Source organism: Giraffa tippelskirchi, chromosome Y, assembly GCF_054371585.1.
Source record: "Giraffa tippelskirchi isolate mGirTip1 chromosome Y, T2T-mGirTip1v1.2.pri, whole genome shotgun sequence".
In the NCBI taxonomy this organism is placed as follows: Eukaryota; Metazoa; Chordata; class Mammalia; order Artiodactyla; family Giraffidae; genus Giraffa; species Giraffa tippelskirchi.
Window position 1 is genome coordinate 21,098,315 of NC_137290.1, and position 72,089 is coordinate 21,170,403.

General features: G+C 43.5%; 2 pseudogenes; both read left to right on the plus strand.

The window, feature by feature from the left end:
* Nucleotides 1–2,336: 2,336 nt before the first annotated feature.
* LOC145537726 (testis-specific Y-encoded protein 3-like) lies at nucleotides 2,337–18,829 on the plus strand (annotated as a pseudogene).
* Nucleotides 18,830–22,177: 3,348 nt separating this feature from the next.
* LOC145537727 (MYND-type zinc finger-containing chromatin reader ZMYND8-like) lies at nucleotides 22,178–44,194 on the plus strand (annotated as a pseudogene).
* The last annotated feature ends 27,895 nt before the right edge of the window (nucleotides 44,195–72,089 follow it).

Sequence of the window (72,089 nt, forward strand, 5' to 3'; positions counted from 1 at the left end):
ATGAAGGGATTTCAACTTCACAATGTCATGTGATGTAAAAGATTTCTTCTTCCTCTAACTGAAATATTTAACTTAGAATAATGTCTCAACGGATATATATTGCAAACGAGGCTACCATTTATTTATTCACTGCTGCAATTATACTTGATGTGTAAGGTGATTGAAACAATTATCATTGGGGTATAGTTGCATTACAATGATGCTTTAGTTTCTGAGTACGTATGTCCAAGTGAATCCATTTTAGGTGTACACATATCCCCTCGTTTTTGGATTTCCTTCCCATTTAGGTCACCACAGAGCAGAGTCGAGTCCCCTTGTTCTTTCACTTTTCTCATACTGTAACATTTTCGTAAACGTTAACTGGAGGTTAATTACTATACAATATCGTGATGGTTTCTGCCATGCATCAACATTAAGAAGCCGTAAGTATATCGGGGTCCCACCCATCCTGGAGCCTCTCCCACATCCCCTCCTATGCTATTTTTCTGGGTTGTTCCAGAGCACTGCTTTGCATTCCCTGCTTCGTGCCAAGGAAAATCTGAAAGATGATTTTTCTGTATGAAATATGTAATTTTCTTTATCTCACATGTGAGAACATGGGTGCAGATTTTTCTACGTGAAATAGGAAATATGTACTTCATGTTTGAAAATCTACTTGTATAATTTTTTCATCATATATGGAATCTTGTCTGTTTCACATGTGGATATCTGTGCACACTTTTTCCTACATGAATGGGGAATTCCAGATAGTTCAGATATGAAAAGTTGAGCATATGCTTTCCTGTGTGACCTCTGAAGTTGTATCCATTTCCTATGTAAAAATCTCAATGAAATTTTACTGACATGAAGTATGCAATTAAGATATGGGAACCAACAGGAAATTGGAATTCTATTTCATAAAAGAAATTCTGGGCACCACTGTTTCTTCATGAAATACTTAATTCTTTGTATTTCTTACATAGAAAACAATGACTGTCCACCATGAAATAGGGAGATCTCTGTATTAACTGCATCAAAATCTAGGCACTAATTTTCCTTCATGAAACTTGAACTTCTCTATATTTCACGTCTGATAATCAGAATGAACATTTCCCTATGAGAAATAAGGAAATCTCTGCATTTCATGTAAACCATTGGTTCTTCAGTCTCTGAAACACCTGTTTGCATTTGTGTCCCTGTGTGTTACATGTGTGTGTGTTCACATATGTGCTTGTGTCACCTGTTCCTGTGTGTGTGTGTGTGTGTGGCCTAATGTAGGTGCTCAGTGTGAAACACCAGACATCCTAGGAGGCAGAGTGTGAGCATTGCATCTATCCAGGCACTTAACGTGAGTGTGTCCACGTTAGCTATGTGGCCGAGAGGAAGAGAGTAAGCAATGGTCAGGAGGAGCACTTTACTCCACTTGAAACACTTGCAGGAGGAGCTCTGCTTCTCTGGGAATTGCATCCGCAGGAGCACACTCTTAGCCGCTGGGGTGCCTGCTTTAAGCCGTGGGCCAGGGGAAAGGCCAAGAGCTGACAGACAGCAGGCCAGGGGCTCCAGGGTGGTTTGGCTTGGGGCTGCATTGTGGGGCCCAAAGAGCGAGCCAAGGAAAGTGTGCTGCTTCATCCTCAGAATATGGCTGCATTCCTGACACTGCTCAAGCCTAAGGCACACGGTTAGGGACGGACTCTGCAGGCGGTGAACTTTGGTGAGGTCAGGGGTAACAGTGCCTCCCCCGCCGATCCCCACCCCCCACCAAACCCACCCACGCTCTGCCCGTGGCTTGCCGTTTAGATCCAAGGTGAGCACCTGTGTCCCTGACGTACCCACGAACCTTGTGTCACCTGTGTGAACCCCTGAGCACACAGAGTCGCCCGCTTCCCCAGTGGCAATTTCAAGCTTGACGGTGGCTGCAGTGTCACCTTCAGATTCCTTGCCTTCGACTCCAGCTGGCCTGGCTTGCCCAGTCGCTGGTCTGGCACATCTATACTGTTGGTCAGGCAAACGGCTTGTGTGGACCGGCGCACTGTGCACTGAGCCAAGTTGGGCCCCTGCATGCCCAGAATTCCAAGGGGTGTGTCCCGTGAATGAACGCCTTTTGACTCCATTTGATTGGTTCTGTGATGAGGTCTGGAGGTCAGGGTATAGAGTTCAGCTCCTTCCCGCCACCATATTACCCGTGCATGGTGGCACACAGTTCTGCGCATGCCTGTCTCCCTTTCGCTGCTCATTGGCTGTGGGCAAGTAACCAGTTGGTAGCCACGTAGACTGCGGCTGGTTGGCGGGCTTTGCCGGCCGCCAGCTGTGCTCTCACGTCCAGCTTCTTTGTGGCTCTGGGCTACGGCCAGAACACCATGGAGACTGAGACGGGGCCAGAGGAAGGCGGCAGCACCCCGGGATCCTGGGTCTTAGTTGTGAGCCCGAGTCTTCTCGAGGGAGGGACCCTGGAGCCTACCAGCGCGGTGGGGGCGGCAGAGGCAATGCAGGCCGCAGGTAGTGCCCCAGGCGAAGAGGCCGCCCTCTTCTGGGTGGAGGCGGTAGAGAAAGGTGCAGCCCTGGAGGAGGGAGAGTTGGCGGGATTCGGGCAGGAGTTCTAGCTGCTGGTGTTAGACATCATGGAGGAGGTGGAGGTGGTGGCCTACGAGGAGCAGGAGCAGGTGTCCTCGCAGGAGCAGGGCCAGGAACATCCAAGCCCCAGAGCCCCCAGGGATCAGCCCGCACTGGAGGCCCTGACGGCCCTGCAGCTGGAGCTGGATTTCGTGAATAAGAAAGCCCAAAGGGCCCGCGCTCGCCTGAAACACAAGAACTGCCAGAGGCGGAAGCTGCGTCTAGAACACAGAAGTGCCATCATCGAGGGAATCCATGGATTCTGGGTCGAAGTTGTATCCCTTGGTGTGGTGCTTGTGAATTTTTTTTTTTTTTCAATCTGGGTAATTGCAGAAGCAGTTTAGAGATCTGGCAGTTCTGGTACAAAATGTATTTTTTGGATGCTGAGTATTGGTTACCGTTCTGTGTATCTGTTCCCGATATAAGGTGTGATGTCCTTGCTGTTCTGGGTAGCACAAATTGCTACTTGGGCTTTATTTGCAGAGGTCCCAATCAGAATTGTCATTAGCACCAGGGACTCTTCAGAGAAAAGGCTTGTCTGGGATCCAGGTCTTCTCTGAAAAGCTGCGTGAATTTGGCGGTGAGGTTGGGATGTGTAAATGCTCATGCTGCTTGTACGTAGGAGTGCCTGTTTTCCAGAAGTAAGCTAAGTTTTAGGAGGCTGAGATGGAGCTTAGGGCCTTTCCTGTTAGGAACAGAACCTGCTCTGGTAGTGCATTTATAGGCACAGCCTTGGGGCTTGTCATGCCTTCATACAGTCTGCGTTAACAGAAATGTGACGAGTTAACTCGTCGCAAGATGAAGTCAGACAGCGCCATTCTACACTTTAGGCTAGATTTGTCCTTCCAGCACTTTTTCCCTCTAGCATCTAGAGGCTCCTTGACCTAAAGCAGTTTATGAACCACCCTCAAATGTCAGCTATGATGGCTGACCAAGATGAAGACATACTTCACTTCATGACCAACTTAAAGGTCAGGCAGGGGACACCGATAATTGTGGGGGGAAGGTGACTGGGGAGGGGAGAGGACATGATTTACCCCTGAAAACAGGAAAGGACAGCTCTTCTGTAAAGGGGTTTCACACCCATCCACCCCTACCCTACTCCCCACACTTTGTCCTGGCAGGTGGAGGAACTCAGGCATCCCTCTCATCACTGCAAGATCACATTGTCCTTCTGGAAGAATAGGTATTTCCAGAATGAAGTGATTGTTAAGGATTATCTCATTAATGTCACTGGTAAGAGGCAGCTCCTTGGATTTGGTGGGTGGGGGCAGAAAAGTGTAGGTTGAATTGGAAAGTGATTTAGGTCTTTCTCCCATACTCCTTTTCCTGCAGGATATTGAGCATCTCATTCCACCCTAATTCACTGGAACCAGGGATTTGAACGCAAGGCATACAGCCGCAGGCACCATGACAGCAGCGTTAACTTCTTCAACTGGTCCTTTGACCACAATTTCACAGGATCTGACCGGATTGCTGAGGTAGGGTCCCACGCGGCCACTGGGCCAGAACTGGTGATGTATGTTGGAATTCTTGGCGGTGTACAGGAGGGCTCAGGGTCTGGCCAGCCCCGTGCTGACCTAGCTCATTGCCCTGACAGTTCATCATAAAGGATCTCTGGCCCAATCCCGTGTGGTACTATATGAGGAGGAAGGCTCTGACACGAGAGGTACTGGGAGGACGAGAGGCGAGGAGCCCAGGGATTGGGCACTGGCATAAGTGTTTTCCAGAAACTTGGGTCACTTATTTCACTTGTGGAGAAAGTGAGACTCTGTGGAATGCAGAGTAACACCATGGAATGAGGGAATCAGCAAGAGACAGCAGAAGTAGAGAACTGTAGTGAAAAACAGGTTCTAAGTAGAGAAGCTTGAGGTAGATGAAGTGTCCTGGTCAGGGCAATGTCACTCCAATTTATATCTGGCTCAGCTGCACATCTCTGAACTGGCATTCCATGGCCAACAAGGCAACCCTCAGGCTCCTCTTAAATTGGGGCCCACCTACTATTGAAATCCCCTTTCTACAACGGTCTGCGAGTCTCCTTTCTGCTAGGCTGTTCCCCACTGACCATCATTTGATTCCATTTTGATCATCACACTTGTTTCTATTTTTGTTTTCTTTTACATTTTTTCCACATGCCACTCTCATTCTGAGAATACTGACCACTGTGTAGGATTATGGAGAATAGTCTTTTAACTTATTTATTTTACCTGGAGGATGATTACTTTACAAAACCATGATGTTTTTTTTCCTACATTGGCCAACACGAATCACCCATAGATATACACGTGTCCCCCCAAATGCTGAACCCAACCCCCACCGCCCTCCCCTACCTGTCTTTCTGGGTTGTCCCACAACATGACTTTGGTTGCCTTGCTTCACGTATCAAATTTGCGCTGGTCGTCTATTATGCATAAGGTAATGTAAATGTTTGAGGGCTATTTTCTCAAATTAACCCAGACTCACATTCCACCACGGAGTCCAAATTCTGTTCTTTATATGTCTGTGTCTTATTTGCTGTTCTGCATGTTCGATGTCCGGTACCACCTACGTGGTCCTAAACTCCATATATTTGTACTAACATGCAGTATTTGCTTTTTCTCTTTCTGACTTTCTTCACACTCTTAATAGGCTCCATATTCATTCCAACTCATTAGGACTGAGTTCAAGGCATTCCTTTTTAGAGCTGAGAAACATACCATTGTGTATATGTACCCCAACTCCCTTAACCCTTCATCTGCCGATGGCCATATAGGTTGCTTGCATATCCTAGCTCTTGTAAATAGTTGTACAGTGAAGATTGGGGTGCGTGGTTTAAAAACCTGTATGCAGATCAGGAAGCAACAGTTCGAACTGGACATGGAAAAACAGACTGGTTCCAAATAGGAAAAGGAGTACATCAAGGCTCTACGTTGTCACGCTGCCTGTTTAACTCTCTATGCAAAGTACATCATGAGAAACGCTAGGCTGGAAGAAACACAAGCTAGAATCAAGTTTGCCAGGAGAAATATCAATAACCTCAGATATGCAGATGACACCACCCTTATGGCAGAAAGTGAAGAAGAACTAAAGAGCCTCTTGATGAAAGTGAAAGAGGAGAGTGAAAAAGTTGGCTTCAAGCTCAACGTTCAGAAAACTAAGATCATGGCATCTGGTCCCATCACTTCATGGGAAATAGATGGGGAAACATTGGAAACGGTGTCTGACTTTATTTTTGGGGGGTCCAAAATCACTGCTGACGATGATTGCAGCCGTGAAATTAAAAGACACTTACTCCTTGGAAGGAAGGTTATGGCCAACTTAGATAGCATATTTAAAAGCAGAGGCATTACTTTGCCAACAAAAGTCCGTCTAGTCAAGGCTATGGTTTTTTCAATGGTCATGTATGGATGTGAGAGGTGGACGGTGAAGAAAGCTGAGCGCCGAAGAATTGATGCTTTTGAACTGTGGTGTTGGAGAAGACTCTTGAGAGTCCATTGGACTGCAAGGAGATGCCATCAGTCCATCCTAAAGGAAATCAATCCTGGGTGTTCATTGGAAGGATTGATGTTGAAGCTGAAACTCCAATACTTTGGTCACTTCATGCAAAGTGTTGACTCATTGGAAAAGACCCTAATGCTGAGTAGGATTGGCGGGAGGAGGACAAGGGGACTACCGAGGATGAGATGGTTGGATGGCATCACTGACTCGATGGACATAGGTTTGGGTAGACTCCTGGAGTTGGTGATGGACAGAGAGGCCTGGAGTGCTGCAATTCATGGGGTCACAAAGAGTCAGACACGACTGTCCGACTGAACTGAACTGAACCGAACTGAGAGAGGAAATGTAAAAGTTCACAGACTCTCTCTCCTGGAAACTGACTTGAAAGGTTAAAGCTGTCTTTAGTGTTGTTCTGGGAGGCTAGGTTGACATATATGTATCTGTTTCTCTGTCCGTTTTGAAAGGAAACCCCCGATTTTGAGAAACTTATGTTGGAGTGTCCCCCTCTACCTAAAATAGAAAACCTAAGAAGGTGCTTCACATGAAGATCAATGGCCAACTAGTCCTCTCTGACATGAAAGTAATGAAGAGTGGTCTGCTGGTGAAACAGATAGAGAGGGAGAAACCAGTAAACATGAAATAATTCTGAAGGATAAATAGAAAGCATCAACCATAGGTGTCTGTGTATTGTTCGGCCAGGTCCTCAGGACAGATACTTCAACTCCATGTAGGATTCTCACTTTAATGCGTGGGAATTACCAGACCATGGAGAGTTATAGAGGGGGTTAAGTCATATGTTGGGGTTGTGTCAGGGGACAAGTTCTTCCTGTGGGGTGGGGTTGGGGAGGAAGGAGAAGGAAGAGGAAACTAGAACACTTTCTAACACCGTACACAAAAATAAACTCAAAATGGATTGAAGATCTGAATGTAAGACCACAAACTGTAAAACTATAAGAGTCCTAGAGGAAAACATAGGCAAAACACTATCCGACACAATTCACAGCAGGATCCTCTATGACCCACCTCCAAGAATAATGGAAATAAAAGCAAAAATAAACAAATGGGACCTAATGAAACTTAAAAGCTTTTGCACAACAAAGGAGACTAGAAGCAAGGGGAAAAGCCTGCCTTCAGAATGGGAGAAACTAATAGCAAACGAACCAACTGACAAAGAATTAATATCAAAAGTATGCAAGCAACACCTGCAGCTCAAGTCCAGAAAAATAAGCGAACCAATCAAAAATTGGGCCAAGGAACTAAACAGACATTTCTCCAAAGAAGACATACAGATGGCTAACAAACACATGAAAAGATGCTCAACATCACTCATTATCAGAGAAATGCAAATCAAAACCTCAACGAGGTAGCATCTCACACTGGTCAGAATGCCTGCCATCCAATAATCTACAAACAATAAATGCTGGAGAGGCTACGGAGAAAAAGGAACCCTCTTACACTCTCAGTGGGAATGCAAACTAGTACAGCCACTATGGAGAACAGTGTGGAGGTTCTGCCATATAACACAGTGAACTCACTGATGGGCATATACACCGAGGAAGCCAGAACTGAAAGAGACATGCTGCTGCTGCTGCTGCTAAGTCGCTTCAGTCGTGTTCGACTCTGTGCGACCCCATAGACGGCAGCCCACCAGGCTCCGCCGTCCCTGGGATTCTCCAGGCAAGAATACTGGAGTGGGCTGCCATTTCCTTCTCCAATGCATGAAAGGGAAAAGTGAAAGTGAAGTCGCTCAGTCGTGTCCGACTCTTAGCGACACCATGGACTGTAGCCTACCACGCTCCTCCGTCCAGGGGATTTTCCAGGCAAGAGTACTGGGGTAGGGTGCCATTGCCTTCTCCGGAAAGAGACATGTGTACCCCAATATTCATCGAAGCCCTGTTTATAATAGCCAGGACACAGAAGCAACCCAAATGGCCATCAGCAGACGAATGGATAAGAAATCTGTGATACATATACACAATGGAATATTACTCAGCCATTAAAATGAATGCATTTGAATCCCTTCTAACGAGGTGGATTAAACCGGAGCCTATTATACAGAGTGAAGTAAATCAGAAAGCAAAACACCAATACAGTATACTAACACATATATATGGAATTTAGAAAGATGCTAGCGATAACCCTATATGCAAGACAGCAAAACAGACACAGATGTATAGAACAGATTTTTGGACTCTGTGGGAGATTGCAAGGGTGGAATGATTTGGGAGAATGACCTTGAAACATGTATATTATCATATGTCAACCCAGATCATATGCCATATCATATCATATGCCAGGCCAGATTTGATGCATGAGACAAGGTGCTCGGGGCTGGTGCACTGGGAGGAACCAGAAGGATGGGATGGGGAGGGAGGAGTGAAGGGGCCTCAGGATGGGGAACACATGTGCACCCGTGGCGGATTCATGTCAATGTATTCAGAAACCACTTAGATATTGTAAAGTAATTAGCGCCCAATTAAAATAAATAAATTTATATTAAAAAAATAAAAGTTACCTGAAAATAAACTACTTACATTTTCGTCAAAAAGAAAAAAAAAAAAAGAATGCCCTAGAACTAACAAGTCTTGGGAACTGAACTTCATGCCATTCTGCCCCTTCAGTTTGGACTAGGCATCAGGTTTTTTTTGTTTGTTTCTTTGTTTGTTTGTTTTTTGACTACTGAAAAGATGGAGTAGATTTCCTTCCAGTCTTTACATCTACTTAGACATAATCTTTCACATTTTTTTAATGAAACAATGCATCTATTTCTGTTAAAATGTTTATTGTGAGCAAAAACCAACCAAACAAACAACAAAAAAGAAATTGGTGCCCAGATTTTCACATGAGAAACAGAGATAATGCCATCAGTCATGCAGGAGAATCTGCACCCTGATTTTCAGATGTGAAATATAAATAAGTCCCTATTTTATGTAATGAAAACTGTGCTGTGATGTAGATGTTGGAAAATTTGTGAAATTCATATTTAATATAGGAAAATGGATGCCCAGATTTTCTGATGTGAAATACACAGAATTTCAAAACTTCTTGTAGTAATACAGACATGCAGATATTCATAAATAAAATACAGAGAATTTCATATATTACGCTGAAAAAAAAATGGCTTCCAGAGTCTCATATGTGACATATACAGAGGTGCATTTTTCATATGGGAAAATCAAAACCTAGAAATACAAATGTCACTCCAGTTATTTACACAATTCATGTAGAAATATTGGCACCCAGATTCTCATGTGTGAAATATAGATTATTCCATATATCATGCAAGGCAGGCTTCACACAGATTTTCCGAAGTGAAATCCAGAGAATTCCAAACTTCAATAGGGAAATCTGTGGCCAGATTTTCATATATGAAATATAGTTGATTCTATATTTGACTGCCTGGCCCAGATATCAATTTCTGAATCACGGAAAATTGCATATTTTATATGTCAAAATCTGACACAAATATTCACATGTGAATAACTGACATTTTGTATCTCACATGAGAAAATATGTCCCCAGATTTTCCAATGCAAAATATACAGAATTCCATATTTCATACTGAAGAGCTTCATGCAAGTTTTCTTGGGTGAAATACAGAGAGTTTCACACCTCAAGCACGAAAACCACTTCATATATGAAATAGAAATTTCTACATTTCTTTAGGAAAATCGATGCCAAGTGTTTCAATTGTTAAATATACAGTATTTTGTAGCTCATGAAGCAAAGCCAATATCCGCTGGATCATCGAAAAAGCAAGAGAGTTCCAGAAAAACATCTATTTCTGCTTTATTGACTATGCCAAAGCCTTTGACTGTGTGGATCACAATAAACTGTGCAACATTCTGAAAGAGATGGGAATACCAGACCATCTGACCTGTCTCTTGAGAAACCTGTATGCAGGTCAGGAAGCAACAGTTAGAACTGGACATGGAACAACAGACTGGTTCCAAATAGGAAAAGGAGTACGTCAAGGCTGTATATTGTCCCCCTGCTTATTTAACTTCTCTGCAGAGTACATCATGAGAAACGCTGGGCTGGAAGAAACACAAGCTGGAATCAAGATTGCCGGGAGAAATATCAATAACCTCAGATAGGCAGATGACCCCACCTTTATGCCAGAAAGTGAAGAAGAACTAAAAAGCCTCTTGATGAAAGTGAAAGAGGAGAGTGAAAATGTTGGCTTAAAGTTCAACATTCAGAAAACTAAGATCATGACATCCGGTCACGTCACTTCATGGCAAATAAATGAGGAAACAGTGGCTGACTTTATATTTCTGGGCTCCAAAATCACTGCAGATGCTGATTGCAGCCATGTCATTAAAAGACACTTACTCCTTGGAAGGAAAGTTATGATGAAGCTAGACAGCATATTAAAAACAGAGACATTACTTTGTCAACAAGGGTCTGTCTAGTCAAGGTTATGGCTTTTGCAGTTGTCATGTGTGAATGCTAGAGTTGAACTATAAAGAAAGCTGAGAGCTGAAGAATTGATGCTTTTGAACTGTGGTGTTGGAGAAGACTCTTGAGAGTCCCTTGGGCTGCAAGGAGATCCAAACAGTCCATGCTAAAGGAGATCAGTCCTGAGTGTCCGTTGGAAGGACTGATGTTGTAGCTGAAACTGCAATATTTGGCCACCTGATGCGAAGAGCTGACTCATTAGAAAAGACCCTAATGCTGGGAAAGATTGAGGGCAGGAGGAGAAGGGGACAACAGAGAATGAGATGGTTTGATGGCATCACCGACTCAATGGACATGAGTTTAGGTGCACTCCAGGAGATGGTGGTGGACAGGGAGGCCTTGAGTGCTGCTGTTAATGTGGTCGCAAAGAGTCAGACGAGACTGAGCAACTGAACTCAACTGAACTGAAAATTGATCAGTTTTAACAAATCCTGTGTAGTGTTCCCTTCCATCCCTCCCATTCTATGTTTCCCAGTACTTACCTATGCTGCCAAGATTGAGCTCTGTATAAATTAGAAATGCACGTGGTTTGGTCCGATGTCATTTTTGAATGTCAGTAACTGAAACACTTTCCAGGCAAGTTCCATTTGTCACTTGTATTCACCTGCAACTTAAGTCTACTGCTAACGCCACCAGGCCAGTGTGAGGCATTGCGATTTTTTTTTTTTTAATTTCAGCATTGAGCATGTTAAATATTTGTGGTTTTCTGGTCCTGCTCCTTTTTCTGTGAGCATGCTACATCCTGTTTTCTTACTTTCTTTTTTTTAATGTAGGCATAAATGAAATCTCAGAAGGTGTTTATATGACTGTCAAGCCCAGCGATTCCAGGAATACAGAAAAGTCAGATAGTAGCGAAAGTGACCCTATCAGTGATGAGGAGCAGAGGTCCAAGAATGAGCCAGAAGTTGCTGAAGACACAGAGTTGTCTCAGATGGGAAAAGAGCCATCTGCTTTCAAAAAAAAAAAAAAGAAAAGAAGAAAATCCAAATTGGCAAACTCAGTAGAGATAGAAGAGGAGCTGAAAGCATGTCACCAGCCAGTGAGAAAGCCAAGATCAGTCAAGGAGAAGATGAGCCCCCAGCTTGAGAAGGACTTTTCAGACAAAGCAAAATTCTTTCCTCATCCCACAAAGGATAAGCTGAAGGGAAAAGGTGAGACTGACTCCCCAAGAGTGCATTTGGGCCTGGATTCTGATTCAGAGAGCGGATTTGTCACAGATTTAAGAGAAGACCTTTCTGCACTGGAGAGTTGAAAACCTAGGAAGGAACCCAAAGAAATATCTCCCAAGCAGGAGGGTAAGTGACTGTATCAGTTTCTGCTTTCTTGATTTGGTTTTAGAATGCCACATTGCCATTTATACTATCATATGTCATGTCACCCTCAGACACCATGAAGTGTGTACAACAAAGCTTGGGGTATCTCCAAGTCACCTAGCTAGTTACTGAGCAGGACAAGGACTTGAGCTGGGCCTGCCTACCTTTAACCTTCTTGATACCCAATGTGGTTGATTTTGAGCACAGGAGAAGAAGTCTCTTAGAAAGTAATAGGTGCTTCCAGCAGTCAGGTCATTTTGAACCTAAGCAGTTTCCTTTCCAATATATTCACTTACATGCCTCAAGTGGTTATCACTGCTAAGACGTTGGACAGGGCTGAAATTGAGAAAAGCGTTCAGTTCAAAGACCTTGGTGAGTTTATTATCCCTTACCTCCCCTCACACTGCCCAGGCATCTCAAAATACATTTTCTTACTAGAGTATAAGGTTTTCCGGGTGAGCGGCACCAGACTACTGAGTTCTTCTTCAGGTCTGTAGAAATCCAAGGGGCATTGTATGATGCACACCAGAGCCTGTTTTCTGCCATATTTGCATTTAGCTGACATGGGCCCAAGGCCTCTCAACCTTGGCGCTATTGACATTTTATGCTGGACAGTTCTTTGTCTTGTTTATTGAAGGATGTTTAGCAGTATCCCTGGTCTTTACCAACTGGATGTCAGTAGCATCTACCCAGTGGAGGACTTCAAAAGTGTCTTGACAAAGCTAAATCTCACCTAGTTGTGAACTGCTGCCTGAGACTTAGCAGTTCTCCCTTTACTGCTGTTAGGGACTGAACCAGCAGTGGCTTCTTTCAAACTTGAGACACCCCAGACATGTTGGTAGACCCTACAGTGGAACATCAGTCCAGTTCAGTTCAGTTGCTCATTCGTGTCTGACTGTTTGTGACCCCATGAATTGCAGCACGCCAGGCCTCTCTGTCCATCACTAACTCCCGGAGTCTACCCAAACCCTTGTCCATCGAATCGGTTATGCCATCCACCCATCTCACCCTCTGTCGTCCCCTTCTCCTCCCGCCCCCAATCCACCCAGCATTAGGGTCTTTTCCAATGAGTCAACACTTCGCATGAGGTGGCCAAAGTATTGGAGTTTCAGCTACAACATCAGACCTTCCAATGAACACCCAGGATTGATCTCTTTTAGGATGGATTGATTGGATCTCCTGTAGTCCGAGGGACTCTCAAGAGTCTTTTCCAACACCATAGTTCAAAAGCATCAATTCTTCGGCGCTCAGCTTTCTTCACCGTCCAACACTCACATCCATACACGACCACTGGAAAAACCATAGCCTTGACTAGACGGACTTTTGTTGGCAAAGTAATGTATCTGCTTTTATTTATTTATTTTTTTTTTATAAATTTATTTATTTTAGTTGGGGGCTAATTACTTTACAATATTGTAATAGTTTTTGCCATACATTGACAAGAATCAGCCATGGGTTTACATGTGTTCCCCTTCCCGAACCCCCCACCCACCTCCCTCCCCCTCCCATCCCTCTGGATCATCCCACTGCCCCGGCCCCGAGCCCTTGTCACATGCATCGAACATGGAATGGTGCTCTGTTTCACATATGACAATATATCTGCTTTTAAATATGCTATCTAGGTTGGCCATAACCTTCCTTCCAAGGAGTAAGCGTCTTTTAATTTCATGGCTGCAATAACCAGCAGCAGTGATTTTGGAGCCCAAAAAATAAAATCTGACACTCTTTCCACTGTTTCCCCATTAATTTCCCATGAAGTGATGGGACCAGATGCCATGATCTTAGTTTTCTGAACGTTGAGCCTTAAGCAAACTTTTTCACTGTCCTCTTTCAAATTCATCAAGAGGCTCTTTAGTTCTTCTTTCCTTTCTGCCATAAGGGTGGTGTCATCCACATATCTGAGTTTATTGATATTTCTCCCAGCAATCTTGATTCCAGCTTGTGTTTCTTCCAGCCCAGCGTTTCTCATGATGTACTCTGCAGAGAAGTTAAATAAGCAGGGGGACAATATACAGCCTTGACGTACTCCTTTTCCTATTTGGAACCAGTCTGTTGTTCCATGTCCTTTTCCTATTTGGAACCAGTCTGTTGTTCCATGTCCAGTTCTAACTGTTGCTTCCTGACCTGCATACAGGTTTCTCAAGAGACAGGTCAGATGGTCTGGTATTCCCATCTCTTTCAGAATTTTGCACATTTTATTGAGATCCACACAGTCAGAGGCTTTGGCATAGTCAATAAAGCAGAAATAGATGTTTTTCTGGAACTCTCTTGCTTTTTCGATGATCCAGCAGATATTGGCAATTTGATCTCTGGTTCCTCTGCCTTTTCTAAAACCAGCTTGAACGTCTGGAAGTTCACAGTTCACGTATTGCTGAAGCCTGGCTTGGAGAATTTTGAGCATTATATTACTAGCCTGTGAGATGAGTGCAATTGTGCGGTAGTTTGAGCATTATTTGCCATTGCCTTTCTTTGGGATTGAAACGAAAACTGACCTCCTCCAGTCCTGTGGCCACTGCTGAGTTTTCCAAATTTTCTGGCATATCGAGTGCAGCGCTTTCACAGCATCACCTTTGAGGATTTGAAATAGCTCAACTGAAATTCCATCACCTCCAATAGCTTTGTTCATAGTGATGCTTTCTAAGGCCCACTTGATTTCACATTCCAGGATGTCTGGCTCTAGGTGAGTGATCACACCATCATGATTATCTGGGTCGTGAAGATCTTTTTTGTACAGTTCTTCTGTGTATTCTTGCCACCTCTTCTTAATATCTTCTGCTTCTGTTAGATCCATACCAGTGGAACATAGGAATGATTTAAAAGATATTTGGCCCGTTGGTGAAGCAGTCAGTGTATTTCTCTGCTGGCTTGGCAAGTGGCTGTTGGTATGCCCAAGAAAGATAAGATTTAATTGAGAGCCCAGGAGAAACATGGCCTAAGAACAAGTTGGAGATTGTAGCCATAAAACCTCTTGTACTTTGTGAGTTACATACACGGATAGCCAGTTTTAATTATGTAGCTCAGTGGTAAAGAATCTGCTTGCCAATGCAGGAGATGCAAATTTGATCCTTGGATTGGGAAAATCCCCAGAAGGCAGTGACAACCTACTCCAGTAGTCTTCCCTGGAGAATTACATGGACAGAGGAGTCTGGTGGTCTATATAGTCCATGGGATCACAAAAGAGCTGGACATGACTTAGTGACAAAACAGACAACGGGCAGCTTCTGATAGGACCCATCTTCTCAGTTGTGTGTGCCCTGGGGTTTTCTTAGTCTCACTGCTTAAAGCAGGAGGGGGGATAGGTTTTGAGCTTTTATCCTCTGTGTTTGTATCATTGTGAACTGTTGCTGAACCTCAGTTCCTGGAATTCATTGAAAGAGGATGGAATATCTCTCAGTGATGCAGGGTAGGATGATAGAGAGCAGTTGAGTCGGTCAGGAAGGATGGATCACCACCTCATCCCTTAAAATTATGAGTGGCATCTGAAACATCCAATTCTGTGTGGATTGCGGTTTGAGGGACCACTTCTGATGCTGCAGAAAGCAACAGGAGTAGCATTTTTTCCATGAAGTTTGTGGAATTGTTGGGTCCCAGATGGCAGTGTTCCTATGAGTGATAGATTTAAACTATTCCTTTCTTTCTGAAGTCGACTGTTTGTTTAGTTGTGGATTTTTTCACTGCTTCCAGAAAGGATTTCAGATATACTGATAAAATGGAAATCAAACACCGAGAAAAATCAACATGAAATAGTGAGAGATGTAGGGATATTTTACATACAGAAATAACTATGTCAGCCTTCAGAATTAGCAAAGTCACTCTTCCCTTTTGGCCCTGAGCTTCCTGCAGTTGAAATGAAAAGGGAAAAAACATATGAGTGCTTTAAAAGAGCTCATGCCCCCCCCCCCGCCAAATACTAGGCACTCCAGGTGACAAAATGAAGCTGAGCTGTTCCTCTCACTGGTGTCAGAAGGAAGTTTCTCTAGGATCCTCTGAACGTGGTGGGAATTTTATGTAGAGGATGATTCTGAAACAATAGGTCAGTTAGAGGAACTTCACAGAAGTTGAAATCCAGAGCCACCTGAGGATGATTTCGGTCTTGAAGAATTGGCTTCATGTCAGACTCTGCAGTTGAGCATCTTTTCAAAGGTGTGATTTCACTTATGTGTTTATTAAGTGACTGGTGCTTTGAAGAGGGCTTGGTGACCTCCAAGTGATCTTCAGTTAGAAGTGCAGCTTATACAGAGAAACTGAATCCTCAGATCGAAAGATGGCTTTTCTAGCTAGAGATGCCAGAGCAGAGGCTAATGGAGCTCGCTTCAGGACCTTGACTCCACTTACATGTGTCATATCAATCGTTTCCAGCCTTCTCTGAAAAAGTCCTTTTTTAATGCACAAGACAGTAACCTAAGTCTGATATAAGTAGGCTAGTTGGGTGGGGTCGCCTTTGGAGTGTTGACTTTTAAGAAAGTCACTTCTTTTTGAGACTGCAGGTGAGTATATACTCCAAAATTTTTAGGACAAATGGAATTTTCCATGGCCTTTCCTCTTCCTCCCCACCGTCCCAGTAAACCTTCCATATCCTTTAGAAATTAAAGCGTTTTAGTGACTAAATGAAAACTCCCCCAAAGTGTGTCAAGCCTGGAAAGTTTTCAGATTGCATACTCCTGCTTTGTTGTTGTTGTTTGTTTGTTTGTAATTTTAATTTGAAAAAGAGCCCGAATGGGACTCTTTCAGAGAAGTTACCACTCTACAAAGCCAGTTGTTTGCTTTTGCAAGAGGAGAGAGAGAAAGGGCCTTTTTGTGGTTGCCCTTTGCCCAAGATGGTATCAGACTAGCTTATCCACAAGGACAGTATATTTCTTAACCACATGGCAGAAAAGAGAGGCACTAACGTTGCTTTTGCAAGTTAGAAGCCTTGCCTGTGGGATCTCTGCCTTTTAAAGGGGGCAAGCTCAAAGCCACTTCTGCCCCTGCAAGGGGAAGGGGCAGAGGCTGTGAACGATATCTGAAAGGTTGTCCTGGGAACGGGTGGGGGCAACCTCACTCTAGGTAGAGATCTTCTCTCAGTCCCACCCTGTGTTCTGGCTCAGGACTTGGGCTGAATTCTTCCCCGGAGGAGCAAGAGGGCCAGTCAGTTGTGTAACCACCATGACCCCCTCCCCCCTCGGGTGGAAAAGTCAGCCTGTCAGCACTCTTCTCCTTTCACACTCCTTGGTTTTCCCAGAACAACAGTTAACTGAAAATTTCCCCTAGAATAATCAAGAACTCACGTCTTTTCTGGGTGACAGAAATCTAAAAATGACAGGCATGGAGTCATGCAGTGGAAGCATGCTGAGCCCCCCAAAAAAGGTGTTGTCATTAAGGGCTTGCTTGGTGACTCAGATAATAAAGAATCTGCATGCAATCCTGGAGGCCCAGGTTTCTTTCCCTGGGTTGGTTAGATACCCTGGGGAAAGAAATAACAACCCACTCCAGTATTCTTGCCTGGGAAATCCCATGGACAGAGGAGCCTGGAGGGCTACAGTCCATGAGGTTGCAAAAGAGTTGGACACGATGGAGCGAACTCACTTTCAGTCCTTATTAAACCTAGTTTTATGTCCAGGCACATCGTCTGAGACCAAGGATGCTGACTTGCATCCATGTTTTTTTGTGTGAACCCGAGGGAATCCTCTCTGGGGATGGATGTTCATCTGTCCAGTGCCTGGGGCCCCTGCAGTCGTAACGGACCCCTTCGCTTACAGATGAACACTCCTGTGGTCACCCCCGGGCCAGCCCTTCTCACTGCCTGACCTCACCCTCCAAAATTCTGCCTATTCCTGGGCATGTCTTGGCTAAAACTGTTCTCTTCCAAATTTTCCCTGCTGTCTGTTGAAATCCTGCCCTCCACTCTCATAGCTCATTTTCTCCCAGTAGATGCACTCCAAAAGGCAGCATTTTTCAAACTCAGCCACTCGTAGTCATTATTTTTGTCATTCCCAAAACCTGCTTGTTCACTTATTGCCCTAGTATATATTTTTTATCTGAAGCAGCAGCTGTTTAAAAAAAAATGAACTCAATTTTGAACTTAAACTTAACTAGCACACAGTAGGGAAAACAGTATTTTGTGCTGTGCATAAAAGATGCAAAATGGAGAACTACAGTCAAAATGAAAGCAAGGCTTCTAAAGTCTCCATAAATACCATTGTGCTGGGGATGGTTCTGTCCTTGGTGTGGAGTTCCCTTGAGTGGTAGGTGTCAAGACTGCCAGGACCACACTGAGACTCTTCGGGAAGGAATTAGAAGAGATGAAAGGGAACACTCTTCATTCTGGGTGGTTCATTGGTATTCAGTGCTTTGGCCACTGGGAGGCTGTCTGGTTCCTTGGCGTACATGCTCTGTAGGTTTCCTGTCCAAGCAAAGGATTCCTGTTAATGACCAGAGGGACTTTCGCTAAGTCTTTCTCAAAGTGCTTACTGAACTCTAACTGTGAAACAAGGTACTTGCAGCGATTCTGTTCAGCCAGTGGGTCATCGAGTAACAGGTGGGCAACTCCAGGCCAAGGGGTGGGTCATGTTGGCCTCAGTCCCTCAGAGGCCTTGACAAGTTTCTCAAATGTGAGCAAGCCCACATTTGAGTAACCCAAGGAGTCTGATACTTGAAGTTGCACATGCTGAAGAAGTGGCCTAAGCATATAAAGCAAGAATATGCCCATTCATGGGGAGGCCCTTGGCATGACAGCCTGGGATGGTCACCTAGAACTCACTGACCTGGAGACCCTGCAGGTCAGCCTGAGTCCCGTCTACTTTCTGTTTTGTTTTTTTCATGTGTTGGCTTCCGTCGTAGGTGAAGCTCCATCATCCACAACAGTGGGCAGCCAGTCTCCCCCCAAAATGCTGGTCCTCACCCTCTCATCCTCCCAAACTTCCATGGCTGGGGTCACGCCCACCAACGGCACCGTCTGCACAGTCACGGCCCAGCAACCACCACCACCACCACCAGCAGCAGCAGCATGAGAAACCCAGTGAAAAAGCAGAGGCCAGTTTTACCAAAGGAGACTGCCCTGGCCATGTGGCAGGTTGTGTGGAACTCATCAAGTAAGTTTCAAACGTCCTCCCAAAAGAGGCACATGCAGAAGATGCAGCACCAGCAGAAGCAGCAGCAAAGCTAGCAGCAGCAGCCTCAGTCTTCCAAGAGGACGACATATCAGAACAGACAGGCTGTGAAATGTACCGAGCCTCCCTACTCTGCACTCCATGGCACCAGCTCTTTTTTTGCCACATGGACAGGAGAAAAATAGTCCTTGTTTTATTTGTTTACTTCCCCTTGGTTGCCTGGCCACTGTATCCTAGAGGTCTGACACGTTCCATTTGGCATTATTTTTAAAAATTAATTTGCAGCTTGCTGTTTTACTTTCCTTTTTTCTTTTCTCATTTTACAAACAGTGCATACATGTCTTCTTAGAACGAAGTGAAATGGATGCCTAGACACACAAAAATCTACAGTCTTGACTGAATGCATATTTCATTCTCCACCCTTTCTCAGAGGTATTGTTAACCATAGGGTCTTTTTCTCATTCACGTATGCATATGTATTTTTCTGTAGGTTGGCTTAAAGCTCAACATTCAGAAAACTAAGTTCATGCCATCTGCTGGCATCACTTCTTGGCAAATGGATGGGGAAAGAGTGGAAACAGTGGCTGACTTAAATTTTCTGGGCTCCAAAATCACTGCAGATGCTGTTTGCAGACATGAAATTAAAAGATGCTTACTCCTTTTTGAGTTTATTTTTGTGTATGGTGTTAGGAAGTGTTCTAGTTTCATTCTTTTACAAGTGGTTGACCAGCTTTCCCAGCACCTTGAAAGGAAAGTTATGACCAAGCTTGACAGCATATTAAAAAACAGAGAAATCACTTTGTCAACAGAGGTCAGTCTAGTTAAGGCTATGGTTTCTTCAGTGGGCGTGTGTGGATGTGAGAATTGGGATAACAAGAGGGCTGAGAACAGAAGAATTTAAGCTTTTGAGCTGTAGTGTTGGAAAAGACGCTTAAGAGGCCCTTGGACTGCAGGAGATCCGACCAGCCCATGCTAAAGAGATCAGTCCTGGGCGTACATTGGAAGGACTGATGCTGAAGCTGAAAGTCCAATACTTTGGCCACTGGATGCAAAGAGCTGACTCATTTGCAAAGACCCTGGTGCTGGGAAGGATTGAAGGCAGGAGAAGAAGGGGACGGCAGAGGATGAGATGGTTGGATGGCATCACCGACTCAAAGAACATGGGTTTGGGTGGACTTCGGGAGTTGGTGATGGACAGGGAGGACTGGCGTGCTGCAGTTCATGGAGTCGCAGAGCGCTGGACATGACTGAGGGGCTGAATGGAACTGAAGTGTCTTATGTGTGAACCTTCAAGTTGGGAATTTTGAAAGACGTGAATGTTTGCATGTTTAATCCTGTAAGTTAGTTCACCTCCCTGGCGTACATTGTCACCCACACACATCCTCTACAAGTCGTTGTGCTTTGTGTGCTTTACTGTACAGAGTGCAGTATTACAGTATCTTTATTTCAAGCCCAGGATGTCCATAAGAAAGCATAAAAGCAGCAGTGATGTACCTGGTATTGTACTATCTAGCTGATTGTGTTAGTTGGTTGCTTAGGCTAACTTTGTTGGACTTCTACAAAGAAATTGGACTTAGGAACATGCTCTAGGAATGGAACCTGTTCATAAGTAGGTCACTCACTGTACTATTTATTTTGAAAATCTGGTCTTTTTGACTTTAAATGGCTTTTACTGGAGCATCTCTTAGAAAAGATGGACAACTGGTATTTGTTTTTTATTTGTTTGTTGTTTTTTTAAGCAGAATTTCTCATGAATTTGAATTAACCAACTGACAACCATCTGGGGGAGGCGAGCAGAGACCAGGCTTCCCGCTCGTTGACTCAACACATGACATTAACCCTATCGTGATAGCTGGAGCTTCCAAGCCCTATTGACAGCAAACACCCAGATGCACTTTATACGTCTTTCTGTCTCCATACAGATCCACAGGCTGAGGATTGAGATACAAAGGGGAAACCAGAATTGAAAGAGACACGTATACCCCAGTGTTCATTGCAGCCCTGTTCATAATAGCCAGGATATGGAAGCAATCTAGATGTCAATGAGTAGACAAATGGATAGGAAAGCTGTGGTACATATACATAATGGAATATTACTCAGCCATTAAAAAGAATACATTTACCTCAAGATTGCTTTGGCTATTCGAGGTTTCTTAGATTTCCATACAAATTGTGAGATGATTTGTTTTAGTTCTGTGAACAATACCATTGGTAGCTTGATAGGGATTGCATTGAATCTATAGATTGCTTTGGGTAATATACTCATTTTCACTATATTAATTCTTCCAATCCATGACCACGGTATATTTCTCCACCTGTTTGTGTCCTCTTTGATTTCTTTCATCAGTGTTTTATAGTTTTCTATATATAAGTCTTTTGTTTCTTTAGGTAGATATATTCCTAAGTATTTTATTCTTTTTGTTGCAATGGTGAATGGTATTGTTTCCTTAATTTCTCTTTCTGTTTTCTCATTATTGGAGTATAGGAATGCAAAGGATTTCTGTGTGTTAATTTTATATCCTTCAACTTAACTATATTCATTGATTAACTCTAGTAATTTTCTAGTAGAGTCTTTAGGGTTTTCTATGTAGAGGATCATGTCATCTGCAAACAGTGAGAGTTTTACTTCTTCTTTTCCTATCTGTATTCCTTTTATTTCTTTTTCTGCTCTGATTGCTGTGGCCAAAACTTCCAAAACTATGTTGAATAGTAGTGGTGAAAGTGGGCATCCTTGCCTTGTTCCTGGCTTTCGGGGAAATGCTTTCAGTTTTTCACCATTGAGGATAATGATTGCTTAATGGAACTGGAGGAATCAACCTGCCTGACTTCAGGCTGTACTACAAAGCCACAGTCATCACGACAGTATGGTACTGGCACAAAGATAGAAATATAGATCAATGGAACAAAATAGAAAGCCCAGAGATAAACCCACGCACATATGGACACCTTATCTTCGACAAAGGAGGCAAGAATATACAATGGAGAAAAGACAATCTCTTTAACAAGTGGTGCTGGGAAAACTGGTCAACCACTTGTAAAAGAATGAAACTAGAACACTTCCTAACACCGTACACAAAAATAAACTCAAAAAAGATTAAAGATCTAAATGTAAGACCAGAAACTATAAAACTCCGAGAGGAAAACATAGGCAAAACACTCTCCGACATAAATCACAGCAGGATCCTCCATGACCCACCTCCCAGAATATTGGAAATAAAAGCAAAAATAAACAAATGGGTCCTAATTAAAATGAAAAGCTTTTGCACAACAAAGGAAACTATAAGCAAGGTGAAAAGACAGCCTTCAGAATGGGAGAAAATAATAGCAAACGAAGCAACAGACAAACAATTAATCTCCAAAATATACAAGCAACTTCTGCAGCTGAATTCCAGAAAAATAAACGACCCAATCAAAAAATGGGCCAAAGAACTAAACAGACATTTCTCCAAAGAAGACATACAGATGGCTAACAAACACATGAAAAGATGCTCAACATTACTCTCTATTAGAGAAATGCAAATCAAGACCACAATGAGGTATCATTTCACACCAGTCAGAATGGCTGCTATCCAAAAGTCTACAAGCAATAAATGCTGGAGAGGGTGTGGAGAAAAGGGAACACTCTTGCACTGTTGGTGGGAATGCAAACTAGTACAGCCACTATGGAGAACAGTGTGGAGATTCCTTAAAAAACTGGGAATAGAACTGCCATATGACCCAGCAATCCCACTGCTGGGCATATACACCGAGGAAACCAGAATTGAAAGAGACGCGTGTACCCCAATGGTCATCGCAGCACTGTTTACAATAGCCAGGACATGGAAGCGACCTCGATGTCCATCAGCAGACGAATGGATAAGGAAGCTGTGGTACATATACACAATGGAATATTGCTCGGCCATTTAAAAAAATACATTTGAATCAGTTCTACTGAGATGGATGAAACTGGAGCCCATTATACAGAGTGAAGTAAGCCAGAAAAAAAACAACAATACAGTATACTAATGCATATATATGGAATTTGAGAGATGGTAACGATAACCCTATATGCAAGACAGAATAAGAGACACAGATGCATAGAACAATTTTATGGACTCTGAGGGAGAAGGTGAGGGTGGGACGTTCTGGGAGAATAGCATTGAAACGTGTATATTATCATATGTGAAACAGAACACCATTCCATGTTCGATGTATGAGACAAGGGCTCAGGGCCGGGGCAATGGATGACCCAGAGGGATGGGATGGGGAGGGAGGTGGGTGGGGGGTCCAGGAAGGGGAACACATGTAAACCCATGGCTGATTCATTTCAATGTATGGCAAAAACTATTACAATATTTTAAAGTAATTAGCCCCCAACTAAAATAAATAAATTTATTAAAAAACAACAACAACAACAAAAAAACATTTAAATCAGGTCTAATGAAGTGGATGAAACTGGAGCCTATTATACAGAGTAAAGTAAGCCAGAAATAAAAACACAAATACAGCATACTAATGCATATATATATATGATTCAGAAAGATGGTAATGATAACCCTAAATGCGAGGCAGACAGGGAAAGAGACACAAAGTTATAGAACAGTATTTTAGACTCTTTGGGAGAGGGAAAGTGTGGGATGATTTGGGAGAATGGAATTGAAACATGTATATCATCGCATGCAAAATGAATCACCAGTCCATTTTTGATGCATGAGACAGGGTGCTCTGGGCTGGTGCACTGGGATGACCCAGAGGGATGGGATGGGAAGTGAGGTGTGGGGTGGTTTCAGGATGAGGAACACATGTACACCCGTGGCAGATTCATCTCTATGTATGTCAAAACCACTACAATATTGGAAAGTTATTAGCCTCCAAATAAAATAAATAAATTTATATTTAAAAAAATTAAAAAATATAATAATGGAGAATTTGAATGAGGAATAAATATATAACTGCATTGGGTGGGTATCCAGTGGCTGCACCAAAAGGAGCTCTTGGACATGAAGTACAACTTGGGTAAGTGCTGCTGACCTGGCCTCCACTGACAAAGGTTTGGATAGGAACTTCTTGGCATGTCTAGAGTTAGGCCCAAATGTGCACTCAGTCAAAAGTAGTCCAGGCCGCCTTACCAATCTTAGGGAGAACACGGCATCTTAGGGAGTCTAACCTGGAGAAACCAGGTATGAAGCAGGAGCTAGCAGAAACCCGTTTTCCTCTCTTCCAAATACCAACATCAGCAACAAATTCATGACAACAACTGTGGTAGCTTCTCCTGCTTGTGAGCTCTGACCTGTTGTAAAACTGAGAGAAATCTCAGTAGCCTGAGCAGTTTGATCATTGTCCTGTCAGCCCAATGATCAGTCCTGATGCCCTGTCTGGAAGATTAGATCTGCTGCCACTAAACACATCAGAAAAGAAATATATCCAAGTTGTAGCCCCAGCTCTGCTCATCTTAGCTGTGTGCCTCAGTTTCCTCATCTGTGAAATGGGTATTGTAGGAGTATACACCTCCTTAAGGTTGGAGAAAGGATTAAAAGAGTTCACATTTATAAAGTGTTTACAACAGTGCCTACAGATCATAGGTACTCTGTATTTGATAGAGAAAAAAGCTTATACAAATGATAAATTTCAAAGTGAATTGAGTGGACATTTTTCAGAGGTTTTATGTGAGTACTTCCTACAGAATCACCGCAGGGCCCCATTTTCAGTATCCTCAGGACCTGACGTTCATGATCATGCTTACATTCGTGGTCAGCGTGGTGGATGTCCATTTTACAGATGAAGACATTGGAGCTCAGGGAAGCTGGGTGATTCTCTGCACGGGCTCATATGACCAGGGCATCCCCGACCCAAGGTTTCACACCTGTTAGGATTCACCTTCTGACCTGGTGTGAATGAACCCATGGATTGGGATGGGCGATGAAGTCAGTATCCTCTCCCCTCCCCTCCTCTGGCAGAGTTGAAAAAGGCAGAGATGCGGCAGAGCCTAGAACAGGAGCAGGACCAGCTCATTGCTGAGGTGAAGAAGCAACTGGAGCTGGAGAAGCAGCAGGCAGTGGCCGAGACCAGGAGGAAGCTGTGTTGTACCAACTGCAAGAAGGAGGATGTTTTCTACTGCTGTGGAATACCAGCTACTCTGACTACCCCTGCCAGAAGGCCCACTGGCCCGAGCACATGAAGTCTTGCACCCAGTCAGGTGGGACTAAGAGTGTCCCCTGGACCCGACTGTGGTGGGCGGGTCCTTGGCTCCTCCTGGATCACAGGGCGCTTGCCACGCTCACTCACCACAAATGACTCCTACATACACGAGAGTAGCAGGCAGACACATAGCCAAGTCTCCAGGCACCATTGTCTCCACCCTCCAGTTTACTTGGATGCATTCACTTGTGTGAATGGAGCTTGTAATGACAGCCCAGATGACTTTAGCTTCATGTGGTTTGCTGTGGTTCCCTGCTTGGGGCAATATTTGTCTCTGCCCCAAGCAATGTGGTCATCCCTGGTAGCTAAGGTGGTAAAGAAACTGCCTGCAATGCAGGAGACCTGGATTTGATCCCTGGGTCGAGAACATCCCTTGAAGAACGAAATGGGAACACACTCCAGTATTCTTGCCCGGAGAAGGCCACAGACAGAGGAGTCTGGCAGGCTTCATTTCATGGGGTTGCAAAGCGTCGGAAATGTGAGTGACTAAGCAGACACACACACACACACACACAAATCAAACACATCTTCTACCCCATTCTGCAATGCACAATGTACAATATACTAGACAGCCCCCACCATGGAGCCCATCTTGGACTCAAGGCTATAACAATCACTAGTGCTTATGTGAAGGACAAAGTGCTGCTTTGGAACTAATCTGCCTTTTAAATCTCTTTCCAAAACACAGCAAGCAGATCCCAGGCCAAGAAACTCTAGCTGGAGACACCACCTAGTAAGACTTGATTAATAATATGTGTTAGTAATATTTTATACTTAGTGCTCATTTATGGCCAATACTAGATTTCTGTGTTTAGAAGAAGTCTCCACTTCAAAGAATATATTTAAACACAAATAACATAAATAATGTGACAAGGAAATGTGTCAGTGGATTGCTAAATTTTTCAAGGGTGGTAGATAAATGACCCAAGTTTGAGAAGCTTAGGCAGGGGTTTGTAAGCTTTTTTTAAGAAGGTCTAGAGAATAAACGTTTTAGGATTTGTGGTCCATGTGGTCTGTGAAAACCTTTCAACTATGCTGTAACAGGGTGATAGCAAGTGCATGGGGGTGCACAATCGTCTAAAAAAGGAAATTATGAAATTGGAACAGTCGTACTATTTGCTTCACGAACATGCTTATATCTCCAGAATGATTTAATAAAACTGATGGTGACTGCAGCCATGACATTAAAAGACACTTACTCTTTGGAAGGAAGGTTATGGTCAACCTAGATAGCATATTTAAAAGCAGAGACATTACTTTGCCAACAAAAGTCCGTCTAATCAAGGCTATGGTTTTTGCAGTGGTCATGTATGGATGTGAGAGTTGGACGGTGAAGAAAGCTGAGTGCCACAGAATTGATGCTTTTGAACTGTGGTGTTGGAGAAGACTCTTGAGAGTCCCTTGGACTGCAAGAAGATCCAATCAATCCATCCTAAAAGAAATGAATCCTGGGTGTTCATTGGAAGGTCTGATGTTGTAGCTGAAACTCCAGTACTTTGGCCACCTCATGCGAAGGGTTGACTCATTGGAAAAGACCCTAATGCTGGGTAGGATTGGGGGTGGGAGGAGAAGGGGACGACAGAGGATGAGATGGTTGTATGGCATCACCTACTCGATAAACATGGGTTTGGGTGGACTCCGGGAGTTGGTGATGGACAGGGAGGCCTGGCGTGCTGCAATTCATGGGGTCGCAGAGAGTCAGACACGAATGAGCTACTTTCAGTTCAGTCAATCTGTCATGTCCCACTCTTTGCCACCCCTAGAATGGCACCACAGCAGGCCTCCCTGTCGTTCAGCAACTCCCAGAGTTTACCCAAACTCGGCTGGATGGTGGTGATGCCATCCTCATCTCCTGTTGTCCCCTTCTCCTCCTGCTCCCAGTTATTCCCGCGTTAGGGTCTTTTCTGGTGAGTCAACCGTTAGTCTCAGGTGGCCAAAGAATTGGAGTTTCAGCTACAACATCAATAATTTCATTGAACACCCAGGGCTGATTTTTAGGATGGACTGGTTGGATCTCCTTGCAGTCCAAGGGACTCTCAAGAGTCTTCCCCAGCACTACAGTTCTAAAGCATCAATTCTTCGGGGCTCAGGTTTCTTCACAGTCCAACTCTCCCATTCATTCATGACTACTGGAAAAACCATAGCCTTGACTAGATGGACTTTGGTTGGCAAAGTAATGTCTCTGCTTTTTAATATGCTATCTAGGTTGGTCCTAAATTTCCTTCCAAGGAATAAGTGTCTTTTAATTTCATGGCTGCAATCACCATCTTCAGTAATTTTGGAGCTCCACACACAAAAAAAAGTCTGACACTGTTTCCCCATCCATTTCCTATGAAGTGATGGGACCAGTTGCCGTGATCTTAATTTTCTGAACGTTGAGCTTTCAGTCAACCATTTCACTCTTCTCTCTCACTCTTAAAAATGAACATATCTTCAAACACAGTCTGGAATTCCTGTGTCTGGGAAGGCTTCGATCTAGCTATTCAGGGACCACAGTGTAACCTGGGTGGAGCTGGTTGGCATGTCTTAACACATGGTGGTTTGCACAGAGCAGGGTTCCCCGCAGTTCTGGGAACTACTATGCTCGGCGTATATGTGACTTCTGTCCCCCTCTGCACTCAACTACCACCCCTCAGCAGGAAGTAGACCCCGATGTGAACACGGAAACACTAAATAAGTTATCCCAGGGCGCTTCCTCTGAAACTCAGGCAGCCCCCCTGTAAACCAGCGCCTTGAAAGCGAAGGGGACACCAGCTGAGAAATGCAAGGAAAGTGGCTCGGTGAGTATCCATCGCACACACCTAGGGCCAAACAGAACCTCAGAGCAGCCCCCTCCCAATACCATGGTGATTCCCGTGATGTGGGAAGTTGTCTGTCTTCAGGCTGCATGTAGAGGACAAGTGTTGTCTAGTAGAACCTCCTGTGATGATGGGAATGTTCTACATCCCCTCTGCCCATTGTGAAAACTTGCGACCAGCCTCATATGGCACTTGAACAATGAACACTTGAACTGGGGCTAGTGTGACCAAAACCTGGATTTCAGGTTAATTTAATGATAATGAATGTAGATACAATAGCCATGGGTGGCTGGTGATTGCCATATTGGACACAGACATCAAATTTCTGATTTTCCCAGGGGGTGCCATATTGATTGCATGCAGATGTTATTTTAGAGGACACATTGGTCATTTTTTACATTTGTAGTCATTATGATTTTAATTCGTGTGTATCAGGGAAAAACATCAATTCATCCCAGAAGTCAAACCTCTTTGACTTTATTGATATCATTGCCTAGGAAGAGGTTATTGTGGAATAAAAGTGAATTGATATAATATGATTTAGTATATAGGTAGCCTTCTCTATCCATGGATTTCTCATGTGTACATGCAAACAACCAAAATTCCATCTCTGTTTGGTTGAATACATGAATGTGGAACTGTTGGATACAAAGGCACAGTTGTATTCATCCTTCTAGGCCATTTTATATAAGGAACTTGCACGTCCTTGGATTTTAGTATCCTTGGGGGGTCCTGGAACCATTCCACCTTGGGTACTGGGGGATGGCTGTATATCCTTTGGGGATAGGATAGAAATCCAGAGAGTAGAATAGGTCAGAGAGGGGGGAGTTGACAAACAGTGTTCTTGAAGCTGAGGCTCTAGCATTGAGTAAGGGGCCTCCCTAGTTCTGTGTCCAGGGAGATGGAGCAGAAAAGGGCACAGGGCTTAGACCACACTGACTGGCCTGGCCTTCCCTCCCTGAGCATGCCAGGCAGAGGGTGTTAAGGTGTTGTCGGGGCCATGATGAGCACCCCTATGGATCCCCGGGCTTCCCTGGGGTGGGGTGCTGGGGAGGCCCTGTTTAAAACAGGGCCTTGGCTCCATCTGTCTTTTTCTGTGTTTCTAGATCCTTGACATCTCTGGGTCCAAGGAAATACCCTCTCCTTTCTCTTATGCTCCAAGCTAGACTCTGGTACATGGCCCCGTGATGGTTGTATGTACTCTCATGTTCCGCAGGGGCAGGGGAGCCATCTCCTACAGGGGAGTCTGAAGGGTTCAGGGAAGTGGTTTTGCAAACTGTGGTTCCTTAGGGATCTTTGAGGGAACCCTGGGCTGGTCAGTAGAGGTGAAGGATGGCTTAGCAAGCAGCTTTGAGGCATTTCTCCAAGTTGAGAATTTACCTTATTTGTGTTAGTTTTTTTTTTTTTTTTTGCTGTGTTTTGTTTTGTTTTTTTCAGTTCTGAATCAAAGACAGAGAGAGTTTCTATTGCTGAACTGAGGTGGGGCAGAAGATACATTTGGTTTGGACAGTTCTTCTGCCCTCAGAAATGACCATAGTAAATTAAACTGTGTGAACTTGTCCCTGAGGTCCCAGCATCCACATTCCGTGGAGGCCTTCAGAGGAGAAAAGCATTTCTACGGAAGTGATTTTTCTGTAGAAATATTTCTTATCGAGGAATAACCTGGCAGGCTGTTTTGGGTAGATTATCTGGCACTAACTTTTCTAGTTCTCTTCTGTGGAGTTTGAGCTGTGTTCTTTAGGCTTTCCCCTGCAACCTCTCAAGTAAGTTTTAGGGCATTCTAAAATGGTTCATCCTCAGTGAGAACAGTTCTGCTTCTTTCAGGGTCCTTCAGTTCCAGGGTCTTTCCTCTCCCAGATTATTGTCTTCAGCTAAAAACCAAACTTTTGTTTGTTAGTTAGTTTCTGCATATTGAGTACTTAGAGCAAGAAATGATGTATCTTGTTAGAGTGGCTGGAGGTTTCCCAGTGGCACTGGAAGCGGGGTTTAGATCCAGGAGACATGATGAGAGAGTGGCATGAGCTGATTTTAGGGGGAATATGAAGATGAATAGGCATGGAAGTATGACTGAACCGCCTGTCAATTCCCTTCTCACTCTCACTCGGGTCTTGTGACTGCATCTGGAGGACACGTTGAGTTTGGAGCTGAGGTGTCTTCCTCATCCCTTCTTCTAGCTTCTCTTTTTAACAATGGCAGAGGAGACTTGAGACTTCAACAGCAGCACAGCACCCACCTCGAGTTTTCTGCTACAGTTGGGTTTTCATTATGTTGATTTGTAGAGTTGCCGTCTGTGTAGGGCAGGTATTCTGATTTCCTGCTTTTGGTGTTGATAGAAGAGTTTTTGTTTGACTTAAGTGGAAAGTGAGTTTAGAAACATTAGCTGAGCCATAAGTAGGGGGACTTTGGATGTGTCAAAGCCGTGGAGGTGGTTGGTCGGTGGAAGGGTTCAAGTTGGGAAAACACTGCTGCAGGCAGGGAGCCCTGTTGGGGATTTGGAGCAGCACAGTGGTGTCATCCACATGGGAAGAGGAGGATTGGTGATGCTGTGGGGTACAGAATCTGGTGTGACAAGGAGGCTTGCATGTACAAACGTGGTTGGGAGATACAGCATCTGGCAGTTGTGAGGTGAATGAGGTGTTTCCTGGCCTAGGGGTTGGTGGACCACCAGTTTTTGTCAGAACTGCTGTTGTCAGATGAAAGCAGCCAGAGATGGCACATAAAGAGACGTTCCTGTGCTGCAGTGAACTTGCACTTGGGAAAGCAGGCATTGGGCTGGATTTTGCCTGTGGACCATCATTGGTTGACCACCCGACCTGAAGCACCCTAGTGTGTGAGGGGATGAAAAGGGAGGGTGGAGAGAAGAGGTAAGGGTCTAGAGATGCTGGTGAGTTGGTGCAGAGGCTGGAGTAGGAGAAGAACATCTCAGGGAGCCTGATGACTAGAGGGGACATAGGGAAGGAGCCTCAATTGTCAGCATTTATTAGGGAGTGTTTCAGGATTATTCTAGAGTGTGAGCTGAGCTGGAGGTTCCTGGATGCCTGATCAGGACTGTGAGCTCACGCCTGTTCATTTCCCCCTGTTTGCACTCCACAGCCTTCTGGCTGAAGGCTTGTGTCAAAGCAGACAGACCAGCTCATTTTCTCATTCCTCATATGCCTGACGACTTCTGTATGTGCTCACTGCTTGCTGACAGTGTAGGTGGAAGCTGGAGGAAAGCTGAGCGTTACAAACATGGAGGTTCCTGTGCTCTTTATCAACCTCTGGAACCAGGCTGGTTAAGATGAGGGTCTAGTTGAGAGAAAGAAAGGTTAAACAGGAGTTAGGAACTTCCTTTGGGTGTCCATATCACTCTCCTGTTCACTTGTCTCTTCATCTTAAGATTTTAAAGTGATGCATGCATATCGAGTTGACCCTTGAACAACGTGGGTTTGGATTATGCAGTCCAAATCTGAGCGGAATTACGTTCCTGTAATGAATGAATTTCTACACAATCTGTAGCTGGTTGAATCTGTGGATGTGGATATGGAGGGCTGGCCATGAGATTAAGTTTCCATGCAATCTGGTGTCCATGGTGGGTCGTGGGATGTATCCCCTGTACCATCCCTGATACGACGGGATGTGTGTAGTCAGAGAAAGTAAAATCACACAGGGAAAAACAATTCCTTGCCCCAGTCTTCATGGCTATTTTTTGCATCCTGTACTTATTTATAGATAACTTATTTCCTCATTGCTGTTTCTTCACTTTATCTAGACGTTGTGTGTTGACTTGTGACTTTTGAAGATGAGAATTGGGGTCACTTATCACCTCTCTTCTCCCCTCTCTCCAAGATGGACCACTTGTATTTGTTTTTTTTGTTTTTTTATTTGTTTGTTTGTTTGTTTAAGCAGAACTTCTCAGGAATTTGAATTAACCCACTGACAACCATCTGGGGGAGGCCAGCAGAGACCAGGCTTCCCACTCTTTGATTCAGCAGATGACATTAACCGTATCGTGATTCTGGAGCTTCCAAGCCCTATTGACAGCAAACACCCAGATGCACTTTATAGGTCTTTCTGTCTCCATACAGATCTGCAGGCTGAGGATTGAGATACAAAGGGGAAGCCAGAATTGAAAGAGACACGTATACCCCAGTGTTCATTGCAGCCCTGTTCATAATAGCCAGGATAGGGAAGCAACCTAGATGTCAATGAGCAGACGAATGGATAGGAAAGCCGTGGTACAAATACACAATGGAATATTACTCAGCCATTAAAAAGATTACATTTAAATCAGATCTAATGAGGTGGATGAAACTGGAGCCTATTATACAGAGTAAAGTAAGCCAGGAATAAAAACACAAATACAGCATACTAATGCATATGTATGATTCAGAAAGATGGTAATTATAACCCTAAATGCGAGACAGACAGGGAAAGAGACACAAAGGTATAGAACAGGATTTTAGACTATTTGGGAGAGGACAAGTATGGGATGATTAGGGAGAATGGAATTGAAACATGTATATTATTGCATGCAAAATTAATCGCCAGTCCATTTTTCATGCATGAGACAGGGTGCTCGGGGCTGGTGCACTGGGATGACCCAGAGGGATGGGATGGGAAGTGAGGTGTGGGGAGGGTTCAGGATGGGGAACACATGTACACCCGTGGCAGGTTCATGTCTATGTATGGCAAAACCACTAAAATATTGCAAAGTAATTAGCCTCCAAATAAAATAAATAAATTTATATTTAAAAAATTAAAAAAACAATAATAATGGAGAATTTGAACAAGGAATAAATATATAACTGTATGGGGGGGGAACCTCCAGTGGCTGCACCAACAGGAGCTCTCGGGCATGAAATACAACTTGGGTAAGTGCTGCTGACCTGGCCTCCACTGACAAAGGTTCTGGATAGGAACTTCTTGGCATGTCTAGAGTTAGGCCCAAATGTGCACTGAGTCAAAAGTAGGCCAGGCCGCCTTACCACTCTTAGGGAGAACACAGCATCCTAGGGAGTCTAACCTGGAGAAACCAGGTATGAAGCAGGAGCTGGCAGAAACCCGTTTTCCTCTCTTCCAAATACCAACATCAGCAACAAATTCATCACAACAGCTGTGGTAGCTTCTCCTGCTTGTGAGCTCTGACCTGTTGTAAAATTGCGAGAAGTCTCAGTAGCCTGAGCAGTTGGATAATTGTCCTGTCAGCCCAGTGATCAGTCCTGATGCCCTGTCTGGAAGATTAGATCTGCTGCCACTAAACACATCAAAAAGGAAATATACCCAAGTTGTAGCCGCAGCTCTGCTCATCTTAGCTGTGTGCCTCAGTTTCCTCATCTGTGAAATGGGTATTATAGGAGTATACACCTCCTTAAGGTTGGAGTACGGATTAAAAGAGTTCATATTTATAAAGTCTTTACAACAGTGCCTACAGATCATAGGTACTCTGTATTTGATAGAGAAACAAGCTTATACAAATGATAAATTTCAAAGTGAATTGAGTGGACATTTTTCAGAGGTTTTATGTGAGTACTTCCTGCAGAATCACCGCAGGGCCCCATTTTCAGTATCCTCAGGACCTGACGTTCATGATCATGCTGACATTCATGGTCAGCATGGTGGATGCCCGTTCTACAGATAAAGACGTTGGATCTCAGGGAAGCTGGGTGAGTCTCTGAACGGGCTCATATGACCAGGACATCCCCGACCCAAGGATTCACACCTGATAGGATTCACCTTCGGACCTGGTGTGAATGAGCCCATGGCTTGGGATGGACGATGAAGTCGGTATCCTCTCCCCTCCCCTCCTCTGGCAGAGCTGACCAAGGCAGAGATGCGGCAGAGCCTAGAAATGGAGCACGACCAGCTCATTGCTGAGGTGAAGAAGCAACTGGAGCTGGAGGAGCAGCAGGCAGTGGCCGAGACCAAGAGGAAGCTGTGGTGTACCAACTGCAAGAAGGAGGCCGTTTTCTACTGCTTCGGAATACCAGCTACTCTGACTACCCCTGCCAGAAGGCCCACTGGCCTGAGCACATGAAGTCTTGCACCCGGTCAGGTGGGACTTAGGAGTGTCCCCTGGCCCTGACTGTGGTGGACGGGCCCTTGGCTCCTCCTGGATCACAGGGCACTTGCCACGCTCACTCACCACAAGTGACTCCTACATACACGAGAGTAGCAGGCAGACACATAGCCAAGTCTTCAGGCACCATTGTCTCCACCCTCCAGTTTACTTGGATGCATTCACTTGTGTGAATGGAGCTTGTAATGACAGCCCAGATGACTTTAGCTTCATGTGGTTTGCTGTGGTTCTCTGCTGGGGCAATATTTGTCTCTGCCCAAAGCAATGTGGGCATCCCTGGTAGCTAAGATGGTAAAGAAACTGCCTGCCATGCAGGAGACCTGGGTTCATTTCCTGGGTCGTGAAGATCCCTTGAAGAAGGAAATGGCAACACACTCCAGTATTGTTGCCTGGAGAAGGCCACAGACAGAGGAGCCTGGCAGGCTACATTTCATGGGGTTGCAAAGCGCCGGACATGACTGAGTGACTAAGCAGACACACACACACACACACACACACACACACACACACACACATCAAATGCATCTTCTACCCCTTTCTACAATGCACAAGCAGCATTATATAAGCCAGCCCCCACCATGGAGCCCATCTTGGACTCAAGGCTATAACAATCATTAGTTCTTACATGAAGGACAAAGTGCTGCTTTGGAACTAATCTGTCTTTTAAATCTCTTTCCAAAGCACGGCAAGCAGATCCTAGGCCAGGAAACTCTAGCTGGAGACATCACCTAGTAAGACTTGATTAATAATATGTATTAGTAATATTTTATACTTAGTGCTCATTTATAGCCAATACTAGATTTCTGTATTTAGAAGTAGAAGTCTCCACTTCAAAGAATATATTTAAGTACAGATAACATAAATAATGTAACAAGGAAATGTGTCAGTGGATTGCTAAATTTTTCAAGGGTTGTAGATAAATGACCCAAGTTTCAGAAGCTCTAGGCAGGGGTTCATAAGCTTTTTTTAAGAAGGTCTAGAGAATAAACATTTTATGATTTGTGGTCCATGTGGTCTGTGAAAACCTCTCAACTATGCTGTAACAGAGTGATAGCAAGTGCATGGGGATGTACACTCGTCTAAAATAGGAAATTATGAAACTGGAAGAGTCGTACTGTTTGCTTCACGAACATGCTTATATCTCCAGAATGATTTAATCAAACTTAAATCAGTTCAGGTCAGTTCAGTCACTCTGTCATGTCCGACTCTTTGCGACCCCTAGAACCACAACACACCAGGCCTCCCTGTCGTTCAGCAACTCCCAGAGTTTACCCAAACTCTGCTGGATGGCGGTGATGACATCCAGCCACCTCATCTCCTGTTGTCCCCTTGTGCTCCTGCTCCCAATTATTCCAGCATTAGGGTCTTTTCTGGTGAGTCAATCGTTCATATCAGGTGGCCAAAGAATTGGAGTTTCAGCTACAACATCAGTACTTTCAGTGAACACCCAAGGCTGATCTTTAGGATGGACTGGTTGGATCTCCTTGCAGTCCAAGGGACTCTCAAGAGTCTTCTCCAACACCACAGTTCTAAAGCATCAATTCTTCGGGGCTCAGGTTTCTTCACAGTCCAACTCTCCCATTCATTCATGACTACTGGAAAAACCATAGCCTTGACTAGATGGACTTTGGTTGGCAAAGTAATGTCTCTGTTTTTTAATATGCTCTCTAGGTTCGTCATAAGTTTCCTTCCAAGGAATAAGGGTCTTTTAATTTCATGGCTGCAATCACCATCTTCAGTGATTTTGTAGCCCCACAAAAAAAAAGTCTGACACTGTTTCCCCATCCATTTCCTATGAAGTGATGGGACCAGTTGCCGTGATCTTAGTTTTCTGAATGTTGAGCTTTCAGCCAACCTTTTCACTCTTCTCTCTCACTCTTAAAAATGAACATATTTTCACACACAGTCTGGAATTCCTGTGTCTGGGAAGGCTTCGATCCAGCTATTCAGGGCCCACACTGTAACCTGGGTGGAGCTGGTTGGTATGTCTTAACACATGGTGGTTTGCACAGAGCAGGGTTCCCCGCAGTCCTGGGAACTACTATGCTCGGCGTATATGTGACTTCTGTCCCCTTCTGCACTCAACTACCACCCCTCAGCAGGAAGTAGACCCCGAGGTGAACACGGAAACATTGATAAGTTATCCCAGGGCACCTCCTCCGAAACTCAGGCAGCCCCCCTGGAAACCAGTGCCTTGAACGCGATGAGGACACTAGCTGAGAAATGCAAGGACAGTGGCTCGGTGAGTATCCATCGCACACACCTAGGGCCAAGCAGAATCTCAGAGGAGCCCACTCCCAATGCCACGGTGATTCCCGTGATGTGGGAAGTTGTCTGTCTTCAGGCTGCATGTAGAGGTGACAGAGTCTCTGCAGGGCTTCTTCTCCCCAGGTGTGTGTTGAGGGCAAGTGTTGTCTAGTAGAACCTTCTGTGATGATGGGAATGTTCTACATCCCCTCTGCCCATTGTGAGAACCTCCGACCAGCCTCATGTGGCACTTGAACTATGAGCACTTGAACTGGGGATAGTGTGACCAAAACTTGGATTTCAGGTTAATTTAATTAAATCAATTTAATGATAATTAATGTAGATGCAATAGCCATGGGTGGCTGGTGACTGTCATATTGGACACAGACGTCAAATTTCTTATTTTCCCAGGGGGTGCCATATGGATTGCATGCAGACTTATTTTAGAGGACACACTGGTCATTTTTTACATTTGTAGTCATTATGATTTTAATTCATGTGCATCAGGGAAAAACATCAATTCATCCCAGAAGTCAAACCTCTTTGACTTCATTGATATCATTGACTAGGAAGAGGTTATTGTGGAATAAAAGTGAATTGATATAATATGATTTAATATATAGGCAGCCTTCTCTATCCATGGATTTCTCACGTGTACATGCAACCAACCAAAATTCCATCTCTGTTTGGTTGAATACGTGAATGTGAAACCGTTGGATACAAAGGCATAGTTGTATTCATCCTTCTAGGGCATTTTATATAAGGAACTTGCACGTCCTTGGATTTTAGTATCCTTGGGAGGTCCTGGAACCATTCCACCTTGGGTCCTAGGGGATGGCTGTACATCCTTTGGGGATAGGGTAGAAATCCAGAGAGTGGAATAGGTCAGAGAGGGGGGAGTTGACAAGCAGTGTTCTTGAACCTGAGGCTCTAGCATTGAGTAAGGGACCTCCCTAGTTCTGTGTCCAGGGAGATGGAGCAGAAAAGGGCACAGAGCTTAGGCCACACTGACTGGTCTGGCCTTCCCTCCCTGAGCATGCCAGGCAGAGGGCGTGAAGGTGTTGTCGGGGCCGTGATGAGCACCCACATGGATCCCCAGGCTTCCCTGGGGTGGGGTAGGGGGGAGGCCCTGTTTAACACAGTGCCTTGGCTCCATCTGTCTCTTTCTGTGTTTCTAGATCCTTGACCTCTCTGGGTCCAGGGAAATACCCTCTCCTTTCTCTTATGCTCCAAGATAGACTCTGGTAAATGGCCCCCTGATGGTTGTATGTACTCTCATGTTCCACAGGGGCAGAGGGGAGCCATCTCCTCCAGGGGAGCCTGAAGGGTTCAGGGACGTGGTTTGCAAACTGTGGTTCCTTAGTGATCTTTGAGGGAACCCTGGGCTGGTCAGTAGAGGTGAGGGATAGCTGAGCAAGCAGCTTTGAGGCATTTCTCCAAGTCGAGAATTTACCTTATTTGTGTGAGTTTTGTGGGTTTTTTTGTTTGTTTTTTGTTTTTTGCTGTGTTGTGTTTGTTTTTTTCAGTTCTGAATCAAAGACAGAGAGAGTTTCTATTGTTGAACTGGGGAGGGGTAGAAAATACACTTGGTTTGTACAGTTCTTCTGCCCTCAGAAATGACCATAGTAAATTAAACTGTGTGAACCCGTCCCTGAGGTACCAGCACCCACAGTCCGTGGAGGCCTTCAGAGGAGAAAAGCATTTCTACAGAAGTGATCTTTCTGTAGAAATTTTTCCTCTCAAGGAATAAGCTGGCAGGCTGTTTTGGGGAGTTTATCTGGCACTAACTTTTCTAGTTCTCTTCTGTGGAATTTGAGCTGTGTTCTTTAGGCTTTCCTCTGCACCCTCTCAAATAAGTTTTAGGGCCTTCTAAAATGGTTCATTCTCAGTGAGAACAGTTCTGCTTCTTTCAGGGTCCTTCAGCTCCAGGGTCTTTCTCTCTCCCAGATTATTCTCTTCAGCTGAAAACCAAATTTTCTTTGTTAGTTAGTTTCTGCATATTGAGTACTTAGAGTAAGAAATGATGTATCTTGTTAGGGTGGCTGGAGGTTTCCCAGTGGCACTGGAAGCGGGGTTTAGGTCCAGCAGAAAAGATGGGAGAGTGGCACGAGCTGATTATAGGGGGAATACGAACATGTATAGGCATGGAAGTATGGCTGAACCGCCTGTCAATCCCCTTCTCACTCTCACTAGGGTCTTGTGACTGCATCTGGAGGACACGTTGAGTTTGGAGCTGAGTGTCTTCCTCATCCCTTCTTCTAGCTTCTCTTTTTAACAATGGCAGAGCAGACTTCAGACTTCAACAGCAGTGCAGCACCCACCTCGAGTTTTCTGCTACAGTTGGGTGTTCATTATGTTGATTTGTGGAGTTGCCGTCTGTGTAGCGCAGGTATTCTGATTTCCTGCTTTTGGTGTTGATAGAGTTTCTGTTTGACTTAAGTGGAATGTGAGTTTAGGAACACCAGCTGAGCCATAAGTAGGGGGACATGAGAAGTGTCAAAGCCATGGAGGTGGTTGGCCGGGGGAAGGGTTCAAGTTGGGAAAACACTGCTGCAGGCAGGGAGCCCTGCTGGGGATTTGGAGCAGCCAAGTGGTGTCATCCACATGGGAAGATGAGGATTGGTGATGCTGTGGGGTATGGAATCTGGTGTGACAAGGAGGCTTGCATGTACAAACGTGGTTGGGAGATACAGCATCTCCCAGTTGTGAGGTGGATGAGGTGTTTCTTGGCCCAGGGGTTGTTGGACCACCAGTCTTTATCAGAACTGCCATTGTCAGATGAAAGCAGCCAGAGATGGCACATAAAGAGATGTTCCTGTGCTGCAGTGAACTTGCCCTTGGGAAAGCAGGCATTGGGCTGGATTTGGCCTGTGGACCATCATTAGTTGACCCCCCGACCTGAAGCACCCTAGTGTGTGAGAGGATACAAAGGGAGGATGGAGAGAGGAAGTAAGAGTCTAGAGATGCTGGTGAGTTGGTGCAGAGGCTGGAGTGGGGAGAAGAACATCTCAGGGAGCCTGATGACTATGGGGGAGGGAGGGAAGGAACCCAAATTGTCAGCATTCACGAGGGAGTGTTTAAGGATTATTCTAGAGTGTGAGCTGAGCTGGAGGTTCCTGGAGGACTCATCAGGACTGTGAGCTCATGCCTGTTCATTTCCCCCTGTTTGCACTCCACAGCCATCTGGCTGAAGGCTTATGTCAAAGTAGACAGACCAGCTCATTTTGTCATTCCTCATATGCCTCCGGACTTCTGTTTGTGCTCACTGCTTGCTGACAGTGGAGGTGGAAGCGGGAGGAAAGCTGAACTTTACAAACATGGAGGTTCCAGTGCTCTTTATCAGCTTCTGGAAACAGGCTGGTTAAGATGAGCGTCTAGTTGAGAGAAAGAAAGGTTAAATAGGAGATAGGAACTTCCTTGGGGTGTCCATATGCCTTTCCTGTTCACTTGTCTCTTCAGCTTAAGAGTTTAAAGTGATGCATGCATATCGAGTTGACCCTTGAACAACATGGGTTTGGACTGTGCAGGTCCAAGTCTGAGTGGATTTATTTTCCTGTAATGAATACATTGTTACACAATCTGTAGCTGGTTGAATCTGTGGATGTGGATATGGAGGGCTGACCGTGAGACTAAGTTTCCATGGAATCTGGTGTCCATGGTGGCTCGTGGAATGAATCCCCTGTGGCATCCCTAATACAACGGGATATGTGTAGTCAGAGAAAATAAAATCATACAGGGAAAAACAATTCCTCGTCCCAGTCTTCATGGCTATTTTTTGCACCCTGTACTTATTTATAGATAACTTGTTTCCTCATATTTCTGTTTCTTGACTTTATCTAGACATTGCGTGTTGACTTCTCACTTTAGAAGATGAGAATCGGGGTCACTTACCACCTCTCTTCTCCCCTCTTTCCCAGACCACTCTGTCACTGTTTGACGTGCTCTATGGGCTTCCTTGCTCCAATACAACACTTATTCCTTAGTTCATGTTCTCCAGCTGGAGGAAACTGTCTCTGGACCCCTCTCTTGGTGCACATTTCCTCCCTCACCTCTCCTCCATTGTCATTTTCAGACTTTTCCATCTTCCTGCTCTGATTTCCCATCACCAAGGTGGAGAGAACTTGTGCATTCTATTCTATAACTGTAGTTGGTCCGTCTCAGTTCTGGCTGTTGGCTGAGTCATAAATGTGGCCAGATGACCATCTGTGTGTACATCATTATGGTCGTTCTGTTTGTCTCAGAGTCAACTAGTGCGCTGTGATTACATTTCCATCTTTGTACAGCCTTACGTTTCCCTGCGTGTTTCTTCTCCCCGCTCACTGCTCTCATATCTTCAACCATTTCCCTGCCAAATTCTTTGCCATAACAGTTGTTTTCTTGAGACACTTTTCATGTCACACATTTTGGGCTCTTCCATTTCAAATAAGTATGTGTCTGTGTCCTACCGTCATGGCTGAGGTGTGGTCCACTGAAATCTCACCTGTGGCTCCTTCCTCAACTCTTCTCACTCCATGCACCTCCATAATACTCTTTCCTGATCTGTCATTAGCCTTGGCAGTCGATTCAAGATTATATTTACCCTAAATAATCTAGGTTCCTTTGATGGAGCCTTGCCACCTAAGTGTGGTGGAGCCAGCGCCTCCAGTTTCCCTGGATGAACTAAGCTCTTGGCAGAGTGGTTCTGAAGGAAATTTGCTTTCAAACTTCTGGGAATGTATGGCTTTTACATCATGGTATGCCTTATTTCCACCTGTAATCTCGTGCAGCGTCCAGAGATCTTAGTTCATGGTTTAATATACATTTGTAAAAGCCTTAGTCTTCTATGAATGCCTCAAGTTGGAAAATGGCAACACTGACCCAGCAGTTCTCCAGTGCTAAGATCAGTAGCCTGTTGGACAGCAGGATGGAGAGCTGGTGGGGTTGTATGGACTCGAGCTCTCTTCCATACTCTAGCCCTCAGCCAGTCTCTGAGGTTGCCTTGCTGTCTCTTCAGTTAGCAACAGGTGTGACAAATCACCTGCCTCTGCCCCCAAACATCACAGAGCGCCAGCCTCACCCAAACTACCCAGCACAGAAGTGGAAGTATGAACCAACTTCATGGCAGCCAACGGGGATCTTTTCCCAGCAGGCAGTGTGCTCGTCTCTTGAGTGAATGTGTGTGTGTGTGTTTTCTTTGTGAGCATGCCTTTTCCTGAGTGATGGGTCTTGGCTTTGCCTGGTTTCTTCCTCGCTGTGCTCCTGATGGCCATTGGAAGCAGCAGTAGGAAATGAGAGAGCGAGGATGGATGGTCTGGCCTCTGTCTCTCTCTCTCTCTCTCTCTCTCTCTCTCTCTCTCCTGTTTTTATTTTATTTTATTTATTTATTGACCATGCTAAGCAGCTCATGAGATCTTAGTTCCCCATGTAGGCATTGAACCTGCACCCTTGACAGTGAAAGCACCAGGTCCTAACCACTGAACTGCCAGGGAATTTCAGATCTGGCTTCTTGAAGGGGCTTCATCCTTGCTCTTTTCATGATGAGTCCTGGATTAACACCCATTTCCTCCGCAGTGACTGGCTGAATCAGCCAGCGTGCCCTGTCCTGTCCACGGGAGAGGTTAGGCTCTGCACTTACTCAGGTGGCCTGGCTCCGGGATGTGGCTTCTGTGCTAAGTAAGCTAAGCCCTGCTGCCTAGCTGGTCTCGGCCTTCAGCAGAGCTGGGGAGATTCGATGTGACTTGAGTATATTGTTGTCAGTTTCTGCGTCGTGATGACCAGCTCCATCACCGACCTTCCAGAGGACTAACAATGTAGGTGTCACAAGTAGAGAAGAATGTTTAAGAAGGGGTGGATTTGGATTCAAGAACCCTAAGAGAGCTCCACCCTGGACCCCAGCTCTGTCCACCACAGTAGCACTCCCTTTGGGCCATAGATGCAAGTGATGAGGGTGTGTTCTCTCCTGAGTGAATATGTGATTTGGGAGATCCTTATCACTGTCTTTGCTGCTTCCCTTTCAGAACCAGAGCTCAGAACCAAACACAACCTGCCTATCACTAGGCAATAATAAGAGTACTTTCTCTTCTAGGTGATGATCTGGTCCCTTGTTCCCCGACTCTGATTCTGTCTCTAAGTTTGACAGTCGACTTCTTGTGTTCAAATATTATCATCCCACCTCAAGAAGTTAAAAAAAAGAAAAAAAAGTTGTGTCCCAATCTGTCTGAACTTGGTAAATGATCTAACATATGATGAGATCTTAGTGATGTGCTGGCAGGTCTCTCAGAGTCGGCCATCCCGCTGAGCCTGCAGGCTGGGTGTCTCCCCACTGGACAGACACCTCATTTGGCTCTTCCTTCAGTGTCCTCACATCTTACTCATCCACGATGTAGCTCCTTATGGTGCACATGTCCTTGAAACTCCCTTAGCCCTTACTGTGGGTCTTTCATCCTTCTGTTGACCCATTAGCTTGTCCATCCTGGGAGCCAGGTGGGGTTAACCATTAAGCCCAGGTGGGCTTAATCATTCTGGTCCTCACTTCTTTTCCTTTGGCTGGTTGAGGTATAATTCTGCTTTCAAGTTGCCTATACAGTGATGAAACAAACTCCATTAACAGAATTAAGTAGATTGAACACCAAATCTCAGTGCCTTTCTTGGTGCCCAAGGTTAAATATAACAAGAGCCTGGGGTTCTTTGTGTCTACACATGCAGTAAGAGTGCCTGGTCCCAATTACTGCATAAGAAACCTTTCTCCATTTATGGCCCAGGATGTGATCTATCCTGGAGAAAGTTCCATGTGCACTTGAGAAAAAGGTAAAATTGATTGTTTTGGGGTGGAAACTCCTGTAAATATCAATTAAATCTAATTTGTCTATTGTATCATTTAAAGTTTGTGTTTCCTTGTTAATTTTCTGTTTAGTTGATCTATCCATATGCGTGAGTGGAGTATTAAAGTCTCCCACTATTATTGTGTTATTGTTAATTTCCCCTTTCATACTTGTTAGTATTTGCCTTATATATTGTGGTGCTCCTATGTTGGGTGCATATATATTTATGATTGTTACGTCTTCTTCTTGAATTGATCCTTTGATCTTTATGTAGTGTCCTTCTTTGTCCCTTTTCACATCCTTTATTTTAAAGTCTATTTTATCTGAAATGAGTATTGCGACTCCTGCTTTCTTTTGGTCTCCGTTTGCATGGAATATGTTTTTCCATCCTTTCACTTTCAGCCTGTGTGTGTCTCTAGTTTTGAGGTGGGTCTCTTGTAGACAGCATATATAGGGGTCTTGTTTTTGTATCCATTTTTTATGGACTCTGAGGGAGAGGGTGAGGGTGGGACGTTCTGGGAAAATAGCATTGAAACATGTATATTATCATATGTGAAACAGAACACCATTCCATGTTCGATGCATGAGACAAGGGCTCAGGGCCGGGGCAATGGGATGATCCAGAAGGATGGGATGGGGAGGGAGGTGGGTGGGGGGTCCAGGAGGGGGAACACATGTAAACCCATGGCTGATTCATGTCAATGTATGGCAAAAACTATTGCAATGTTGTGAAGTGATTGGCCCCCAACTAAAATAAATACATTTATAAAAAAAAAAAAAAAGAAACCTTTCTCGATACGTTAGTATGTTTCCCCACTCATCTTTATTTTCTCCGAGCACGAAGCCCTTCTGTTTTTCCAACCAGCTCTTGTTAAATCCTTAAAGACCCAAAAATTCAGGTCAGTAAATGATGGCAGTATTTTCCCCCTGTGTGTTGGAGAGTTGGGAGGGGAAGGTGGCTTCCTGGGGAAGCAGGTGCAGATCAAGTAGAAGGGGATGGGAAGGAATGCTAAATCTCCTTTTCCCCTTGGCTTTCCCCCTCCCAGACCATTCCCAGAGCAGTAAATCCACTTGCTGGAGCGGCAGTGAGCAGAAGCAAGGCTCCACCCACTCTGAGCAGAACACTGGTACCAGTTCAAAGAGCCTCATCCTGAAAGAGTCCCACCTGGACACGTTCTGTACCTAGGGACATGCCAGGACACAAGCCACCCACTCCATGGAGGGAAACAACTCAGGCACCTGGGAAATCTGAAACGGCAAAGAAACATGAGATGGAGGACTGCCACCCTCTGACTTGGCCTCTGCAACTGGCATGGAGGGCAGAGCACATTATTTCATGTCTTGCATTATCCTTGACTGAGGACTCTTCCACCCACATGAAACCTTTGCTTTAGATGTAAATAATACACAATTTGTGACTGTCATCAAGCCTAGAGTACCTTCCCCTTTTCACACTTGTACTAACTTTAACTTATTAAAAAAAAAAAGAGAGAGAGAGATAAAGAGAAAGAGAAAAACAAAACAAAAAACACACCCAACAACAAAAAGAATGTTTGGATGCTGGAGAAAGGATGGTCACCCAGCCAGTCTGTCACAGGGGTACAGAGAGGGCACAGGGGTTGTTTTACGGTGCACAGCTCCTCCTTTGTGACACCCTGTGAGCTGTTTCCATTTGTATGTCTGTACACAGCACATTGGGATCAAGAATTTCCAGCACAGAATTTAGTGCTGCTATGGACACATCACATGCACCCACTGGCCCCTTTCAAGTACTATGTTACCATGTTTTCAATGGGAAGCTCTCTGGACCAAAAGGGCACATAGATGTGCTCATTAATCTGATGTGATTTCCAGGATGACTCTACTCCAATAAAAGGGACAAAAGAAAAAAAATCCATATCTTTGTTTACATATGATTAACTAGAAACAACCCTGCTCACCTCAGTTTGCAGAAGAGAAGACCGTAGAAACCATTCAAGTCCGAAGCTCCAAAACAGAGATTTTCTTTACTTTGTGGTTCCTTTAAAGATACTCAAACCTTCTTGGTAAGAGATGGCCATGCCTCATAGAAGTGAAAAGTCAAAGGCAAGACACACGTGGAGGACATTTGAGCCTGAGATGAAGCATGTATGTGATATTTATACAATGGAATTTTAGGTTTTTATGTCAGTGTGAAACGAAGGCAGTTTGAGGGGAAGCAGGACACCACTCTGCCGTTACACTCCGTATGCTGTAGTACCATTTTGTATGTATGTTCAAGAAGCATTGAACAAAGCAAAAAGGTGATGTATGTATAGGATAAAAATTAATTGTACGATATCATTCTAGTACATTCTGTTGTACATTTTAGTCTTGTTTTCTTTCTTTTCATTATTGATAAGAGGATGCGAACTGTACAGTTTCCAGCTAGTTACTCATAATAGAAAATAAATAGAAAGTGGTACATATACACAATGGAATATTACTCAGCTATTAAAAAAAATACATTTGAATCGGTTCTACTGAGATGGATGAAACTGGAGCCCATTATACAGAGTGAAGTAAGCCAGAAAGAAAAACAACAATACAGTATACTAATGCATATATATGGAATTTGAAAGATGGTAACGATAACCCTATATGCGAGACAGAATAAGAGACACAGACGCATGGAACAATTTTATGGACTCTGAGGGAGAAGGTGAGGGTGGGACGTTCTGGGAGAATGGCATTGAGACATGTGTATTGTCATATGTGAAACAGAGCACCATTCCATGTTCGATGCATGTGACAAGGGCTCAGGGCCGGGGCAATGGGATGATCCAGAAGGATGGGATGGGGAGGGAGGTGGGTGGGGGGTCCGGGAAGGGGAACACATGTAAACCCATGGCTGATTCATGTCAATGTATGGCAAAAACTATTACAATATTGTAAAGTAATTAGCCCCCAACTAAAATAAATAAATTTATTAAAAAAAAAAAAAGAAAAAAAAAAGAAAAAAAAAAAAAGAAAAGAGAGTACTAGAAGAAAACAAGAAAGAACATTTGTCAATTGCAGTTGTCAAAAGATACAAAAACCTAGCCATATTTGTGAAGCATAATTGCTTTTCACATACAGAAGTATTTTTTTCACAATTGTTTTGCATAACATTTGTATTAAACTTAAATATCTTGTCTGATGAGGGTGTTTCTTTGTGACTGAACCAGTCGATTCACAAGGTATGTTCTTATGGGTTCTCCCTACCCCCTAATTTTTTCAGAATCTTCACCTTTTTTATTTTTCTATTTTATTTTATTTTTTTTTTTTTTTCAGTTACAACATTTTTTTTTTTTTTTTTTTTTTTTTTTATAAATTTATTTATTTTAGTTGGGGGCTAATTACTTTACAATATTGTAATAGTTTTTGCCATACATTGACAAGAATCAGCCATGGGTTTACATGTGAATAAATTTATTTATTTTAGTTGGGGGCTAATTACTTTACAATATTGTAGTAGTTTTTGCCATACATTGACATGAATCAGCCATGGGTTTACATGTGTTCCCCTTCCTGGACCCCCCTCCCACCTCCTTCCCCATCCCATCACTCTGGGTTTATCCCATTGCCCCAGCCCTGAGCATTTGTCTCATGCATCGAACATGGAATGGTGTTCTGTTTCACATATGATATTATACATGTTTCAATGCTATTCTCCCAGAACGTCCCACCCTCACCTTCTCCCTCAGAGTCCACAAGACTGTTCTATCCATCTGTGTCTCTTTTTCTGTCTCGCATATAGGGTTATCATTACCATCTTTCAAATTCCATATATATGCATTAATATACTGTATTGGTGTTTTTCTTTCTGGCTTCCTTCACTCTGTATAATGGGCTCCAGTTTCATCCATCTCAATAGAACCGATTCAAATGTATTTTTTCAATGGCTGAGTAATATTCCATTGTGTATATGTACCCCGGCTTCCTTATCCATTCGTCTGCTGATGGACATCTAGGTTGCTTCCATGTCCTGGCTATTGTAAACACTGCTGCAATGAACACTTGGGTACACGCGTCTCTTTCAATTCTGGTTTCCTCGGTGTGTATGCTCAGCAGTGGGATTGCTGGATCATATGGCAGTTCTATTCCCAGTTTTTTAAGGAATCTCCACACTGTTCTCCTTAGTGGCTGTACTAGTTTGCATTCCCACCAACAGTGTAAGAGGGTTCCCTTTTCTCCATACCCTCTCCAGCATTTATTGCTTGTAGACTTTCGGATAGCAGCCATTCTGACTGGTGTGAAATGGTACCTCATTGTGGTTTTGATTTGCATTTCTCAAATAATGAGTGATGTTGAGCATCTTTTCATGTGTTTGTTAGCCATCTGTATGTCTTCTTTGGAGAAATATCTGTTTAGTTCTTTGGCCTATTTTTTGATTGGGTCGTTATTTTTCTGGAATTCAGCTGCAGGAGGTGCTTGTATATTTTTGTGATTAATTGTTTGTCTGTTGCTTCATTTGCTATGATTTTCTCCCATTCTGAAGGCTGTCTTTTCACCTTGCTTATAGTTTCCTTTGTTGTGCAAAAGCTTTTCATTTTAATTAGGTCCCATTTGTTTATTTTTTGCTTTTATTTACAATATTCTCGGAGGTGGGTCATGGAGGATCCTGCTGTGATTTATATCAGAGAGTGTTTTGCCTATGTTTTCCTCTAGGAGTTTTATAGTTTCGTGTCTTACGTTTAGATCTTTATTCCATTGTGAGTTTATTTTTGTGTATGGTGTTAGGAAGTGTTCTAGTTTCATTCTTTTACAAGTGGTTGACCAGTTTTCCCAGCACCACTTGTTAAAGAGGTTGTCTTCTCTCCATTGTATATTCTTGCCTCCTTTGTCGAAGATAAGGTGTCCATATGTGTGTGGGTTTATCTCTGGTCTTTCTATTTTGTTCCATTGATCTATATTTCTGTCTTTGTGCCAGTACCATACTGCCTTGAGGACTGTGGCTTTGTAGTAGAGCCTGAAGTCAGGTAGGTTGATTCCTCCAGTTCCATTCTTCTTTCACAAGATTGCTTTGGCTATTCGAGGTTTCTTATGTTTCCATACAAATTGTGAAATGATTTGTTCTAGTTCTGTGAAAAATACCATTGGTAGCTTGATAGGGATTGCATTGAATCTATAGATTGCTTTGGGTAGTATACTCATTTTCGCTATTTTAATTCTTCCAATCCATGAACATGGTGTTTTTCTCCATCTGTTTGTGTCCTCTTTGATTTCTTTCATCAGTGTTGTATAGTGTTCTATATATGTCTTTTGTTTCTTTAGGTAGATATAGTCCTAAGTATTTTATGCTTTTTGTTGAAATGGTGAACGGTATTGTTTTCTTAATTTCTCTTTCTGTTTTCTCATTATTGGAGTATAGGAGTGCAAGGGATTTCTGTGTGTTAATTTTATATCCTGCAACTTTACTATATTCATTCATTAGCTCTAGTAATTTTCTGGTAGAATCTTTAGGGTTTTCTATGTAGAGGATCATGTCATCTGCAAACAGTGAGAGTTTTATTTCTTCTTTTCCTATCTGTATTCCTTTTATTTCTTTTTCCGCTCTGATTGCTGTGGCCAAAACTTCCAAAACTATGTTGAATAGCAGTGATGAAAGTGGGTATCCTTGCCTTGTTCCTGACTTTAGGGGAAATGCTTTCAATTTTTCACCATTGAGGATAATGTTTGCTGTGGGTTTGTCATATATAGCTGTTATTATGTTGAGGTATGTTCCTTGTATTCCTGCTTTCTGGATGGATTTTATTAGAAATGGATGTGGAATTTTGTCAAAGGCTTTTTCTGCATCTATTGAGATAATCATATGGTTTTTATCTTTCAATTTGTTAATGTGGTGTATTACATTGAGTGATTGGCGGATATTAAAGAAACCTTGCATCCCTGGGATAAAGCCCACTTGGTCATGATGTATGATCTTTTTAATACGATGTTGGATTCTGTTTGCTAGAATGTTATTAAGGATTTTTGCATCTATGTTCATCAGTGATATTGGCCTGTAGTTTTCTTTTTTAGTGGCATCTTTGTCTGGTTTTGGAATTAGGGTGATGGTGGCCTCATAGAATGAGTTTGGAAGTTTATCATCTTCTGCAATTTTCTGGAAGAATTTGAGTAGGATAGGTGTTAGCTCTTGTCTAAACTTGGGGTAGAATTCCACTGTGAATCCGTCTGGTCGTGGGCTTTTGTTTGCTGGAAGATTTCTGATTACAGTTTCGATTTCCGTGCTTGTGATGGGTCTGTTAAGATCTTCTATTTCTTCCTGGTTCAGTTCTGGGAAGTTATACTTTTCAAGAATTTGTCCATTTCTTTCAAGTTGTCCATTTTGTTGGCATATAGCTGTTGGTAGTAGTTGCTTATGATCCTTTGTATTTCTGTGGAGTCTGTTGTGATCTCTCCATTTTCATTTCTCATTTTGTTGATCTGATTCTTCTCCCTTTGTTTCTTGATGAGTCTGGCTAATGGCTTGTCAATTGTGTTTATCTTCTCAAAAAAACAGCTTTTAGTTTTTTTGGTTTTTGCTATGGTCTCTTTTGTTTCTTTTGCATTTATTTCTGCCCTAATTTTTAAAATTTCTTTCCTTCTACTGACCCTGGGGTTCTTAGTTTCTTCCTTCTCTAGTTGCTTTAGGTGTAGAGTTAGTTTATTTGTTTTATTTCTTTCTTGTTTCTTGAGGTACGCCTGTATTGCTATGAACCTTCCCCTTAGCATTACTTTTACAGTGTCCCATAGGTTTTGGGTTGTCGTGTTTTCATTTTCATTTGTTTCTATGCATAATTAGATTTCTTTTTTGATTTCTTCTGTGATTTGTTGCTTATTCAGAAGCGTGTTGTTTAGCCTCCATATGTAGGAATTTTTAATAGTTTTTTTCCTGTAATTGAGGTCTGATCTTTTCCATTGTGGTCAGAGAAGACGGTTGGGATGATTTCAATTTTTTGGAATTTACCAAGGCTAGATTTATGACCCAGGATGTGATCTATCCTGGAGAAAGTTCGGTGTGCACTTGAGAAAAAGGTAAAATTGATTGTTTGGGGGTGAAAAGTCCTGTAAGTATCAATTAAATCTAATTTGTCTATTGTATGATTTAAAGTTTGCGTTTCCTTGTTAATTTTCTGTTTAGTTGATCTCTCCGTATGTGTGAGTGGAGTATTAAAATCTCCCACTATTATTGTGTTATTGTTAATTTCCCCTTTCACATTTGTTAGTATTTGCCTTATATATTGTGGTGCTCCTATGTTGGATGCATATGTATTTATAATTGTTATATCTTCTTCTTGGATTGATCCTTTGATTATTATGTAGTGTCGTTCTTTGTCCCTTTTCACAGCCTTTATTTTAAAGTCTATTTCATCTGAAATGAGTATTGCGACTACTGCTTTCTTTTGGTCTACGTTTGCATGAAATGTGTTTTTTCCATCCCTTCACTTTCAGTCTGTATGTATCCCTGGTTTTGAGGTGGGTCTCTTGTAGACAGCATATATAGGGGTCTTGTTTTTGTATCCATTCAGCCAGCCTTTGTCTTTTGGTTGGGGCATTCAACCCATTTACATTTAAGGTAATTATTTGTAAGTATGATCCCGTTGCCATTTACTTTGTTGTTTTGAGTTCGTGTTTAAACACCCTTTCTGTGTTTCCTGTTTAGAGGAGATCCTTCAGCATTTGTTGGAGATCTGGTTTGGTGGTGCTGAATTCCCTCAGCTCTTGCTTGTCTGTAAAGCTTTTGAATTCTCCTTCATATCTGAATGAGATCCTTGCTGGGTACAGTAATCTGGGTTATAGATTATTCTCTTTTGTTACTTTAAGTATGTCCTGCCATTCCCTTCTAGCCTGAAGAGTTTCTATTGAAAGATCAGCCGTTATCCTTATGCGGGTCCCCTTGTATGTTATTTGTTGTTTTTCCCTTGCTGCTTTTAATATTTGTTCTTTGTGTTTCATCTTTGTTAATTTGATTAATATGTGTCTTGGGGTGTTTCACCTTGGCTTTATCCTGTTTGGGACTCTCTGGGTTTCTTGGACTTCTGTGACTATTTCCTTCCTCATTTTAGGGAAATTTTCAACTATTATCTCCTCGAGTATTTTTTCATGGCCTTTCCTTTTATCTTCTTCTTCTGGGACTCCTATGATTCGAATGTTGAGGCGTATCATATTGTCCCAGAGGTCCCTGAGGTTTTCCTCATTTTTTTGGATTCTTTTTTCCTCTCTGCTTCATTTATTTCCATCCATCTATCTTCTACCTCACTTATCCTATCTTCTGCCTCTGTTATTCTACTGTTGGTTCCCTCCAGAGTGTCTTTTATCTCCTTTATTTCATTATTCATTTTATATTGACTCCTTTTTATTTCTTCTAGGTCCTTGATAAACATGTCTTGCATCTTTTCAATCCTTGTCTCCAGGCTATTTATCTGTAACTCCATTTTGTTTTCAAGATGTTGGGTCATTTTTATTATCATTATTCTAAATTCTTTTTCAGATAGATTCCCTATCTCCTCTTTTGTTTGGTTTAGTGGGCATTTCTCATTTTCCTTTACTTGCTGAGTATTTCTCTGCCTTTTCATCTTGTTTAGCTTGCTGTGTTAGGCATGGCCTTTCTGTATTCTGGTAGTTTGAGGTTCCTCTTTATTGTGGAGGTTCCACACTGTGGGTGGGGTTGAACGGGTGGCTTGTCAAGGCTTCCTGGATGGGGGAGCTTGTGTTGGTGTTCTGGTGGATGGAGCTGGATTTCTTCTTTCTAGAGTGCAATGGAGTGTCCAGTATTGAGTTTTGAGATGTCTATGGATTTGGTGTGCCTCTGGGCAGCCTGTATATGGACGTTCAGCGCTATGTTCCTGCGATGCTGGAGAATTTGTGTGGTATGTCTTGCTCTGGAACTTATTGGCTCTTGGGTGGAGCTTGGTTTCAGTGTATATGTGGAGGCTATTGGATTATCTCTTATTAATTAATGTTTCCCCTGGCTTTGAGTCTTATTCTTGTAGTAGCCTCAAGACTTCTCCATCCATACATCATCAATAATAAAACTTTTAGGTTAATGGTGAAAAGATTCTCCACAGTGAGGGATACACAGAAAGGTTCACTGAGTTACATGGAGATGTGAAGGGGGGGTTGAGGTCACCAGGAAGGGAAGAGGGGGACTCCAACGTGGAGAGAGCAGTCTAGCCAGTAAGCACTTCCCTCTGTGCTCTCCACAGTCTGGAACCCTCAGAGCGGTTCACAGAGATACATAGAGAGGGGGGAGGAAGGTAATAGAGGTGAGCATAAGTAGAAAGGGAGGAATCAGGAGGGGAGAGAGAGATCTGGGCAGTATTCTGTTCCCGATGTGTTCTGCAGTACCCAGAACACCCTCAGAAATTCACAGAATTGGGTTGAGAAGAGAAGGAGGAGGGTGGGAGATAGAGGTTCCCTGGGGGAGAAGAAAGAGCGTCAATAGGGGGAGAGAGTAGTGAAGCCAGTAATCACACTCCTGAGTAAAAATGAGTCCTAAAGATTGGGTTCTGAAGTGTGCAAAATTGATATCAAATATGTAAATCAAAGATTAAAAATCTAGAGTAGAGGTTAGCTTCTTATAAAACATACAATATAAAAAAAGAAAAAAAGGAAACAGTGTAAAAAGAAAAAAAATAATAAAATAGTAAAACAGTAAAAAAAAAAAAAGAAACAGTAAAAAAAAAAAGTAAAACAGGAAAAAAAAACTGTAAAAAAAAAGAAACCACAAAAGGTATACGATATATGTATGCAGTTTGCTTTAAAAATAGGGTTTTTTTTTTTCTTTTTGCAAGGTAATAGTGGGTTATGAAACTGAAAGTTGAAGGTGTAATAGAGGACTTCAAGAAAAAAGAAAGAAAAAGAAAAAAATTTAAAAAATAATGACAATAATAAAAATATGTATCCCAGTCTTTCTCTGGAGCTGTTGTGATCAGTGTAGGGTCTGATCAGTTTCAGATAGATCCTTGTTCCTGCTTATACTTTTCAAGATCTGTAGGCCCCTTTCAATGCAGTCGGTGGTAACTACAGCGATTTTAATCTGTTGGCCTGTCACTTCCAAAGCGCTTCCCTCTGTTTATTTGGCTTCTGTTTGCAGGTCTCTTCAGTATCTAATTTCTGCCCTGCCACAAAGGGGCAGAGGTGGTCTCTTTAGGTTCGCTTGTCCAGTCATGCTGTGGGGAGGGAGGAACACTGAAAACCTATATCACTGGCATGTGTGTGGCGAGCTCGCAGTGTCTCGGCCACACTGGGTTCGCCCCCGCTCATGGCATGTGTGCTTTCCCCGTCTACCCTGCTCAGGCTTCAGGTTACTCGGTCGGGGAGTGCGCCCTGAGATGTGTGCACTTCCTAGGTCTAAGCCGCTCAGGTTCAGGCTCCCAGTTACTCCACAAAGGCGCAGACTCAGTTGCGCCCGCGGTGTGTGCTGTTCCCGATCGGAGCAGCTCAGGCAGCCAGGAGTTTGGCGAGCGCACTCTCCCCTGTTGGGGAAGTGCGGCTTATCACCTCCCTGGTCCCCGCCTCGGTTTACAGGCGCGCCCAGCTCCGGTGTGTTTTGTGTCGGTTCTGGGGAGCTGGTTTCTGGTTGCGACCCTCCCGGCGGCTGTCGACCCTCTGACACCTCAGGCAGTCTTTGCTTAGAAACTGGGAGCCTGTTTGCAGTTTGGTAGTGGGTGCCCTCTCTCGGGCCGAGTTTGCCCCTTTCCGGCTCTGGCTGGCCCCGCCTGCCCACTGTGTCCGGCAGGGGATGGGGCGGTCCGCAGCCGGCTAGGTCTCCCCCGGTATCACTCAGTCCTTTGTTCTGTGAGCCGGCCGGCAGTGCCTTAGATTTGGGCTTTTCACGGGATAGTTCTCTCTCTCTGGCTGTCCCACGGTTTAGGTTACTATCTCACATTAGCTCCCTCAGATTGCCCTCAGGGCATTCGGGCCCAGTCCTTACCCGAAGCAGTGCCGCCCGCTCCTCTCCGTTCAGCCCCCTCTTGCTGGTGGCGGCTGCAAGCGTCTGGGGTTCTTTGCTGGGAGTTTCCTTTAGGCACGTAATCTGTGGGTTTTATTTATTTTTTCTCCCAGTTATGTTGCCCTCCGAGATTCGAAATATTCCCCCAAACCAACCGGTGAGAGGGTTTCCTGGTGCTTGGAAATTTCTCCTCTTTACAACTCCCTCCTCGGGATGGGTCTCCATCCCTAACTCTTTTGTCTCACTTTTTATCATTTATAATTTCTCCTATCTCTTTTTGAAGATAATGTGCCATCTTTGTGGATGCCTGACGTCTTCTGCCAGCATTCAGATATAGTTTTGTGAAGTTTGCTCAGCGTTCAGATGTTCTTTCGACAAATTTGTGGAGGAGAAAGTGGTCTCCCCATCTTATTCTTCCGCCATCTTAGCCCCGCTCCTCCTTCACCTTTTTAAAATGAAGCTGTTTTGGAAAAAAAAATGCCTTGTTCTTCCTCGAAATAGCTGTTTTCCGTTTGGTCAGGATGGATGCATCAGGTTTGGGCCAAAGACAGAGATGTGGCCACATGAGGTCAGGAAGGTTTCTCTCCACATTATAAATAAATGTCCCCAATGGGAGCTTTCCTGGGAAGTCCAGTTCTAGAGAGTTTACTGACAGAGACAGAGACAGAAGGGAAATCCGGGGTCACTCTCAGAAGAACACTGGGAGGGAATGAATTAGTCTTTCAGTGGCTAAGATGGCAACCTGAGCTACAAGGAGCTTTGTGGGCAACGTGTGACCTTGACTCTGCCCAGGCACATCCTGGTCATTTCATCTTCATGGGTCACATAAGTATTTCTCTTTCCATCATTTAAACATGTGAACACTCCTCAGCTCCATGGCTGGACAAAAGTAGGGCATGGTTTGGCCCCTCAAGCCATCCCTGGCTGGTGCTGTGAAAGGAATGGGATGGGACTGGTTTAGAGAGGACCTTACAAGAGCTTCCTTGTTCTTCTTTCTGGGTATGGGAGCCTGCCATGTGGAAGGTGACAGTGTGTGTCACAACTCCCAGTTGATGGATATTCAGGTTGTCTGCTAACATCAGCCATGGCCAGCAGACCAGCCTTGTGTGCAAGTCATGAGCTAGGTGAGGAAGCTATGGAATTCATCTCAGGAGGTTACATCCAGGGCTCAGGGACTGGCCAGGACTTGGAGGTTCCAGACAGGGCAGCAGGAACTTCTGCCTCTGATTTTAGTCTGAATGAGCTGTTCTCAGGGCTCAGTGGCTCAGAGTCTAGAAATGAGGAGGAGAGGAAGGCCACCAGCTGTCTGCCGTGGGCCTTGCTCCTGGCTCTGAGCAATGGCTAAGTGCAGGGCAGGATGGCCACCACCACCTACCCCCTTCTACCACTGCCCCGACCTGCACAGCTGGCCTGGTAGGTCTCCTGCTGCTGCTAAGTCCCTTCAGTTGTGCCCGAGTCTGTGGGACTTCATTGATGGCAGCCCACCAGGCTCCCCTGTCCCTGGGATTCTCCAGGCAAGAACACTGAAGTGGGTTGCCATTTCCTTCTCCAATGCATGAAAGAGAAACGTGAAAGTGAAGTTGCTCAGTCGTGTCTGACTCTTCACGACTCCAGGGACTGCAGCCTACCAGGCTCCTCCATCCATGGGATCTTCCAGGCAAGAGTACTGGATTGGGTTGCCATTGCCTTCTCCACTGGTGGGTCTAGAGATGACCTTTAATGCAGCCAGGCATTATCGCTACCTAGTGGTCGTCTTGGAGAGCTGCAGCCCTTAGAGCTGGAGCTAGACCCAGGAGGGCACCGGTGAAGGGTCATTCATGAAACAACTGTGTGCTGAGCATCTGTGGTGAACCAGGCACTGAGGACACAGGCTCTGCCTTCATCCATCTGACATTCTCACTGGGAAGCAGATCTGTATATGATAGAATCCTAGGTGGGATAGAATCAAATATGTAGAGTATGGAAGGGAAGTAGTTGGTGTGATTGGGGACGGCCTCTTGTAGAACTGGCCTTTGAACTGAAACCTTTATGCGGGAATTGAGCATGATATCTTTGGCAATGATTTCGTAGTGCTGGCTGAATGTTAGAAGCTCCTGGCAAGTATTAAAACAACAATAAATGTTCAGGTGCCACCCTCTTTCCCCAAGTAACTATATCTGACTCTCTCAGGTGGGGTTGGGGCATCCATAAGTTCTTCAGGTGATTCTGCTGGGCAGCTGAATCTCAGAGCCTGTAATCTGATTGGAAAAATGCCCATGGTAGAAGGGGAAGCAAATAGAAAAACCTGAGGGGGCTTCTGGATCTTCTCAGAATAGGAGGAAGGTGAGGGAGGCCAGAATGAGGGAATGAGCATTGGAAATGGAGCTGATGAGGTCAGAGAATGAAGAGAAATCAAGGAGTATGGGGCTGAATTATGATCAGAAGGAACTGGGAAGCCAAGGTGGTTGGCATTTTAAAAAGGCTTTATTGAGATAGCATTTAAAGTGTATAATTGCTTTGGGTATTTTACAATTTTTTTTAAATGTGGTAAATGAGATGTAACAAAATTTGTCCTTTTAATCATTTTTTAAGTGTGTTAGTCAAGGTCTGGGTTTAAACATGTAAATCAGCAGGTAAAGGAACATGATAAATGTGCACCAAACCAAACAAAAGGGGAAGAGATAGAGAGTCTTCCGGAAAAAGAATTCAGAATAAGGAAGTTAAAAATGATCCAAAATCTGGAAAACAAAACGAAGTTACAGATAAATAGTCTGCAGACAAGGATTTAGAAGACGGAAGAATCATTGAACAGGAATCTAGAAGAAATAAAAAAGAGTCAATCAATAATGGATAATGCAATATATGAGATCAAAAACTCTCTGAAGGGAAACACAAGTAGAATAACAAAGGCAGAAGATAGGATAACTGAGGTAGAATTGAATGGTAGAAATAAATGAAGCAGAGAGGGAAAAAAAAATAGAATTAACAGAATAGGGGACAACCTCAGAAAATTCTGGGACAACGTTAAAGGCCCCAACATTCAAATCAGAGGCGTCCCAGAAGAAGAAGAGAAAAAGAAATGCCATGAGAAAATACTTGAGGAGATAATAGTTGAAAAATGCCCTAAAAAGGGAAAGGAAATAGTCACCCACATGCAAGAAACCCAGAGAGTCCCAGGCTGGATAAACATAAGGTGAAACACCACAAAACACATATTAATCAAATTCACAAAGATGAAACACAAAGAACAAATATTAAAAGCAGCAAGGGAAAAACAACAAATTACACACAATGGGATTCTCACAAGAATAACAGCTGATGTTTCAACAGAAACTCTTCAGGCCAGAGGGAATGGCGGGACATACTTAAAGTGATGAAGAAGAAAATGTTTCAACCCAGATTACTTTACCCAGCAAGGATCAAATTCAAATCTGAAGGAGAAATCAAAACTTTACAGACAAGCAAAAACTGAGAGAATTCAGCACCACCAAACCTGCTCTTCAACAAATGCTAAAGATCTTCTCTAGGCAGGAAACACAGAAAGGTTGCATAAACCTGAACCCAAAAAGTAAAGCAAATGGCAACAGGATCATACCTGTCAATAATTAACCTCACATGTGAGGGGTTGAATGCCACAATCAAAAGACAAAGACTAGCTGAATGGATACAAAAACAAGACCTCTAATTATGTTGTCTACAAAAGACCCACCTGAAAACAAGAGACAAATACAGACTGAAAATGAGGGGCTGGAAAAAGAAACCAGAAGAAAGCAGAGGTGGTAATACTCATATCATATAAAATACACTTTAAAATAAAGCCTGTGAAAGAGACAAAGAAATACACTATATAATGATCAAAGCATCAAACTGAGAAGAAGATTTAACAATTAAAGATACATAAACACCCAACATAGGAGGACAGCAATATGTTAGGAAAGTGCTATCAAGCATCAAAGGGGAGATTAACAATAACGCAATAATAGTGGAAGACTTGAATTCCCCACTCACACTTATAGATGGGTCAAGTAAACCGAAAATCAACAAGGAAATACAAACTTTAAGTGATACAATAGGACAGAGAAACCTAATTGATATCTATACTAATTTCACCCCAAAACAATGAATTTCACATTTTTTCTCAAGTATACATGGAAAGTTCTCCAGGAGAGATCATATCCTTGGACATAAGTCCATCCTTGGTAAATTCAAAAAACCTTGAAATCATTCCAAGCATATTTTCTGACCACAATGCAGTAAGACTGGAGGTCAACTGCAGGAGAAAAACTATTAAAAATTCAAACATATGCAGGCTGAATGCCACGCTGGTAAATAACCAACAAATCACAGAGGAAATCAAAATATGCATAGAAACAACTGAAAATGAAAACACAACAACCCAAAACCTATGGGACGCTGTAATATCAGTGCTAAGGTGAAGGTTTATAGCCAAACAGCCTTACCTCAAGAAACAAGAACAAAGTCAAACAAATAACCTAACCCTATGCCTAAAGCAACTAGAAAATGAAGAAATTAAGAACCCCAGGGTTAATAGAAGGAAAGAAATCATAAAATAGGGCAAAAATAAATGTAAAAGAAAGAAAAAAGACCAGAGCAAAAATCAACAAAGCTAAAAGCTGATTCTTTGAGAAGATAAATAAAATTGACAAAACATTAGCCGGATTCATCAAGAGACAAAGGGAGAAGAATCTAATCAACAAATTAAAAATGAAAATGGAGAGATCACAACAGACAACACAGAAATACAAATGATTATAAGAGACTACTATCAGCAACTATATTCCAATAAAATGGACAACTTGGAAGAAGACACATGCTTAGAAAAGTACAACTTTCAAAAACTGAGCCAGAAAGAAACAGAAAATCTTTACAGACCCATCACAAGCACGGACATTGAAAGTGTAATCAGTAATCTTCCAGCAAACAGAAGCCCAGGACCAGACAGCTTCACAGCTGGAATCTACCAAAAATTGAGAGAAGAGCTAATATCTATACTACTCAAACTATTCCAGAAAATTGCAGAGGAATGGAGACTTCTAAACTCATTCTATGAAGCCACCATTACCCTAATACCAACACCAGACAAAGATGCCACAAAAAAAGATAACTACAGGCCAATATCACTGATGAACATAGATGCAAAATCCTTAACAAAATTCTAGCAAGCAGAACCCAACAACATATTAAAACAATCATATATCATGACCAAGTGGGCTTTATCCCAGGGATGCAAGGGTTCTTCAATATCTACAAATCAATCAACATAATCCACCACATTAGCAAATTGAAAGATTAAAAAAAAAAACACATATGCTTATCTCAATAGCTGCAGAGAACGTCTTGAACAAAATTCAACATAAATTAATCATCAAAACACCTCAGAAAGCAGGCATAGAAGGAACATACCTAAACATAATAAAATCTATATATGACAAACCCACAGCAAACATTATCCTCAATAGTGAAAAATTGAAAGCACTGCCCTTAAAGTCAGGCTCAAGTTAAGGGTGTGCACTCTCAGCATTACTATTCAACACAGTTTTGGAAGTTTTGGCCAGAGGGATCAGAGCAGAAAAACAAATACAAGGAATCCGGATTGGAAAAGAAGAAGTAAAATTCTCACTGTTTGCAGATTCCACGATCCTCTACATAGAAAACCCTAAACACTCCACCAGAAAATTACTAGAGCTAATCAATGAATAGAGTAAAGTTGCAGGATACAAAATGAACACGCAGAAATCCCTTGCATTTCTGTGCACTAACAAGGAGAAAACTGAAAGAAATATTAAAGAAACAATTCCATGCACCACTGCACCAAAAAGAATAAAATAGTGAGGAATATATCTACCTACAGAAACAAAAGTCCTATATATAGAAAACTATAAGATGCTGGTGAAAGAAATGAAACTGGACACAAATAAATGGAGAAATACACCATGTACATGGATTGAAAGAATCAATATAGTGAAAATAGGTATGCTACTCAAAGCAATCTATACATTCAATGCAATCCCTATCAAGCTACCAACAGTATTTTTCAGGGAACTAGAAGAAATAATTTCACAATTTGTATGGAATTACAAAAAACCTCGAATAGTCAAAGCAATCGTGAGAAAGAAGAATGGACCTGGAGGAAATGGCCTGCCTGATTTCAGGCTATACTACAAAGCTACAGTCATCCAGACAGTGTGGTCCTGGCACACACACACACACACACACTATATATATATATATATATATATATATATATATATATATATATATATATATATGAATGGATCAAAATCGCAAGCCCAGAGATACATCCACACACCTATGGATACTTTAACTTTGACAGAGGAGGCAAGAATATACAATGAAGACAAGACAATCTCTTTAACAAGCAGCGCTGGGAATACAGGTCAACCACTTGTAAAAGAATGAAACTAGAACACTTTCTAACACCGTACTCAAAAATAAATTCAAAATAGATTAAAGATCTAAATGTAAGACCACAAACTATGAAACTCCTAGAGGAAAACACAGGCAAAACACGTTCTGCCAGAAATCACAACAGGATCCTCTATGACCCATATCCCAGACTAATGGAAATAGAAGCAAAAATACACAAATGGGACCTCATTAAACTTAAAAGCTTTTGCACAACTAAGGAAACTCTAAGTAAGGGAAAAAGGCGGCCTTCACAATGGGCGAAAATAATAGCAAACGAAGCCACTGACAATGAATTAATCTCAAAACTATACAAGTAATGCCTGCAGCTCAATTCCAGAGAAATAAATGACCCAATCAAAAAATGGGCCAAAGAACTAAACAGACATTTCTCCCAAAAAGACATACAGATGGCTAACAAACACATGAAACGATGCTCAAATCACTCATTATAAGGGAAATGCAAATCAAAACCATAATGAGGTACCATCTCACACCAGGCAGAAAGGCTGCTATCCAAACGTCTACAAACAATAAATCCTGGAGAGGGTGCAGAGAAAAGGGAACCCTCTTACACTGTGGGTGGGAATACAAACTAGTAGAGCTACTATGGAGAACAGTGTGCAGATTATTAACAAAACTGGAAACGGAACTGCCATATGTATCAGCAGTCCTACTGCTGGGCGTAAACCCCAAGGAAACCAGAACTGAAAGAGACACATGTGCCCCAATGTTCATTGCAGCACTGTTTATAATAGCCAGGACACGGAAGCAACCCAGATGTCCATCAGCAGAAGAATGGATAAGAACGCTGTGGTGCATATACACAATGGAATATTACTCATATATTCAAAAGAATGCATTTGAATCAGTTTTAACGAGGTGGATGAAACTGGACCCTATTATACAGAGTGAAGTAAGCCAGAAAGAAAAGCACCAACAACACACACACGCACACACACACACATACACACACACACACACACACATACACATGCCATATGTGTGTGTATATATATATAGGCTTCAGAAAGATGGTAATGATAACCCTATATGCAAGACAGGAAAAGAGACACAGATGTATACAACAGTCTTTTGCACTCTGCAAGAGAAGGAAAGTGTGGGGTGGATTCAGAGAATAGTGTTGAAACATGTATATTTCCATATGTGAAACAGAACTCCAGTCCAGGTCCCATGCATGAGACAGAGTGTTCAGGGCTGTGGCAATGGGGTGACCCAGAGTGATAGGACTGGGCGAGGGAGGGGTTCAGGATGGGAAACACATGTACAACCGTGGCTGATTCAGGTCAACGTATGACAAAACCACTACAATATTGTAGAGTAATTAGCCTCCAATTAAAATAAATAAATTAAAAAAAGAAAGAAAACTGAAAAATTCAAAATGAAAAACATGTAACTGTTTTCTAAACTGCAGCATTCACAGACCATCTTCATCTTGGACTACATGAGGACACCACCTCTATTATTACTATTTTTTTTAATCCAGCAAAAGAAAGGTCACTCTCATTCCTTCTAGCATCACTGGTGTGGGTGTATCCCACGTGCTGAGCTGTGTGCTTGAGCGATTGCTCCGAACAGGAATCTTTTGGTCTCCATGACAACCCGAGGAGGCAAGTACTAATCACAGTCCATTCTCGAGATGAGGAAAGTGATATGCTCAATGTCACACGACAGGTCAGTCAGCACCACAGCCTGGATTCAGATGGGTCTACCCGACTCACAACCCAGGTCAGTGACCCCCTCAGATGGACACTGGCCCAGAGTCTGTGGCACTATAATAATTTGACAAAATGCCTCTCCCTGACTCCACTGCCCATGGGGTTGGACATTGTTCCTTACTTAGTCTAGTTTTGCAAAGAGGCTTGATGGTTAAATGAAGTTAGAGGGGTGTCAGCTTTCTACTTGAAAAGAATAAAATCCATTACAGGTAACTTTGAGCAGGAAAGAAACTTATTAAGAATATTAAGTGACTCAGATTTCTGGGAAGGAAGGCTGCAGAGGCAGCCATGGACAATATAGAAATTAATTGCAGGATCTTCTGTCACTCATTGGAAAAGACCCTGATGTAGGGAAAGATTGAGGGCAGGAGAAGAAGGGGATGGCAGAGGATGAGAAGGTGGGATGGCATCGCCAACTCAGTGGACATGGGTTTGGATGGACTTTGGGAGTTGGTGACAGACAGGGAGGCCTGGCATGCTGCAGTTCATGGGGTCGCAGACAGTCGGACTCGACTGAGTGACTGAACTGAACTGAACTGTCACTACCACTGGCTCCAGACACAGCAGCTGTCACTAGTGTCATGGCTTATGTCTCTTCCACCTCTGCTAGATTGAATTCTATGCATCAGAGTCCACTTGCCTTGCTTTCACCTATAGGTATATCCATTGGTGAAGCCTGCATTCCATGTGGCTGTAGTAATTGAGTCTTAAGTGCCATCTGGATGTATTTGATTGGCTAAGCCTGGGTACCATCTGGGTGCATCTAATTGATTGAGCCTCGGTCACATGGTTACGTTCTGACTGCAAAAGAGGTGGCAAAACTGAGATTCAGACTGTTTCTAGTGCAGATTCGTAAGATGGAAAATTAAAGAATTGACTAAAAATCTCCTCCCTGCAGACTTGTCCAAAGTCTCTTTTTCAGTCAGGTCAGCTTTTCAAAGCTCAATTCACCCTACTAAGTAAAGCAGAAGGGTTTAGTAAGTCAAGTGGTCTGTGCTCTGCTGTGTTAATTTGCCTAGGCTGGGGCTACATTTCCTAGAACCCCTTTCTTTGTTTTTGAATTCAGTCAGTCTGTTCGGCGGCTTAGTTGTGTCCATTTCTTTGTGAGCCCATGGACTGCTGCAAGTCAGGCCTCCCTGTCCATCATCAACACCCTGGAGCTTACTCAAACTCATGTCCATTGAGTCGGTGATGCCATCCAACCAACTCGTCTTCTGTTGTCCCCTTCTCCACCCACCTTCGATCTTTCCCAATATCAGGGTCTTTTGAATCAGTCAGTCGTTTGTGTCAGATGGCCAAAGTATTGGAGTTTCAGCTCAGCATCAGTCCTTCCTATGAATATTCAGGACTGATGTCTTTTAGGGCGAACTGGTTGAATCTCCTTGCAGTCCAAAGGACTCTCAAGAGTCTTCTCCAACACCACAGTTTAAAAGCATCAAGTCTTCGGAGCTCACCTTTCTTCACCGTCCAACTCTCACATCCATACATGACCACTGGAGAAACCATAGCCTTGACTAGATGGACCTTTGATGGCAAAGTAATGTCTCTGGTTTTTAACTATGCTATTTAGTTTGGTCATCACCTTCCTTTCAAGGAGTAAGCTTCTTTTAATTGCATGGCTACCATCACCATCAGCAGTGATTTTGGAGCCCCAAAAAATAAAGTCTGACTGTGTTTCCGCTGTTTCCCCATTTTTCCCCATGAAGTGATGGGACAAGATGCCATGATCTTAGTTTTCTAAACTCGTAGAGCTTTAAGCCAACTTTTCCACTCTCTTCTTTCACTTTCGTCAAGAGGCTCTTTAGTTCTTCTTCACTTCCTGCCATAAGGGTTGCGTCATATGCATATCTGAGTTATTGATATTTCTCCTGGCAATCTTGACTTCAGCTTGTGCTTCTTCCCGCTTTGACTACCTACCCTTCTATTTGCATGGCCCCAGCCTTCCCCTTCTCTAGCTCTTACTCAAATGTCACCCCTCCAGAGAGGCTGTCCTGACCCAGCTATCAAAATTGTAGAGCCCTCAGAGGCAGGAAAGGGTGTATGGTGCTCCTGGAACCAAAAGGACACGTGTATAGTTTTTTTCCTGTAGGCATACAACCTCACAGTGCACGGAACTGGAGGCATTCATGTATATTCATCAAGCACCTTCTATTCACTCACTAAAAAATTGAAGGCCAGTGACTATCTTGAGCTGGCCTTGAGTCTCTTTTAGCTGTAATGAAGACTTAAACACTTGCTCACCTAACAAGATTAGCCGTAGGTGTACCTTAGGTTGATTCAGTTGAGTTCAATTCCGTTCAGTCGCTCAGTCATGCCCGATTCATTGCGACCCAATGAAGCACAGCACACCAGGCCTCCCTGCCCATCACCACCTCCCAGAGTCCACCCAATTCCAGGTCCAATGAGTCAGTGATGCCATCCGACAATCTCATCCTCTGTCATCCCCTTCTCCTCCTGCCCTCAAACTTTCCCAGCATCAGGGTCTTTTCTAATGGGTCAGGTCTTTGCATCAGGTGGCCACAGTACTGGAGTTTCGGCTTCAACATCAGTGCTTCCAATGAACACCCAGGACTGATCTCCTTTACGGTGGACTGGTTGGAACTCCTTGCAGTCCAAGGGACTCTCAAGAGTCTTCTCCAACACCACAGTTCAAAGCATCGATTCTTATGAGCTCAGCTTTCTTAATAGTCCAACTCTCACATCCATGCATGGCCACTGGAAAAAAACATAGCCTTGACTAGATGGTGGAGAAGGTGGTGGCACCCTACTCCAGTACTCTTGCCTGGAAAATCCCACGGACGGAGGAGCCTGGTAGGCTTCAGTCCATAGGGTCGCAAAGAGTCAGACACGGACGAGCGAACTCTCAGTTTTCACTTCCACGCACTGGAGAAGGTAATGGCAATCCACTACAGTGTGCTTGCCTGGAGAATCCCAGGGACGGCAGAGCCTGGTGGGCTGCCGTCTATGGGGTCGCACAGAGTCTGGCATGCCCGATGCGACTGAGCAGCAGCAGCAGCAGACCAGACGGACATTTGTTGACAAAGTAGCATCTCTGTCTTTTAATATGCTGTCTAGGCTGCTCATAACGCTCCTTCCCAGGACTAAACGTCTTTTAATTTCATGGCTGCAATCACCATCTGCAGTGTTGTTTCAGTTGGTTCAAAAATTCATCAAGTATCTGTTTCCGCCAGACTTCCTGTCCTGCCTCTTGAGAAATCTGTATGCAGGTCAGGAAGCAACAGTTAGAAATGGACATGGAACAACAGACTGATTCCAAATAGGAAAAGGAGTACGTCAAGGCTGTAATTTGTCCCCCTACTTATTTAACTTGTATTCAGGGTACATCAAGAGAAACGCTGGGCTGGAGGAAGCACAAGCTGGAACCAAAATTACCGGGGGAAATATCAATAGTCTGAGATACGCAGATGACACCGCATATATGGCAGAACCTGAAGAAGAACCAAAGAGCTTCTTGATGAAAGTGAAAGGGGAGAGTGAAACAGTGGGCTTAAAGCTCAACATTCAGAAACCTTAGATCATGTCATCTGGTCCTATCACTTCAAGGCAAGCAGATGTGGAAACAGTAGAAACATTGGCTGACTTTCTTTTTCTGGACTCCAAAATCACTGAAGATGGTGATGGCAGCCATGAGATTAAAAGACGCTTACTGCTTGGAAGAAAAGTTATGACCAACCTAGACAGCATATTCAAAAGCAGTGAAGTTATTTTGCCAACAAAGTTCTGTTCAGTCAAGGCTATGGTTTTTCCAGTGGTCGTGTAAACAAGTGAGAGTTGGACTATAAAGAGGGCCGAGCGCAGAAGAATTGATGCTTTTGAACTGTGGTGTTGGAGAAGCCTCTTGAGAGTCCCTTGGTCTGCAAGGAAATCCAACCAGTCCATCCTAAAGGAGATCAGTCCTGGGTGTTCACTGGAAGGACGGATGTTGAAGCTGAAACTCCAGTACTCTGGCCACCTCAGGTGAAGAGCTGATTCACTAGAAAAGACCCTGATGCTGAGAAAGATTGAGGGCTGGAGGAGAAGGGGTCGACAGAGGATGACCTGACTGGATGGCATCACCGACTCTATGGACATTGGCTTGGGTGGACTCCGGGAGTTGGTGACGGACAGGGAGGCTTGGTGTGCTGTGGTTCATGGTGTCTTAATGAGTCAGATAGCACTGAACGACTGAACTGAATTGATGACTAAATGGTGACATGGTGAGGCGGATGGATGGATGTTTGTCTGGATGTGTGAGTGGTTGCATGGTGAGATGGAAAGTTGGACAGATGTTTAAGTGGATGAATGAGTGGCTAAATGGATGGATGAGTAATGGAATGGGTAGGCGGATAGAATGACTAATGGTTGATGGGTGATTGATAGTAATACTGTGATGTTTGGATATGTAGTTGCAAGAATGTTATAATGGTTAGACAGACAGATAGTTAAATGAAGGTAAAGAATCCCTAGAATTAGCTGGCAAAAACACAGATCGACCTCACTGTAATCTGCTGAATTAGTTTCTTCTGATGAGTGTAAATGTTGTACTGAATGAATTGACTTCTGGCTGGAGAAGAAAGAGACTGGAGCGGAACCATCCAGGGAATCACTGATGTGCTCCTGGATCCTCCCTGTTTTCTCATTGTTTGATAACCTAGGCACCTCGGTACCCACTTTTCACCACACATGCTATCCACTCTTCCCTTCCAGCCACCATCACACCTGCTGTCAGATAGAGAACAGAGTTGTAGTTGCCAAGGATGGAGGGGAGAGGGATGGGCTGGGAATCTGGGGTTGGTAGATGCAAACTACTACATTTACAGTGGATACACAACAAGGTCCTAATGGATAGCACAGGGGACAATATTCAGTATCCTGTGATAAACTGTAATGGAAAAGAATGTAAAAAAAGAATGTGTATATGTGTATAACTGAGACACTTTAGTGATTTGCAGACTGACATGGCACTGTAAATCAAGTATATTTTAACAAATTGAAAAAAAAAATAACAAGAATAACATTCTCCTACCTTTTTTCCGGCCCTACTGATAAAAGGGAAAGAAAAAACAGAAACAAATGCTTTCAAGAAAAATTCTGTTGAGAGTTAACAAAGACTAAATCACTTATAAAAAAAGAAATTTTATTTTAAAAGGTTTCCATTAGTGTCACGAATAGTAGACTCTTTCAGCTTTCCACACAGAGAGAGGTTTGGGATGAAACAGACCTGTTCTTTATTCCTGAAATTAACTGCCTAGGTGGTCAACTACTTTTCTGTTGTGATGATTGAATGTTAAAGCCTGGTGCTGACAGTCCACAGTCTGTAAATGTTTCATTCTGAATTCTGGTATGACTCGGAGCTCTCAGTGGATAAAGGCACTATCTTTCTCATTCTATAAGAGAGATAGCAATTAATGAATGTTGGATGATAGATGGATGGATGAGTGGATGATGGATGGATTGGAGGGTGTCGGGTAGATGGATGGATGGACGGATGGATGGATGGATGGATGGGTAGCTAAGTTTCAGTGGTCCCAGGCTTCTTGCCTTCACTCTATCCAACAGTATCTTGCAGGCCTCTGGAACCCTCTTAGAAGTAGAGTAGCTGCACTATGCAAAACTCCCAAACAAAAACCCTTGGCTTTCTAGAAGTCTGAGCATGACACCAGAACTTCCTGGCTAGCTCAGCAGAAGGACAGAAAATCAAAGAAGTTTTCAGGTCAAACTCCAGGGAAGATGGTGTTTGTTTCACAAGGGACTTAGAAGTCAGAGATCTAACATGGGAATTTTTCAATTGCAAATAGCATAAGTACCATCAAAGTGGCTTTAAAAAAATTGGCCTACTTGACTGAAAGGTTCAGGAATGTGTGATCTCAGACCCCGTGACCACCAACACCCCAAATGCAGAATTCAACAAGTATCTTTAAATTCTTTTAAATTCAGTCTCTTTGTCTCTATCCCTGGACACTGTTTCCTCTAACTTGGCTTCATTTGTAGACAATAATCTACATGGGGGAAAAGATGTGGCAGGAATGATTCAACAAATATTTCCATTGATTGAACATTGGTTAATTCTGAGAAGGACAAGTGCTTAGGAAAGATAGGTTAAATTTATTATGTGAGATTAAAATGTCCTTATGGTTGAAATATTTTGAGTTTCTTCTTCCTTAGTTATTTGCAGCCAAAAGCATCCCAATATACATAAGATATAATAAATAGTAGTATTATATCTCATGGACTCAGATGTCTACTTACAAAATCAATCATTCAAGTGGAGCGGGTATTTTTACTCCATCAGATATTAATTGAGCATCTACAATGCACCGGCAGTGACCCAAGAACAATAGACACATATTTGAATAAGACATGGTGCTTCTAAAAAAAAAAAAAAAAAAAAGTTAAGAAATTTGACCACCTTAAAAAAGTTACTAAAATACATAAGTAAGGCTTCCCTGGTGGCTCAGTGGTAAAGAATCCACCTGCCAATGCAGGAAATGCCAGTTTGATACCAGGTTTGGGAAGTTACTACATGTCTAGGGGCAACTGGGTCCATGCACTACAACTTACTGATCCTGTGCTCAGAGCCCAGGAGCCCCAGCTACTGAAGCCCACTTGCCCTACAGCCTGTGCTCCACAACAAGAGAAGCCACTGCAATGAGAAGCCTGTGCACCACAACTAGAGAGGAGGCCCGCATTCCCCAACTAGAGTTAAGCCCTGGCAGCAATGAGACCCAGCACAGCCATAAATAGATACTATTATACAAATAAAGATATGAGACCAAAGTCAAATTGAAATTCAAATCACAGACAACAGCAAGTGTTAATCCCCCTTGATATATAAAAATCTCTTAGAAATAAAGAGTAAACCAGCAACCCAAATAAAAAAAATGATCCTAGGGCATGTACAGGCATTTTAATATATTTGTTAAAAGTTCAACTGTTTCTTAAACTTATACAAAGATGTTCAAGTTCGCTCATCATAAGAGAAATGCAAATATACTGAGATACCACTTCTCGCACCGGATTGACAAACGTTTGAATGTTTAATGACTCACAGTGCTGGTTGAGCTGTGGGGCTTCGTGCATTGCTTGTGGAAGCTGAAACTGGTACAACTCCTAAGGAGAAAAGCTGGCAATATTTATGCAATTTGTAAGTTCGACTCAGTAATTCCACTTCTGAGTATCTATCTACAGATATATTTAAGTAAGCATGCATATTCTGTATAGAGTTCTTTTCTACAACACCGTCTGTAATAGCAAAGAATGAAAACAAGCCGAATATCCACCAGCAGTGGACTGATATTTATTGGCTGTGGGACTTTTTATTCGGTTGGAGTTTGGATCTTTTTCCAAATCCAGTGAGAAGAAGCCAGAGAGTTTAAAGGAGGAGACGGGCATAATCCGACTTCTATTTTGAAGAATCAGCCTGATCTGGGGGATGGGTACCCAAGTATAATCATCTGTAAGAAAATATCATGATGATAACCACATGAGCTTGGTTCAGTAAACTGTGTGTAGGTTATAAAATGAGAAAATGCCTTCACATTCCTGAGAAAGCCCATGACCAGCTGTTTTTGACCAGACACCCTGCTTCCATCCTTCTCGCTGGAAACCATTCTCTCCCGACGCAGATGAGGACAGACGACGTCCCCAGGTCCCGTAAAGGGCCCCTCGTGGTCCTTCCTAGCTGCTCCCGTGCCTTCCACCTCGCTCTTGATTTCTGTCACCCCAGATCTCCAAGCCCTTATAATCGGACCCATAGACAATACAGCCTGCCATTTTTACTCACAAGGATTTGGGGAAACTCCTAGGATGTGGATAGACAGACAGTTCGTTCTGGGTAAAGGGAAATCTGAGTTCAGAGCGCTCCGCCATTCTGCTGCAGCGCCCACAGCACCGACAATGGGGCCGGATCAGCACCCGTGAAGCTGTGCTCGCCAGTGACCACCAGAGGGCAGGGCGACCCCGCCATCGGCCCGAACTGCCCGCAGGGGCCACCCAAAGTTTGGCATGGAAATAGCACTGCAAGGATTCCAGAAGTATCTTCTTGGGCTGCGCCCCTGCTTTGCAGGAGTGCTTCCCTGATATTGCAGCACCTTCGAGGATCTGTTCAGGCCCCAAAGTTAAGGATTAAGTGACCTGCTGTGGTCACAGTGGGGATCCCAGCCGAGGGCAGCATTGATGGCCTCAAGAGCCATCAGCAACCATGACCCTGGAAGCACTTCTTGCCACACTCAGCCCGATTATAAAAGATAACTGCACTAATGTTTAATAATACTGTCGCCGTGATAGTTAAAATTGTTTGACAAAATGGTGTGTGTGTGTGTGTGTGTGTGTGTGTGTGTGTGTGTGCTTAAACCATAAATTCAAGATAGCAAAATATGTAGCAGTTCATTAAAGGATGATGGATAAGCCAGCTCCAACCAAATACTGATTTTAAAATGTAACCATCAAGTATTTGGGCAAAAATGAGTATTTGGGGAACTCGGACTACAGGGCGGGGGTGTCTCTTTGCCCTTATACCCCCTTCAGTGCCCCATGGGTATCAGGACCGCAGAAGCCCAGCCCCCCTCTCTCTCATAGCCCATGGGTTCCTATACACCACATGGTGTGGCTGAATAAGGAGCTGCACACACAAGTCTGGCTTCTACATTTACTAAACACCTGCTCTGTCCCAGGCACCCAGCTAAGCCCTTGACTTGCGTTAGCTCCTTCATCGTAATCACACAGGTGCTGTCTGGAGAGGTCAGATAGCACATGGTTCAGATGTGGCCTGGGGTCAAGTCCCAGCTATTTCTTTTCATGTTTGTGGAAACTTCACTCTCTGCACTTCAGCGTTCTCACCTGTGAAATGGGGTTGAGGCGAAAACCCACCTCACAGAAATGTTGCCGGCATTGAGCGCATTAAGACATGACCAACACTTTGTTTGAAAGCTTCCCTTTCAGTCCCTCTGCATAAGAAATGAATATTACATCAAGACCCAGTATGATATGGATATATGTGTGTGCATATTATGTGTGTAAACTAAAATATGTTCCACAAGGCAATGTTAACCTATAATACCATGATACATCCTCTTAGTTTCCATCCTGTCCTGTTTTCTATTTCAAAGATGCAAGTAACAATCTACTAAATTGACACGCCGTTTAGAAAATATTGGTTTAGTAAAGGGTTCGGCAGACCATGTGGTTCTCAGAAGTCCCATTTTACAGAATGGGAAACTGAGGTCCAGAAAGTGTTGCGGCTTGCCTCTGACCCCAGCTACCGGAAGGCAGCAGAGCCCAGACTCCAACCCAGCATCTCTGATGCCTAAATTAAGGCTCTTCCACACAAGATGCAAACTGGCAGCTCACAGGCCAGATCTGACCCACAGAGACGTTGGACTAATTTTCACAATAGGTTTGCAAGTTTTGTTACAACTATATAAAATGTATCATTGGAAGACATAACTCAAAATATGAATTTTCAACTTATCACTGAAAGTGGGCAATCTGGCAATACGGGGACCTACATATGCACGTGACCAGCAGGAGCCACACCCGAACTGCCACTTCCAGCTGCTCTCCAGGTTCATTACTTTGCCACAGTCCCCACCGTGTATAGACAGAGGGGCCTGGCAAGTTTCAGTCCATGGCGTCTCAAAGAGTCGGACACAACTTAGAAACGAAAAAGCAACAATCACCATGCCATTTTGTGTCCCAGACACTGAGACAAACCATCAGTTGCCATAGTCTGTGTTTTTTTCAGACTGGAGAAATATTTTTCAAGAAGGAAAAACAGGACTTTCCTGGTAGTCCAGTGGTTAAGAATCTGCCTGCCAGTATAAAGGACACAGGTTTGACCATTGATCTGGAAGATTCCACATGCTGTGGGACAACTAAGCCCATGAAAACTACTGAACTTGCATTCTAGAGCCCATACCCTGGAACAAGAGAAGACACCACAAGGAGAGGCCCATGCACTGCAACTAGAGAAAACTCTCTCT